This window comes from Rhododendron vialii, chromosome 5a, assembly GCF_030253575.1.
Source record: "Rhododendron vialii isolate Sample 1 chromosome 5a, ASM3025357v1".
Classification (NCBI taxonomy): Eukaryota; Viridiplantae; Streptophyta; class Magnoliopsida; order Ericales; family Ericaceae; genus Rhododendron; species Rhododendron vialii.
Window position 1 is genome coordinate 42,102,778 of NC_080561.1, and position 72,089 is coordinate 42,174,866.

At 37.7% G+C, this 72,089-nt stretch overlaps 5 protein-coding genes across 12 annotated transcripts in view; 1 reads left to right on the forward strand and 4 right to left on the reverse strand.

Annotated features, from left to right (window-relative positions):
* The window catches only part of LOC131326113 (solute carrier family 40 member 2-like), a 5,652-nt gene extending 1,814 nt beyond the window's left edge, over positions 1-3,838 (reverse strand). Inside the window, exons 1-4 of the mRNA XM_058358718.1 lie at positions 3,574-3,838; positions 1,903-2,053; positions 1,207-1,403; positions 100-582 (exon numbers count right to left, since the gene is read on the reverse strand). Coding sequence (XP_058214701.1) covers positions 100-582; positions 1,207-1,403; positions 1,903-2,053; positions 3,574-3,713 — 971 coding nt within the window. The 5' untranslated portion in view covers positions 3,714-3,838. The remainder of the gene's footprint in view (positions 1-99; positions 583-1,206; positions 1,404-1,902; positions 2,054-3,573) is intronic.
* A 1,437-nt stretch (positions 3,839-5,275) lies between these two features.
* LOC131326114 (uncharacterized) lies at positions 5,276-10,083 on the reverse strand. Of its 2 annotated transcripts, XM_058358719.1 has the most exons (5): positions 9,966-10,083; positions 9,492-9,747; positions 8,182-8,251; positions 7,430-7,518; positions 5,276-5,495 (listed from the first exon to the last, which is right to left on the reverse strand). In XM_058358719.1, the coding sequence occupies exons 2-4, from the start codon at positions 9,696-9,698 to the stop codon at positions 7,469-7,471; spliced, it is 327 nt and encodes a 108-aa protein (XP_058214702.1). In that variant the 5' UTR covers positions 9,699-9,747; positions 9,966-10,083; the 3' UTR covers positions 5,276-5,495; positions 7,430-7,468. The 2 variants fall into 2 exon arrangements, with proteins under 2 accessions (XP_058214702.1, XP_058214703.1); XM_058358720.1 differs by having other exon boundaries at positions 9,492-9,993.
* Positions 10,084-28,286: 18,203 nt separating this feature from the next.
* On the reverse strand, positions 28,287-36,901 carry LOC131326116 (protein SCAR2). Its single transcript, XM_058358721.1, has 9 exons — positions 36,444-36,901; positions 34,761-34,924; positions 34,344-34,467; positions 34,113-34,242; positions 33,102-33,163; positions 29,359-32,998; positions 29,184-29,270; positions 28,961-29,065; positions 28,287-28,852 (listed from the first exon to the last, which is right to left on the reverse strand). Exons 1-9 carry the CDS (start codon positions 36,596-36,598, stop codon positions 28,802-28,804), a joined length of 4,518 nt encoding a protein of 1,505 aa, XP_058214704.1. The 5' UTR covers positions 36,599-36,901; the 3' UTR covers positions 28,287-28,801.
* Positions 36,902-59,134: 22,233 nt separating this feature from the next.
* On the forward strand, positions 59,135-60,004 carry LOC131326117 (senescence associated gene 20). The gene has a single exon (XM_058358722.1). The coding sequence runs from the start codon at positions 59,254-59,256 to the stop codon at positions 59,698-59,700; it is 447 nt and encodes a 148-aa protein (XP_058214705.1). The 5' UTR covers positions 59,135-59,253; the 3' UTR covers positions 59,701-60,004.
* A 3,503-nt stretch (positions 60,005-63,507) lies between these two features.
* The window catches only part of LOC131326118 (uncharacterized), a 16,465-nt gene continuing 7,883 nt past the window's right edge, over positions 63,508-72,089 (reverse strand). For 3 of the 7 annotated variants that reach the window (XM_058358728.1, XM_058358727.1, XM_058358723.1), the window contains 10 exons: positions 70,490-70,734; positions 67,302-67,370; positions 67,158-67,222; positions 66,745-66,914; positions 66,549-66,627; positions 65,874-66,129; positions 65,590-65,635; positions 65,208-65,316; positions 64,223-64,285; positions 63,508-63,970 (listed from right to left, as the gene is read on the reverse strand). In XM_058358728.1, coding sequence (XP_058214711.1) covers positions 63,890-63,970; positions 64,223-64,285; positions 65,208-65,316; positions 65,590-65,635; positions 65,874-66,129; positions 66,549-66,627; positions 66,745-66,914; positions 67,158-67,222; positions 67,302-67,370; positions 70,490-70,734 — 1,183 coding nt within the window. In that variant the 3' untranslated portion in view covers positions 63,508-63,889. Of the gene's footprint in view, positions 63,971-64,222; positions 64,286-64,831; positions 65,317-65,589; positions 65,636-65,873; positions 66,130-66,548; positions 66,666-66,744; positions 66,915-67,157; positions 67,223-67,301; positions 67,371-70,489; positions 70,735-72,089 lie in introns of those variants that run through there. The other 4 variants (XM_058358725.1, XM_058358726.1, XR_009199916.1 and 1 more) reach the window with 4 other exon arrangements.

Below are 72,089 nucleotides of genomic sequence, written 5' to 3' on the forward strand. Positions count from 1 at the left end.
AAATCTGGAAGTCTCTCCATCTTTAAGTTGTTTCCAAATCCAATATTGTACACAATATGTGCAACTATTTCCAAAGAATCAATGCCATAAGAGGTTAACCTGAGTACAGTAAAATACAGCAAAGCAAGAGCTACTCCCGGGAGTACCACATCTTGCTGTAAATAAACTCTCCATGCAACAATATAAGGACTCTTGGAAAAACGCTCAATTATTTTCCTTGTCCAGCTGCTATTGGATGACTCCGAATGATTTGCATCAAGAGGAAGCAAGCTCGTTTGCTCCTGAGATGTGGATGGACTCTCTTCTGGCACTGGTGCAAGTCTTAAGGCAGCCCTCTTTTGATTCCTTTCGCCCAACGATGGTATTCCGTTGTAAACAGACATTAAAAGCCAATATTGCAAGAAAACAGAGAGAATATTCCAGAGTGACAAAGTCAATGCGGATGCTTTTAGCGATATGAAGCTAATGATGAAGCCAGTCACCACAGGTGCACCCAGCTTGCAAGTCAAGTCAATCCGTCTGATGACTGAATTCAACTGCGTTAGAACTTCTGGAGGTTGCCCCTCTGATATTACCACTGCCCTGTAATTTGAACATGACTTCACATTAGGAATGTAATAGCATGTAAGTAAAAATATTGCTCCATTTTTTTCCTCAGAAAAAAGGCTGATTGACCTCAGAATGTTGCACAATTTTAAAAGGATGTTGTAAAATGCAAAATACTGGATAACGAGAGATACTATATCGAGATCCAACACGTGTTCCATGTAAAGGAAAAAAATCAAATGAGTTGTAGGAAAAGTTGGACACAGCAAGAGGTGAAAACCAAAATATTTATTCGATAGCATGGAAAAGAATATATCGCATTTTTTGTGGCTTAGAAGACAACAGATAGGAAAAGAAACCTCAGAATGGTGCAACAATCTGTGGGAAAAATGGATGTCGTAAATTTGAAGCTACTGGTTAAAGAGAGATGCTATAACAATATCCAGCACGAATTCCATATAAAGGAAAATCAGACGAGTTACCACAAGAAAACGAAAATGAAGGAAAATTTGGTCACAGTAGGAGGTAAAATACAAATATTATTATTGATTCGTGATGGCAAATCACCATGATACTATGTCAAGAGTGACCCATACATGTTCACTTAATTTAAGGAACGTTTTTCACTGTTGTAACTTGTAAGACAACGAATGCAGTTACCATTCTCTTTCGATCAAGATGGTTCCAGCAAGGGTGGAAAGCACGCCAAGAGCTCCAGAAATATTGGTTACTATGACAAGTGATATGAACGCCAGATAATTTGTAGACTTCAAGTCTGGGTAGACAAGGAGTGCAACCACTGTGCCTCCGGCAACCATAAAAGACAGATTCTGTGTTAACAACCATAATTGGAGAATCTGCAAAGGTAAAAACCATGTACCATCAAACCATCAGAGTAGGCTACACGATAAAACATCATAGCACAACTCTCTGTGTTGAAATTTTAAAGAAACCTTTTTCAAAAGTTTGCGAACCTTATTTGACCAAACATGAATATTTTCTTCCAATTGTCTACTTAATGGCAACTATTGGTAGAAGATCTAATAAACTAACAGGTAGAAGATCTAATATACTAACAGGAAAGCCATCTCTGCTCACGAAGAGCTTCTAAACATAGAAACTATGTGGATTTAAGCAAAAGGGAACGGAAAAACGTCTGGATTTTGATGGAGTTCTAAAGATTGTGCTCTCATTAAATCACCAATCATTTAAATATTACTCATCAGCTTACGATATTCTTTTACCTCAAAATAGAACCCTGGCTCCCGAAATCAGCGTGGGAAAAACCTGATTTACTTTGTGTGACGTTAACTGCAGTTAAAAGAAAATGGACAAGAAAAGATAGTCAGAGTAAACCTTCAAATATGTCAAGCGATCAATGAGATGTCCAACAAGGGGGCCAAACACTACAGTAGAGCCAGATTCCACCACACCATAAACAGCAGCTAGAAGTAATGAGTTTGGCCAAATATCAATCATGTATAGACCAACAGAGAATTCCCACATCCTGCATTTAGAGAAAGATCCCAAATGATTCACTGCCGAGCGATAAAAGAAAGTGGAGGGCAAAAAAAAGGAAAAATACCATTCTTTTATGTTACACCAAGAAAACATAAACGTCATGCCTTTCAGCATCTCGATGAAGGTGGTACTACATATAGACATAACTTTTGACATTATTTTCTCAAAGCAGCGGTCCCCAGACTACTCAAACATTTTCATACTTGGAGCTAACATTTTATGATTTCGTTAAGTATTGACTTCTTACAACTGAAATAGAATGAGTACCAGACGAAATCTTCCAAAGTGAACTATCTCAAAGGATTCACTGTCGAGCCATAAAAGAAAGTGGAGGGCAAAAAAAAAAAGAAAGTAAAAATACCATTCTTTTATGTTACACCAAGAAAACATAAACCCCATGCCTTTCAGCATCTCGATGAAGGTGGTACTACGTATAGGCGTAACTTTTGACATTATTTTCTTAAAGCAGCGGTCCCCAGGCTACTCATCATTTTCATACTTGGAGCTAACATTTTATGATTGCGTTTGTATCGACTTCTTACAACTGAAATAGAATGAGTACCAGGCGAAATCTTCCAAATTGAACTATCTCAAGTCCCAACCATCCAATGTACTCAATTCAGATTTTCCAACCTGTAACATAATTGATCTATAAAGTTCCATGCCCCGATCATAAGAACAAAGGAATGCTATTGATTTCTCGAGAACTCCTCTTACCTAAGCCACTGATGAAAAAAAAGGGTTTTCTTTGACAACCATAAGGTGCATACCAGTTCTCGTGATTTACTTTTTGTGAGTAATCTGTGTGATGAGTTTGGAAACGATTGACTGCGTTTGCACTAGTTGGGATTAGCGAAGTGTGACATAACAAGGGAACAAAATGCAAGTTCAGAGCTCAAGGGATTTTGATGAGAAGCGTTCTGAATTTTGAAGGGAAGCAAAGAGTGAAACCACAGTCTTAGAAGGACATATAAAATCTACTGCAACTGAAAAAATCAATCAGAAATACATAAAACCATCATATTGCAAGGTAATATTGCTAAAAACGAAACAATTATCGAAAACTTGTTTGCAAGTGCTAGCAAATGTCCGTACCTAAACGCAATTCACAAAACTAACTGTGAAAATACACAAGGCATGCCAAAAAAGAAGGCCAACTAAAGGTCAAATGTTGTAATACAGCACACAAGCCATGAATGCATCAACATTAACAACAATCCTAAACAATGGCTGAGCAAAGAAAAAACAACATTCGTAAACAACACACAGTACTGGGGCTTTAAATCGCGATATCAGGATACGTAACGTATTGGTGAAGATAAAAGAATGGTATTGTTCCTTTCGGGTGATAGTGGACAGTATCAGCCGATACATTGTTGAATAAGTCTAAAATCCGTTATGCAGCGGACGATATGAACCCTGAAACACACACACAGACAAAACACTAACGAGAACAATTCTAAAGACGCATGAGAGAGAGAGAGAGAGAGAGAGAGAGAGAGAGACCTGGCACCCCATCGGGCCAAGAAGTGGCCAACGTAGAGATAGATAAGAAGAGAAGAAGGAAAAGGCGGTTGCGGATGCTGGGGGAGCAGCAGTGGCTCTGTAGTTGACATTAGAATTGTGTTCTCTTCGTATTCCATCATCTCACAGACTCACACCCTCTCTCCCTCTCTCTCTCTCTCTCTCTCTCTCTCTCTCACACACACACACACACACATCCAGTTGCACTCTGCAGTGGTAGTGTGGTACTCCTAATCTTTTAACCAGCAACAAATCAAGCAGCATGAACATTACCATTCATCTTTGTTGAGACTTGGGAGGTAACTAGTAGTGACCAATGATGTGTGGTGGCGATCTTTTATTTGCGAAAAGTACTACATTGCATTTGTAGCCACGTACTCTAATCCTCTTATCCCCACACCAATTTAATGCCAGATTAGAGCCATGTGGGTGCTTAGTTGACCATAGAAAATAAACTATTTGCTTTATATGAGAGTCGGATTTATTTTCGTTGTCAACGGAAACAGATTCTGACATTCCCAAACAATTGAAAATTACACTTGTATATAGAGGTTCTTTCGGGGTAAATCAGGCAAATACGATTTAGAAATTTTCTTTTTAATTGATTGATAGTACTTTGGACTGCAAACAAATTGTGCCCTTTGCAAACACGGTTAGCTTGAGCCAGAATTTCAAGCCCGTTTACCAGTTTGATTGTGCTGAAGCTTGGCGCGGCTCGATGAGAACTCGATAAAACAATCCATAAAGGATCAACTTGATACTCGATAAGAATTTGACAAGGGCTTGATGGATCGAGTAATTAGAATTAAGATTTTGATGCACAATTCACTAAAAATTAAGCTTAGCTCGACTCTTTTATAGTCCTATAGTATTTGATTAGGGGTAAAAATCACTTGGCTCTTTTGCAGTCCTATAGCACTTGATTAGGGGTAAAAATCACACACAGAGAGGACATATGAAACTTCTCTTTAAATTGATTTTTTTTTAAATCTTTGAATTTATGCTTAATTTTGGCCTATATGAAACTCGTTTTGCGGTATAGATTCTTCCTTATAAGCTGAAATAGACGAACAACTCAGAAGACATTCCAATTTAAGAGAGAAATATTTATAATAAATTCTGTATTGTAAATGCTGATAGGCTTAAGTCAATACAACTTCTCATTGTTGTCAAAAGAAAAAAAGAGAGTTTATGAGAAGATAACATCCAAAAGTAATTGAATAAACAAACGGAATATGCTCAGAGTGTTAAAAAAAGGATCATTGTCAACTTTCACAAGAATTATTTTATAGGCTTAGGTCATGGAGGAAAAGTCCAGGTTTGAAACACATTAATAAATAATAAAAAATATTCTATGGGATTTGGCTCCATTGCAATCATGATTTGAATCCAGACTGCAAAGAGCAGTCTGTACACTCTCGGCCATCCAAAAGGACTTTTACTAGTTCAAAGTAATTATCAGAGTTCGACCGGCAAGAGTTTATCCTTCCATTAGAGTTTTAACAAATCTGAACCACTACTTTGATGCCTATAGATAGACAGCCGAGATGCGATCGCCTCCTGCAAACCAGAGTAGAGTACCCCTTTTCTTTGGTAAGTAATGCTTCATACCAACTTTATTTGCTCTAGCAATTCTAGACTTTGTTATCATCTGGGTTATACAGAAGAATGACATTCCCAGGTATAGGTAATGAAATACCACCAAAATTCTTGCCCACAAAAAACAATTGTAAAATTTGATCCATGGCCAAACAGTTGTACAATTATAGCTGGGAACATAATTTCAATGGGGATGATATCTGTGAACATCAATAGATGAACAAAAGAAAGCACTTCAATAGGAAAGGTATCAATATTTTCACAGGTTCAATCACGGCAGCGAACGGGTAGAAAGCCAAAGGACCCTGCAAAGGCAAATCACGAGATTATAGTATATGAGAAAGATTCTTCCTTCACAAATCACAAGTCGTAACTCACAGTCAAGGATACAAAATGCCAAGATCAAGTATATACAACAACTCATTATAGATCGTACTCCTATATTTTAGGAGGCTTTGGCCATTTGAGTCATGCTTCCTGTAAAGAGAGCTCCAAGTTTAAACACCGAAACAAAGTTTTATAAGTTAGAAACATGGTTGATTTTATGAACTTCATATAGACTCCATGGGCAAGAATTGACAACGAGAACATGAAATAAAGTAATATACATGACAAGTAAAAAATCCTTGATCAACTCCGGTCCAGTTCCGAGAACATGAAATAAAGTAATATACATGACAAGTAAAAAATCCTTGATCAACTCCGGTCCAGTTCCATCTTCAGTCTAAACTCAACAACTTGATTCATGAACAGGCAACCTCATCGAAGTGACTTAATTAAATAGAAGAACCCAGAACGTATCTATATTCCTCTTTACAAATATTTTCAACACCACTCCTGAAAATTCCTGTATCTTTGATAGTATTTCAAAGCTAGGTGCTACTGTATTTGATCAAAGCTAAACACCATGAAGTAAAGGATATTATTGCTGAATCATTCGTGTCACAAACTTTAAGCAACCGCATTCATATACAGAAAAGCACTCAAAAATTTCTCAGCTAACATTAAAATTAACCTCCTAGGACTAGCCCCTATTACGGGTGAGCTAGATGACAAATTTGGTAGGGCATGTTGAGGGCTTTCTGCTGCCAATGAACCAAATGCATTGATGTTTCAATCTCCCAGGCATAGTTACGAATCAGGGACATTGACCATGCGAAGCGAGAGAGGTGCCAAAAAATTTCAAGTCTAGCAAATATAAGGGATTTCAAGTTTTCAACCACATGAAAATATTCAACCAGTAAAATCAGGCTTTCAAATTTTTTCTCCTCACTATGGCAAAAACTATTCAACCAATGAGGGGATTACAAAGGGCTTTGAAGTTAAAACATAAGCTGCATCAAGTTATCTACTCGTCACCAATAACCAGAAGTTATCTACTGAACCTTGGACGCCCACGCCCAAAAGCCAACACATAATTTAGTACGATAGACAAGCGAGGTAAAATCTGAAGTGAGAGTTTTGGTACAAGCCATACGCATTAGTTATTCATGCTCGTAATTGAAGTACTGTGCATACTTTTCGCTTAACTTCAGCTTCGAAGTACTTTGGATTTGCTTGTTGCAGGCTTTAATTCATAACTAAATCACAGTGAACTTGCCAATGCTATTGCTAATGGTGATGTGGAGGAAGGTGAAGATGCCTAAAACAAAGCGAAATTAAATCTTAGGATACTGGGATATGTTTCCCCAAATTGGGTATCACTACGGGGACATGTCATGAACACTTGTTTGTAGTATAAATTGCATATTTTTTTTTAGATTATGTACGGTAAATTATATTTAGAAATGTATTTGAACAATAAGGGGTGAAGAAAAATATGTTTTTGCTATTTCTTGTCTGTGTGAAATACTCGAAATATCTCTTTTCTAGCTAATTTGATATTCCTTTTCTATAAATATCATAACAATTAAAGGATCATAGTGTCCAAAATAGATACAGGTGTCGGACACATCAACACGGGCACTTGAGCCAAAATGAAGGATCCATGGAACATACGCGAAATCTAGTCTCGCTCCGCACTCACACACACACACACAAAAAGAGAGTCTCCGTTGCCGTAGCAAGATATAAGACTTATACGAGGCGCCATGTCCTCATACTCTTTCACCACACATAACAAGAAACACAAAGTCATAAGCTGAGACTCACGAAACACTTACATCAGTACTTGCCGTGCAAGAACAATAAATTGGAAAAGTGTATGTAGTAGTAAAATACTCCCAGAGATCTAACTCACTTTCAAATGGTATTGGATAGAAATGCCAAGTTGGTCTAATCAAGAGTCACCCTTAGAATCATCTGAGTCTGAATCACTTGCATTGTAACCTACAAAGCCCAAAAAATCAATAAATGAAGCCAGTGGCAGAGCCAAGATTTTAGATTGAGGGGGGCCGACTTAAGAAAGTATTTTCATTCAGAAATTTGCTCAGCATATTGTGTAGATGTTGTACTACAATACTATATTGTATATGACACTGTCACATTGTTTTGTTTTTCGGTCAACAATTGCAACACTCATGTGTGATTATTTTCATCTATTAAAAAAAGTGAGAAAATTTTACATGACAATGTAGAATAAATATAATTTTTGATAAGATGACATCAAAATTATTTAAATTTTCAGAGATTTGTATACTAATTATATTATATATAACGATATTAACAAAATTATGAAATTGGGGGTGGCCAGGGCCCGAGACACCTCCGCCACTGAATGAAGCACAACTAATACATAACACTATAAATATTGATGCAGGTACAAGAGGGAACACATCCGCTCAATGCGCATGCACCACGAGAGAGAGAGAGAGAGAGAGAGAGAGAGAGAGAGAGAGAGAGAGAGAGAGAGAGAGAGAGAGAGAGATCCATTGCTAGCTTACAAATCGACACAAGAATGGAGCACAATTATACAACAATCTACCCAATAGCTGTGCGCGCGGCTGTAAGGATGCTATCGTGCACACAAAGAGAAAGAGAGTGAGAGATCACCTGGGCGTTTGTTACTAACTTTCCAAACTGAAGATCTAACTCTTGAAGCCCTTGTCATCCAAACTCTTCCCTACACACCCAAAATATAGTATATCTTCAAGTAATCATCCTAACCAATCTAGCAATAAGAATCCAACAAGAAGGGTAGTACTAAGTAATGGTGCCAAAATATGGATGGTGGATTCAAGCTCGGTTGGGATGGGCAACCGCTCCACGTTCTCCTCCATGACCTGCAAAACAAGTCCTCTGACCGGGAGGTAGGCTTCTGGCCAAGAACTCTCTGATGGACTTGTTTTGCAGGTCATAGAGGAGAGCAAGGAGCGGTTGCCCATCCCAGTCGAGCTCGAATAGCTGTCCAGATTTTGGCATCCTCAAGTACCAATAACCTAATCCTCATTCCGCTAAAGCATGTATTAATCCCAAAAAACTTGGGTTGAAGAATATCGACATGGACCTATTTCAGGTTTTAAGAACACCCGATTTGACAAAACATTACCCGAAGAAAGAAAGCATGAAAATCGAAGGGAAATCACTCCTTCTGGTTTCTGAAAAAAAAAAGCCCCCTTTTGTTTTCTTAACCTTATTTTCAGCAACTAGAGGGTACCCCAGGCTTTACAATTACCCTCAAAGATACAATCCTTTCATTGAAAAGTACTTCAAAAATCCCACATTAGGCACACACACACACACACAAAAAAAAGAAGAAGAAACAATTAAAGGTACCAAACCTCGGAATACCAGAAAATTGCACGAAATCATCCAATACACAAGTATAGATACACAAACATACAGCTAATAAACGAACCAAGCCATTCAAGTTCAAGCTCTTATTCGATCCTTAAAAGCTCATTCGAGGGCAATTTGCTAGTTTGCTGCATAAACATATCATCTTTTTAAAGCTAGTTAAGAACCAAGCCCGACAAACTACCGCTTGGCTTGTTCGCTTTGTGATGTTTAAAAAAGTCAAGCCACTAAGATATCGGTTTGTAATCAGCTTGAGATCAGTTGTCTCATAAACAGCAATGATCGAAAAGTCGCTAGGTGCTAGTGGGGTGGAAAAGGACTGCCTCATCGGCGGACTAAGTGCCCAGGCGGGGACTAGGCGCCAATTAGTCAGCTGTCTAATCTAGGCGTTGGACCAAGTCGGCAAACTTTTAGACCACTGAACAAGACAAGGTCGAATTTTTTTTCAAATCTTGTTAAGTTTTCATATCAAGCCAAACTTGTCCGATTCGTTTATCAGCCCTACACAAACATCCGCATATAGTTATGGGTTGAAGTAAAACAGAGCAAAAGAAAGGGTCTTTGACCTTGTGGGCATCTTGAGGAACCCCATAGCCGTTGAAATACATCTGACCCACAAGCACTTGCATCGACAAATCTCCGGCTTTGGCCTCTTTCAAGGTCTCCTGAAACCACCGCCTCACGCAATCGGAAACCACCCTCGACAGCGGCGTCCGCTGCTTATCACCGCCGCCGACACTGCTGCTGCAACTGCCGCTGCTGTTGTTCTCCATCTTCCTCTTCAAGAAACGCGGATTTTTGCAGTTGTAGCTTAGCTGTTAGCTGAATTGAGTAAGTGGGTTTCTCAATAAACTGAAGAAAGATTGAGTATTTGTTTGCATAGATGTGTTGACAGAGAGTTGGGGGTTTTTTTTTTTTTTTTCTGGTGTGTTTGAGAAGATAATTGATGAGAAAATATGAACCCAAATTTGGTAGATAGCAAAAAGTTCAGAGCCGATTTAGTAAAAAGCATAAAAAAGAAAGGCAGATAGAGTTCTCACTTTCTCAAATTCTGAATTTCCAGGATTTCACGTCACGAATAGAGACTACATTGGAGAAGGAGTCGCCATCGTATCGTACAACTATGAGACTCACGGACCATGTCAACGTTGGGCCTCCAACTTGGTGGGCTTTTATGGACCATTCCAAAGCATTTGTCAAACTGGCCCATAATAGACCCATACAAATAGCCTATTAGCCTATGTAAATGATGAAGAAAAACTTCACTTCTAATCGCAAACACGCAACTTGTAGCTCAATGGTATTTTTTTTGATCATTCCCTTATGGAGCTAAGGGTTCGAGCCTCGTCTAGGGCATTTAGTGGCGGCTCTACAGTCAACCCATCATGGTCACATGACCACCCAAAAAAAAGAAATTTGTTAGAATACATGAAGAAATTTTAGGGTAACCCTTTTTTGAACACTCAACTCAAATGTCAATGAACACCTAATTTTAGTATTCTTGAACACCTAACTCAAAAACGAATTGTACACCAGATCCAAAACTAATTGAATACTCAATTATAGCTCATCAATCTAGGTAATTCATATTGAACACCTACCATATTACCTAAAATAAAGCTCACAAACATAATGAAAAAGTAAGAGAAAAACAAGAATATATTAGTGTTTTGGTTGCCTCCTTACTTTCCTTTGAGTTTGGTTCTCGGGTGGCATTCGCGGGTATGACCTTGATCAGTTAAATCTTTATACTCTTTTTCAAAGATTCATAAAGAATTTTTTGTTGATAAAAGAAATGTATTAGTGTAAGTATTATACTCTGTGTTCTCTCTCCATCTTTATTGTCGATGGTCTAAATGTGCTGATTTTGCATTCATGGCGATAACTACTTTTTTTTGTCTAGTTAACTTATAGAATTACAAACAAAGTTAAAAAAAAAAAAATCAACTACATTGCAAAACCCCGTTAATTTGAATAATACTCTTTCGAATTTAAGATTAGGATAGAAAATCTCATTATATCATCCTAAAGAAGAACATATTTTTAAGAAGGCGTCCCCAACATATTCGCTACAATTTCTTTCAAAATGGTTTTAGTAGATTAATATGTCGGTTAAACGTTGGCACAAAATATGAGAACTCGTCAAGGGCAACGGTAAAATTTTACTCCCTCCATTCTCGAAATATTGTCTACTACGCAATACAAAAAATTTAAAAAAAAACTGTTAAAAAATATAGTATGGATTTTTAAGTTCTCATTTTGCATTGTAGTTAATTTTTTCAAAATATAGGTTATGTTTTTTGACCGCGCTATTTATATTAATATTTTATATTTTTATATGTATTATCGGTTAATAGATTAGCTAGTATAGGTAAGGTAATTTCTGAACACCCTACTATAAATTCCTGGAGCCGTCACTGAGGGCCTTTTTTATTTAAGGTTATAGACAGCCTTTGAACCCCCACTAACTTACTAACTACCTCCTAACCCCAGTTGATGTATACCGCTTGGGGAAAAAAGAAGTCCAACACAATTTCGGATCACAAAAAATAAAACGTGAACAGAGAGGTCTATTCAAAATCGTGGGAGTTAATTTTGGCACTTGTATTTATCAACCGGCACTTTATTTTTTCTTTAATAATATCCCATAAAATATATATATATATATATATATATATATATATATATATATATATATATATATATAATAACTAAAAGAAGAGGTCCAAAATTACATTCGTTTCCGGAAAAAAATTGCTCTTGATTCCGGCTAAATTTCTAGTAGCCAATTAGGTGTTGTTCTTAGTTCTTACATGGTATATAAACTGCTCACATGGGTTGGGGTCATGAAGCAAAACACCACTTCTAATTGGCCAACATGCTGTACAATTTGTAGCCTAATGGTATTTTATGGTCCTTCCCTTGTAGGAGGTCAGGGTTCGAGCTCCGTTTAGGACGTTTGTTATAGTACTGGTAAAGCTTAAATAAATATAAGAAACATATCTTCCCTTGACATTGATAGCAACGGGTATAACACTGTATGAAGAAAAAATCTACTAGCACCGTGCACACACAGTAATTAGTCGTATGGGATCAGAGATGATTATCGCGTGAATTGCTTTAAATGGTCTTTCCATTCCAGATCACAAAAAAAAAAAACCGTAAACAGAGGTTGATTCAACGTGAGAGTTAGACGGTTAATTTTGGCACTTTATATTTATCTACCGGCACTTTATTTGTTTCTTTAATATCCCATAAAAATTTTTTTTTAAAATGGTCCATAACTAAAAGGAGAGGTCCGGAATTATATTCCTTTTCGGAATTTTTTTTCTCTTGATTCCGGCTGAACTTCTAGGAGCCAATTACAATACAAAAATGCTAGAGGTACAAATGAAATGTACATATTATGTACATATCAGTTTTGTGGGGCCCACCTCGGTCCCACAAAGATGATTCAAATTGCCCATTATTTTTCAAACATTTTTTTATGGAGCCCTGTAAAAAATCAGCACAACCCGATATCGGTAAGGATTTTTTCTTAATTTGTGGAGGCGAAACTACTTAACTGCTTAGTTTCGCCTCTACAAATTCAGAAAAAATCCTTACCGATATCGGGTTAAGTTGATTTTTTACAGGGCTCCATAAAAAGATGTTTTAAAAATAATGAGCGGTTCGGATCATTTTTGTGGGACCCGAATTGGGCCCCACTAAATCTATATGTACATTGTATGTACATATTATATGTACCAATAGCAGCACTCTTACATTACAATAGATGTTGTTATCCTTGTATTTTTTTTGGAGTTTTTTGAGTTTTTTCTTTGTTTAGATTTTTTTTGCATTTATTAGTCTTGTATCAAACTTTTGTAGATTATTAGTTCATCTCGTTGACACGAATAAAAAAAGTAAAAAATTATGATCTTTATCTAAATATTTTTTTTAATATCTAAGATAAAGCCCCCAAAGCTCAAAAAATAAAGTTTTGGTCAATAATTTTGTAGTGGTTAGAGAAATTAATTAGGAGTTGGCAGGTTGGATCCTAATTTCTGAACCTTTAATTTTTTATATGGATCTTTTAGTATTTCTCTCACCTTGCCCTGGGTGTGGTATACAGCCATCAATCATTTTATCTTGTGGTCACACACGGTATATAAACTGCGGACTTCAAGTCGGTGTTGTGTAGTAAGGTGCACAGTACCGTCTTTAGCACCTTTGAACCGTCGGATCATGCATCCGACGGTTCGGACTCATCTCGACAACCAACAATGAGAGCCGTTTATTGCCGAGAAGGGATTCGAGTTGTCAGTTGCATATATGAGCCAACGCTTTGTTCTTCGTACACCACTGCACAACACCACCCTCAATTCATAAAGTGCTAACATGGGTTGGGGTCATGGGAAATACCTTTCTGTTTTGGGAAATGAATTCACGTCCAAAAATACCAATGGAACACATAAACACATAAGTGGCATAGCCAGAAATCTACTCCTATATAAATTTCATAATAAGCAAACCTTAGAATAAGAAAAAAAAACGTTCGTGCTAAGAATAAAGAACCTAAACGTATTTACTAAGGCCATCCACAGTGGCATAATTAAAAGCAAATTATTTTCAAAGTTAACAATATTAGGATAAAAGATTGCTCACAAGGGTATAATCATACTTAACAACATTCTTAGAAATAATCAAATTTTGGACTTTGGATAACCAAAACTAGCAACCTTTTTTTATAATCAAAATTTGTGGATCTCACACCACATAAGTTAACTGGTTCTAAAATTTATGTACACGCGTGTTTCAAATGGTATTTTCTTCTTATTTTCTTCGCCTGCTCTATATCTCATTTTCTTCAGCCATAAACTCTTTATTTTTCTTTCCCTCCAAAAGTGAAACTCATATCTTTCAATCATTTAGAATTCAACTCATTGTTACCGGATTAAGGTATTTCACTTTTTTTTCCGTTTTTATTTTATTCTTTTCCGTTCCTCTCCTTGTGGTTGAGTACATGAAGAACCTTGCATTCTTTTACAAATTCAAGAACACATCTGTTTTTTTTTTTAGTACATGATTTTTTTTCCAAATTCATAATATGAGGGAAGGAAGTCACCAATTTTTTCTCCAAAATTAAGAGAGAAGATCGATATATTTTTGCCAAAAAAAAACCGTAATAGAGGGAAGTGATCAATAGTGGAAAACATTTGTCGCTGCATTAAGATATTTCACTTTTTTTTTCCGTTTTTATTTTATTCTTTTTTCGTTCCTCTCCCTGTGGTTGAGTACATAAACAACCTTACATTTTTTTACAAATTCAAGACCACATCTGTTTTTTTTTTTTTGAGTACATGATTTTTTTTCCAAATTCATAATATTAGGGAAGGAAGTCACCAATTTTTTTTCCAAAATTAAAGAAGAAAATCGATATATTTTTGCCAAAAAAAAAGTGTAATGGAGGGAAGTGATCAATGGTGGAAAACACAAGGGGAGAGAGAGTGTAATTGTAGTGTATCCCTTATTTTAGTTATGGACTAGAAGTGACCATTATGGACCTCAACATTGTTAAGCTTAGCAACCTCTTAAATGGATAATCAAAAGCTGATGTGTCAACTTTTGATTATCCATTTTTAATTATGCCATTGTGGATGGCCTAACAAAGTAACTTTTATAGAATATAAAAAACAAACGAATTGCTTGAATTGTCTCAATGGGTCAAGTCTGAGAGCATTTCACTAAACAATATTTAGCAATTTTACTCCCATTGTTATATAATAACTGCTAAAGCACAGAACGCATAGCCCATGATTTAGACAATTTTGAGTTTTGAATATTATGTATTAGAGAGTTTTAAATAATAAGTGGCGGCTATTTTTTGCATTAGATAGGTTATTTCACCAGTGTAATGACATTGTTCTAATATGTGAAATAAAAAGTGGATAATGAAATGATATTTGGAATGTCTTAGAGTGATGAAAATTAAATTTATGAAATACAATTAATAAGACAAAATACAAAAGATACATATCAAAATATAAACTAAAAAAAAATTCAGTCGGGGCCCCTACTCTCCCTCTACCACTGAAACACACTACCCATATCACTCATATTTACCATGAGACACCCACTTGAAACTCAAAATCCCACTTTTAACATTTTAATACTTATTCAATGTATCTTTGATGTTTGAAAGTTTGGTTTATTTCATAACAAAATCCCACTTTTAATTTAACATTTTATTTTTTTTGGAGAAATTAAATTACATAAATAATTACAACTATTTAAGCATGTAATTTTATTTTAGCTCTAACAACTAATTTGGCGGAGTGGTACAATATTTAAAGTAGAGACAATAGATTAAAAAAACTCAGTTGAACATCCATTGTGTGGACCAAATGATTTAATTTTGTTATCTGTGTGTAAGTGTGTGCACTAAGATGTGTGTATAGATTGATTACATGCCAATGAGCTCTTAGCTCAGTTGGCATCACCCGCCCGCCTTTCTCAGTAGAGGCCTAGGTTTGAGCCCCATGAGGAGCGGTTGAAGTCAAGTTATAGACAATTTCTGGATCCATTGAGGACTAACTTGCTAACTCTCCATAACCCTGTTCATCGATGCACTAAGAGCTGTAGGGCAATGACAGATCTATGTGTGGTCATAGGGGTCCTTTCGGGTGAGTTTTTTTTTAATTTTAATATTAATATTAGCATTTTTTTTGTTAATAACACCTAAATATTGTATTTTGTATTAAGTGCCATTTAGACATTTAAATTCTTTAAAAATGTGTTTGTTTTGGATCCAAAACCCAATTTTTCTTTCTGCACCACGGTCTCTCGTAAGTTTTTCCTTCAATTATTTATCTCATTCCTCTTTCTATCCCTCTCTACATACTACTCAAAAAACCTCCTTCAAAATCTAAACCAAACAAACTATTAGATTTCCGAACCTTGAAATTTCAAAATCTTGTCCATAGTTCGGTCCCCGCGTTTACAAAATCCTGGTTCCGTCCTTGCTGTAGGGTACAATATTGTATGCATCTATAATTATATATTTTAGTAGGGTTTTTTTTTTTGTAATATGTACCTCTTGTTGAGAGTCAACATATGACTTTCCATAGATCTAAAATATCATAATGGACTATAGAATCCTATAGAAGTTTTGAAGGTGTAAGAATGTTATATGGTATTCTAAACAATGGTGAACTCTCTGGAAGAATGGAGAATATCTAAACCATTCTATAATGTTATACAATGTTGAGAATGTTCTATATATTTCTGAAGTTTATAAAAGAAAGTACCTAAAGTGTTTTGAAAAAATTCAAGAGGATTCTGAAATGTTTAAGATTGTAGAAAACTCTAATAATCTAGGGCATTCATACTTGACAACGGACGCTCAAATTGCAACAGCAAGGGGCAACCGAAATCTATTTGGACGAGATGCAATCTAAGCTGTCCCTTGTCGAGCACGGACGACTCAGATCAAGACAACACGTATGCACCCCGGATTCACATGCTAGACTTGTATAGAGAATTCTAGAATATTGTGAAGATGTGAAAAATGAATGCTATTTATTAGGAGGATTCTAAAAGGAGAGGGTGAGCCGTTGTAAATAATCATAGTCATTCATTGACGGGTGGATGGCTATAAAAAAGAAAAGAATATGCTTCTTGTCAGTAGTTTCAATCTACTACGCGCCTTAACTGAATGATGGAGTGACAAGAGAATGAGGGAGGTAGAGATAAAGCATGAGGGAGAGAGATGGAACCTAGTCAGCTTCACCCAGGGTGGTGCACCTTAGTATGCGACCATCGTCACTTGTTCTCCCTGTATTTTTCAAAGAAATAAATTTTATTCAAGAATTGAATTTTTTTAAAACCCACCATGATGTTGCAGAACCTTTTTTTGGCCTTGGCAACCTTGCAGGCCAAACAAACAAGACACAAAACAGGGTAAAGTTTTCCGTACACACTTGTCCTTGTTTCTTGAATCAAATTTTCTCTTTGCAAGGCCCACAAGTCGCATCGCTCCCCCTTTCCCTCTCTCATGCATCCATTCTCTCTGTCTTTTCCTTCCACACATTCACCCAATTTCTCTTGAAAATTATTCACACATTTGTGTCATTTTCTGTGCCTTTGTGTATGGCAAGGTGGTTTAAAGGGGGTTGCACATTCATGAAAGGATGCACCACCCTTGCCAAAGGGGATGAGGTTCCATCTCTCTCACTCATTCTTTCTTGCTCCCTCATTCTCGAGGACGTGTTTTACATAACTGGGTTTCCAATAGATGGGAAGCCTGTGACCTGAAGTGATGCAGTTTGTAAAAAAATTCTTGGGACGGATTGCGTTGATTTTGACCGCCCATCAGCTGTAAAGTGGGAAATGCTGAAAGACTTATTCACTGTAGTTCCTGAACAAGCTATTGACGACGGGATTGATTATCATACCCATGCCTATGTGCTCTAAAAGATGAACAGGGGCGCGCCTGACGCGCCTGAATACATTAGGAAGGCCGCTGCCCATGTATGTTATGATTTTTTTACTTTTCCTGCTATTTTTTTCTTACTTTTTTCTGATTTATTTTTTGACTTATTACTCTTTTAGGCTTTTTTCTGATTTATTTTTTGACTTATTACTCTTTTAGGAGTGGCAGAAGATGAAGAGGGCAAGAACTACGACCCATTCGCCCTCTTTTTCATCCTCATCTTCTTGAAAAGGTATGATCTTTCCAAGGTATCTAGGTAGTTGGACATGCCTTGGTTGCTTGATTTTCTTGGACATAACTTCTTGGCTCGTTCGCTTTTGTGATGCTTAAAAAAGTCAAGCCACTTAGATATCGGTTTGTAATCAGCTTGAGATCAGTTGTCAACTGATCTCATAAACAGCAATGATCGAAAAGTCGCTAGGTGCTAGTGGGTGGAAAAGGACGGCCTCATCGGCGGCCTAAGTGCCCAGGCGGGGACTAGGCGCCAATTAGTCAGCTGCCCAATTTAGGCGTTGGACCACAGCCTAGTGCCTAGGCCAGGAGTAGTCGGCAAACTTTTAGACCACTTAACAAGCCAAGGTCGAATTTTTTTTCAAATCTTGTTAAGTTTTCATATCAAGCCAAACTTGTCCGATTCGTTTATCAACCCTACACAAACATCCACATATAGTTATGGGTTGAAGTAAAACAGAACAAAAGAAAGGGTCTTTGACCTTGTGGGCATCTTGAGGAACCTCATAGCCATTGAAATACATCTGACCCACAAGCACTTGCATCAACAAGTCCCCCGGCATTGGCCTCTTTCAAGGTCTCCTGAAACCACCGCCTCATGCAATCGGAAACTACCCTCGACAGCAGTGTCCTTTGCTTATCACCGCCGCTGCCGCTGCCGCTGCAACTGCCACTGCCGTTGTTCTCCATCTTCCTCTTCAAGAAACGTGGGTTTTTGCAGTTGTAGCTTAGCTGTTAGCTGAATTGAGCAAGTGGGTTTCTCAATAATGAAGAAAGATTGAGTATTTGTTTGCATAGATATGTTGACAGAGAGTTGGGTTTTTTTATTTTTTCTGGGTGTGTTTGAGAAGATAATTGATGAGGAAAATATGAACCCAAATCCGGAAACTTCAATAGGGTTTAGCAGTGGCGGAGCCACTTGAGGACAAGCGGGGGCACGCGCCCCCACTGGATACTTTTTTTTTTTTTTTTTTCAGATTTTGTATTTTTTTTCCTGTAATTGGCTTCTTAAATTGTTCTTTGTTTAATCACTTTAATATATTTTGTATATATTTCATTCTAAACTTTTTGTTTCCAATATTACAACAATTCCACTACACTTGCGAAGTGAGATTTTTAATGAATAAAAAGAGAGTCATCACTCATCATTTGAAACTCCTCAATACATAATGTCTAAATTTGTAAGTGGTTAAACCATGGGTTATATGCATTTATACTTCATTAATTATTCACAATTTTAAAAGTAATATTGTCATTGTCGATAGAACTCACAACGCGTGACGAAATAGAGGTTTAAGCATAAAATTTGAAAAGAAAAGCAAATTTTTCTGATTGGATCAAGATTGCTGAATATTAACATTTTAATTATTGTGTATCTAACTGTTATTAGACTTGGTCCATAGAGACAATTCAGACAATTAATTTGTTTTGATAGTTTATGAAATTATTACCTTCCTTGGTAAATGTGTTAGCTTTTTTTTTAAATTATTTTTATCATAAGCATTCTTTTATTATTTTGGTGTTGCTAATTATGATTTTTTTTTGTTGAAGTGTTTTTAAAAAGTGCCCCCTATCGTTAATTCTTGGCTACGCCACTGGGGTTTAGATAGCAAAAAGTTCAGAGCCGATTTAGGAAAAAACATCAAAAAGAAAGGCAGATAGAGTTCTCACTATCTCGAATTCTGAATTTCCAGGATTTCACGTCACGAATGGAGACTAGATTGGAGAAGGAGTCGCCATCGTATCGTACAACTATGAGACTCACGGACCATGTCAACGTTGGACCTCCAACTTGGTGGGCTTTTATGGACCATTCAAAAAGCATTTGTCAAACTGGCCCATAATAGACCCATACAAATAGCCTATTAGCCTATGTAAATGATGAAGAAAAACATCACTTCTAATCGCCCAACACACAACTTGTAGCTCAATGGTACTTATTGATCCTTTCCTTGTGAGAGCTAAGGGTTCGAGCCTTGTCTAGGGCATTTGTGATTTAAGATTATAGGCAGCCTTTGAACCCCCACTAACTTACTAACTACCTCCTAACCCCGGTTGATGTATACCACTTGGGGAAAAAAGAAGAAGTCCAACACAGTTCCGGATCACAAAAAATAAAATGTGAACAGAGAGGTCTATTCAAAATCGTGGGAGTTAATTTAGGCACTTGTATTTATCTACCGGCACTTTATTTTTTCTTTAATAATATCCCATAAAATATTTTTACATATATAATAACTAAAAGAAGAGGTCCGAAATTATATTCGTTTCCGGAAAAAAATTGCTCTTGATTCCGGCTAAACTTCTAATAGCCAATTAGGTGTTGTTCTTAGTTCTTACATGGTATATAAACTGCTCGCATGGGTTGGGGTCATGAAGCAAAACATTACTTCTAATTGGCCAACACGCCGTACGACTTGTAGCCTAATGGTATTTTATGGTCCTTCTCTTGTAGGAGGTCAGGATTCGAGCTCCGTTTAGGACATTTGTGATAGTAGTGGTAAAGCTTAAATAAATATAAGAAACATATCTTCCCTCGACATTGATAGCGACGAGTATAACAATGTATGAAGAAAAAATCTACGAGCACCGTGCACGCACAGTAATTATACAGTCGTCCGGGATCATGGATGATTATCACGTGAATTGCTTTAAATGGTCGTTTCCATTCTAGATCACACACAAAAACGTAAACAGAGGTCGATTCAACGTGGGAGTTAGACAGTTAATTTTGGCACTTTACCAAACCAAACCAAATTGAGCCTTACGTCCCAATCACTTGGGATCGGCTACATGAATCCATTTCCTCTATTGAGCTCTGTCAATGGCTACTTGTTCACACAGACCCATTATACTCATATCTTTGCGCATTACAGCATCTAATTTTGGCACTTTAAATTGGAAAATTCTAAAATCATAATTGGTGTGTGAATGTGTATTATATGGTGTAAAAATTACAGAGAAATATGTGTTTTCTTTGTCTTCTAGTGTGCTTATACAATAGCTAGACCGCTTTATATTTATCTACCGGCATTTTATTTGTTTCTTTAATATCCCATAAATTTTTTTTTTTTAAATGGTCGATAACTAAAAGGAGAGGTCCGGAATTATATTCCTTTTCGGAAATTTTTTTCTCTTGATTCCGGCTGAACTTCTAGGAGCCAATTACAATAGACGTTCTCCTTATATTTTTTTGGGAGTGTTTTGAGCTTTTTCTTTGTTCAGATTTTTTTCGCATTTATTAATTTTGTATTAAACTTTTATAGATTATTAATTCATCTCGTCAACACGAATAAAAAAAGTAAAAAATTATGATCTTTATCCAAATATTTTTTTAAATATCTAAGATAAAGCCCCCAAAGCTCAAAAAATCAAGTTTTGGTCAATAATTTTGTAGTAGTTAGAGAAATTAATTAGGAGTTGGTAGGTTGGATCTTAATTTCTGAACCTTTTATGAAGACTTAGTATTGAGAGTTGCTATATGTACCGACCAAGGAGGAGAGAAATCATACCGACGGCCGCCGGCGGGCAGTCTCCGGCCACCGGACAGCCGATCCAAGCCGTCCAAAAATTCTAAAAAAAAAAACCGATGGGGCTCTCGCGGGAATCAATGGCATCTGAGGAGTGTAGGATGCTTGATCCGAGCTCCCCTTTTTCGTGTATATACACGTATATACATATATACACGAAAAAAGGGTGCTTAGATCAAGCACCCTTCACACCTCGGATGCCATTGATTCTCGCGTGGGCCCCATCGGTTTTTTTTTTAGAATTTTTGGACGGCTCGGATCGGCCGTCTGGTGGCCGGAGACGGCCCGCCGGCGGCCGTCGGTACGATTTCCCTCCCCCATGGTCGGTACTCATAGCTTTTCTGCTTAGTATTTCTCTCACCTTGCCCTGGTTGTGGTATACAGCCATCAATCATTTTATCTTGTGGTCACACATGGTAGGTAAGGTGCACAGCACCGTGCTGCGTACCTTCGAGCTGTCGGATCGTGCATCCGATGGCTCGGACTCATCTCGGCAACCAACAATGAGAGCTGTTCATTGCTAAGATGAGATCCAAGTTTTCGGATGCACGAGCCAACAGCTCGGAGGTGCGCAACACGGTGCTGCGCACACCACTGCACAACATCACCCCAATTCATAAAGTGCTAACATGGGTACCTTTCTGTTTTGGGAAATGAATTCATGTCCAAAAATACCAATGAAACACAGAAACACATCAGTGGCGTAGCCAGAAATCTACTCCAATATAAATTTCATAATAAGCTACCTTAGAATAAGAAAAAAAATGTTCGTGCTAAGAATAAAGAAACACAAACGTATTTACTAAGAAAGTAACTTTTATAGAATATAAAAAACAAACGAATTGCTTGAATTGTCTTGGCGGGTCAAGTCCAAGAGCATTTCACTAAACAAAAGTATTTAGCAATCTTACTCCCATTGTTTTATAATAATTGCTAAAGCACAGAACGCATGGCCCATGATTTAGGCACTTTTGAGTTTTGGACATTATGTGTTAGAGAGTTTTAAATAATAGGTGGCGGCTATTTTTTGCATTAAATATCTTATTTCGCTAGTGTAATGAGTCTAATGACATTGTTCTAATATGTGAAATAAAAAGTGGATAATGAAATGATATTCAGAATATCTTAGAGTGATTAAAATTAAATTTATGAAATACAATTAATAAGACAAAATACAAAAGATACATATCAAAATATAAACTAAAAAAAAATTCAGTCGGGCCCCTAAACTCCCTCTGCCACTGAAACACACTACCCATCTCGCTCATATTTACCATGAGACACCCACTTGCACACGCATATACATTATACAGTGAGAATTAAAAAACATAAAGTCATAAATATGAGGTATGTAATGAATTATAGTGCCCTAATATTTTAATTACTTATTCAATTTTTTTTTTTTATAAACGCAAGGAGCATCTCCAATGGGAGATGTCAATTCCTACGTGAACATTTAACGGTAAAAATTGACACCAAAATTCAATTCAATCTAACAGCCTTCTTTGATGCCAAATACACGTGGATTTGAAGGCAAATCTTCTCATGTCAACTTTGACAGCTACCCTCCTCCATGCCAAATTTCAAAAAATGACCATTTGTATTTTGACATAAGGGTTGGAGAGGAATAATTTAATGTCAAATAAATAGAATTTGACATAAGGGTTGGAGAGTAGGTTTTGATATCAAATCAGAGATGCCAAAATGCTACATCAGCCTTAAAAAAAAATTGGCATCCCCAATTTGAAGTCAAGGGTTGGAGATGCTCTTAGTAAGCTCAAACAACAAGAACCAAAAGTCTAGGGATATAGTCCCTTACAAACAACCAACAGAAAACAACTCAAAATCCCACTTTTAACATTTTAATATTTATTCAATTTATCTTTGATGTTTGAAAGTTTGGTTTATTTCATAACAAAATCCCACTTTTTAACATTTTATTTTTGTTTGGAGAAATAAATTACATAAATAATTACAACTATTGAAGCATGTAATTTTATTTTAGCTCTAACAACTAATTTGGCGGAATGGTAAAATATTTAAAGTAGAGACAATAGATTAAAAAAACTCAGTTGAATATCCTTTGTGTGGACCAAATGATTTAATTTTGTTATCTGTGTGTAAGTGCGTGCACTAAGATGTGTGTATAGATTGATTACGTGCCAATGAGCTCCTAGCTCAGTTGGCATCACTCGGCCTTTCTCAGCGGAGGCCTGGGTTCGAGCCCTATGAGGAGCGGTTGGGGTTCAGGTTGTAGACAATTTTTGGATCCATTGAGGACTAATTTGCTAACTCCCCATAACCCTGTTCATCGGTGCACTAAGAGCTGTAGGGTACAATATTGTATGCATTTATAATTATATATTTTAGTAGGGTTTTTTTTTGTAATATGTACCTCTTGTTGAGAGTCAACATATGACTTTCCATAGATCTAAAATATCATAATGGACTACAGAGTCCTAGAGAATTTCTGAAGGTTTAAGAATGTTATATGGTATTCTAAACAATGGAGAATAATCTAAATCATTCTATAATGTTATACAATGTTCTATATATTTCTGAAGTTTATAGAAGAAAGTACATAGAGTGTTTCAAAAAAATTCAAGAGGATTCTGAAATGTTCAAGATTGTAAAAAACTCTAATAACCCATGTGCATGCTGTCCCTTAGAGACAGGATGTGTGTTGGGCCAATCTAGGGTGTTCGTGCTTGACAACGGACGCTCAGATTGCAACATCAATGGGCAACCGAGATCTATTTGGACGAGATGCAATCTAGGTCGTCTGTTGCCGAGCACGGACGACTCAGATCAAGACAACACGCATGCACCCCGGATTCACATGCTAGACTTGTATAGAGAATTCCGAAATATTGTGAAGATGTGAAAAATGAATGCTATTTATTAGGAGGATTCTAAAAGGAGAGGGTGAGCCATTGGAAATAATCATAGTCATTCATTGACGGGTGGATGGCTATAACTGAATGATGGAGTGACAAGAGAATGAGGGAGGTAAAGAGAAAGCACAAGGGAGAGAGATGGAATGAGATGGAACCTTGTCAGCTTCACCCAGGGTGGTGCACCTCAGTATGCGACCATCGTCACTGGTTTTCCCTGTATTTTTCAAAGAAAGAAATTTTATTCAAGAATTGAATTTTTTTAAAACCCGCCGTGATGTTGCAGAACCTTTTTTGTGCCTTGGCAACCTTGCAAGCCAAACAAACAAGACACAGAACAGGGTAAAGTTTTCTGTACGCATTTGTCCTTGTTTCTTGAATCCAATTTTCTCTTTGCGACGCCCACAAGTCGCATCGCACCTCTCTCTCTCTCTCTCTCTCTCTCTCTCTCTCTCTCTTGCATCCATTCTCTCTGTCTTTTCCTCCCACGCATTCACTCCATTTCTCTTGAAAAATATTCACACATTTGTGTCCTTTGCCTTTGTGTATGGCAACCTTGCAGGGGTGGTTTAAAGGGGGTTGCACATTCATGAAAGGCTGCACCACCCTTGCTAAAGCGGATGAGGTTCCATCTCTCTCCCTCATTCTTTCTCGCTCCCCTCATTCTCGAGGACGTGTTTTACATAACTGGGTTTCCCATAGATGGGAAGCCCGTGACTTGAAGTGATGCAGTTTGTAAAATATTTCTTGGGATGGATTGCGTTGATCCTGACCGCCCATCAACTGTAAAGTTGGAAATGCTGAAAGACTTGTTCACGGTAATTTCCTGAACAAGCTATTGAAGACGAGATTGATTATCATACCCATGCCTATGTGCTCTATGTGATTGGGCGCATGATTGAGCCTGCCTCATACGGGGCTAATGTCACTCTCATGTACCTTGGGGGGACACGTATGTCGTGTTAAGGACTACGCATGGGGAGTTGCACTGTTGGCTCAGGAGGGTGAAAGAGAACAAAACAACAATACTGATGCACCAAGCTTCTTATTCTCTCTCCCTCATTTAGTTAATTCAGTTAAAGGTTGTTCCCAAGATTCAGAGTGCTGACAGTGACAAGAAGTCGACTATATTTGATGGAATCAAGATAAAGAAGATGGGGATGTTTTTGCCTTTTTAATTTATTAACTGCTTTTGTTTGTATCAGGCACGTTGAGTCTAAGTCCAAGGCGAATACTTGGAAGAGGAACAATTGATTGCGCCCATTCGATAATCGTTGAAGTTTACCAAACGGTCGTCAAATTCAATTATTTATTAACCAGACTACAACTAAAGATTTGCATAGTATAGTGAGGAAGTTCGAGTCGATCCACAGAGAGTTCGAATATAGCTTGTTTGGATTAGACATAAGGGTTTCCGGCGTTTAGACGGCCAACTTTTGGTTTTCCTTTGAAAGGTGGAGTAAGACTAGAAATGAGTTTTAACTAAGAATTAAAAACGGCAAGGCAATGGAGTTACTAACGCCCGTAACTTAAGCCATCTAACAATTCTCAACGAAAACACGGTTAAATCGCACGGCATAGGCTATCAACCGGAAGATTTCGCTATGAAAATGGTTAGACTTGATATAGAGTTTGAACAACAAGCTTAACACAAGGCGTGACATAGCTCCCGAAACCATGTGAGCGAGCACATGATCACCGAAGATTAACAACGCCAAGACTTGCATTCAAACTAAATATCAAGGTCAAGAACTAGAAGCAAGGTTTGGAAAGCGAGCAAGTTCTTTGGTTCTTCTGGCAAACACGAGTCAAGACATAGCTCACGGAACCATATGAGCGAGCATATGATCACCGGAGGTTAACATCGACAAGTTTTGTTACATAAAAGGCGAACCACACACATTTACAAACCAAACCTCAAGTCTTAAGTTGAGAAAGGCAAGATTAACCAAAGTCACAAGGAGTTATTCACCCATGGCCAAGCCTTATCGACTACTCACACATAAGGAAAAGACTAGAAGCATGCTAGAATTGGAAAACATGTTTAACCGATAGAACCGAAAATAAACTTAATTTAAAGAAGAATCTAGTCCGTAGCTACAACATTAATACATGACAAATTAAACGAAACCAAATACTTACTTGAGTTTTAAGGAAAATAATCTTGAAAACTTGAGCAACAACAATGGAAAAAGACTACCCTAAGCTAACTACTCTTTTCTAGGAGAGAGGAGAGGGATATTTATACAAAAACCAACTTCCTCTCTCAAAATATCTTAAAAGGTTACCACAAGTAGCAAGTTTCCAAATATGGAAGGTTGAAAAACTGTGAAAATCTGTCAGTAAGCAATCTATATCCATACAACCAAAACGGTTGTATGGATACCAAGATGTTAAGCCTGTGTTGGGAATTCTCCGTAGAAGAGCTGTATGGATACAACCAAAATGGTGTATGGATACGCTGGAAGCTGTCCAAAATATAAGGCCACCGTATGGATACAACCAAAGCGGTTGTATGGATACAGCCTTGTTAACTCCAGAAATGGCCTCTAGCTTCAAAACTTGGCACCCGATGCTTCCGAACTTCACCCGATGCTTCGTATCTTGCTCATTAGAGAACGGTGGCACTTCGCCACTTGGTCTTGGAAGCTCGGACTCCCTCGAGGCATGTCCATGGTGTTCAAACGCGCCTTATTTATACGAATTACCTGAAATACACAAAAACCTACCTTACGTGCAGCATCAAATAAAAACTAGATAAATGCAAGTTAAAACAACATAAAATGGGACTAGTCACACCAAATATCTACAATATTGGGTACCCATCAACAATGCAGCCATTGATGAACTTCACGATCAGAAGAATAAGCGGGCAAGAATTTCCATCTATTCGTCCTCTTCTTCAGCTTCATCCACTTGAGGACTGAGGAAACATAGACAATTTTGTTAGTGATTAATCCCCTTCAATCTGATCCAAGAAAAATCTCACTGCGTAGTGTATAGTTCTCCCACATTAGGCAAGAACTGTAGTGTTACTTTTCGTTACTATTGAAAAGTGATGTAATACAATTTTTATGATTCCATTAGTTAATTATTTTTTTAATGTTTGGTGTACGTGATGAATTATTTTGACCGGATACTAGAATATTAATGAAAGTTGAGGGTTTTTCCTTCTATAATGCTTTGAGCTAGCTAAAATACATATGATAGTAGGCTCCAAGGAGAAAGCCCATGCATATGCATGTAGCTTGGTTCGTTTATAAGTTCCTCCAATTTTTCAGTTGTGTCGTATCTTGAAAGTAGGAAAGTTCAGACTTTGTTTTTGTTGGAATCTCCTCTGTTACTATGAAAACAATAGATTAATCTCCCAATCATTTCAATTGAGTGTAGGTCCAAATGGTTTTATACTATGAAAACAATAGATGTGTTACTTTTACATTCAAAATAAGCTAAATCTAGTGGCCTCATTGAATTCACTTCGAGGACTCTTTATTAGTGAACCATATATGCATGATTTTTAGATGGTTGAGTGTATGGATCGACCTGTCCATGCCTCGATATACGAACTATGTGGGACACACGGCCCTCTGTTTTCATTTGATAGAAAGAAGAGATATCAAATGAAATGAAGGTGATTAAAAAAAAAAAAATGAAATGAAGGAACCAAAGTGCGATACACGACACTCCTTTTTCATTTGATAAAAAGAAAAGAAAGGACCCAGTAGCACCGTCCACACACAATGTACCGCGCATGGCTTCTAGTCTTGTACCTCGTGGTACAACATCCCTCCATTGCTTGGACCTTCCATTTCCCTTTTCTCTTCATAACTACTCCAACAAACAAAGAGAAGCGAAATAACATTGCTCGTCTTTGGAACATTTGAAAAGTCATGAAATGCAGTCAATTAATCACTTGGCCTACGATATCACCTAAATTCCAGCCATTTTATGTACATGATCTGGTAGACCTTTCTCAACGAAAAAGAAAAGGATGGTTGCTGAAACATATAAACCACATTTTGTGAACTTGTGATAGCGCTGCCCCTGCATCAAGAGCCAATCATCAGGATTCTAATTTTCTCTTTCCAAAAATGCACCAAGCAGCAAGATCACACTTCTTTTCGAACCACCTAACTGCTACTTTTGGAGAGCAGCAAACCTTTCATTTCTTTGTAGTCTTTCAGCTTGAATACAGGAACCCACAATGACACAATGATCAAAAGACTCATAAACTAATACAAGTACCACCTGCAGCCTTGACAAGCTCTATAAATGAATACAAGTACTGACAACATTTGTCTACTATAGGTAAAGAAGCTCACACACGATATATTACAGTTACATTTGTGCCACCTCAATGCAATATACACCCGCCAAAATCTAAAAAGGGATTGAATGGTAATGTGCTGCTGCGGCCTTCTTTTTTTAACATCAATGATAAGGCGCTGGCATGCTGTACCTTGTATATGATGAAAGTAAACAGGATTTATGGGGACACTTCTTATACACCTAGTAAAATAACTACATCAGAGAGAGAGAGAGAGAGAGAGAGAGAGAGAGAGATTACGTGGAGCTACAGTAGTGTAGGAAAAGAATACTGCAAATTGCAGGAACTATTCACAAGAAGTAAATAGATACTCCCCATCTACCTAAATGGCAATAACCAGAGAGCCGAAACCCTAAGAAGCTTCAAGAATCACAATATTCGAACACTTGATCTCAATGCAATGGCAGTCCTAGAAAGTATATTACGAATCACTCCAGCTGTCGGCATCATCATCATCACTTCCAGCAAATGCCTATTTCAAAAAGCGCACGGAATTTCCAATGTTAAATGCATCCTATTACAACCGATGCAAAGAATTATGTACGCGATTAAACTGTAATAGAGATGGAGGGAGAGAGACCTGGCGAATGGCATTAGCTTTCTCCAAAATGGCAGCAACTTTTAGATTGGTTTTAGGACCCTGAATGCTAGGTCTCGTCAAGGCCGCAGGTTTCAAATTGAAAGACTGATGAAACCAACACCGAATTCCATCATCAGCACAAACATATTTATGTCATACAACAACTGCAACATACTCTAAATGCAATATGTGTTTGTGTGTGCATGGGGGCTGTTAATTTTACCTTGGTTCGTATTTGTTTCAGTAATGAATCTCTTTCTTCGATCTGCTCTCCAACATGAGACTGAACTTGTTCCGTTACCTTCCTCAACTGCACAACTCACCGTTAAAGCACGCCCCACTCTTGATATTGTGCGCATTAACAAAACAGGCAAAAATAAGAAAACCAAAACCATTACCTTGCTTTTGTCATGGGCCACGACAGCATCGATGAGAGGATTTCGAGGTCGTGGAAGTTTCGTCGGCCGATTACCATTTGGATTTCCATCTTCAGAAGGCGGAAGTGGAGTGAACATACTCAATGACCAAGTAGTTTGTTCCTCTGAATGCAATAAAACATTATGCGGCCGATGAACCTGCATCATTGGTGGTGAAAATGTAGTTTCTAGAGGATTTATCGCTTTCCCCTCCGAAACTACAGATGTACCCTGAAGTTTATCATCCTTCAAACTTCTTTCTGGCGCTAATTCATGCGAAGGATGGTCCAGTTCCTCTGGTATAAACTTCAGAGGATTTGCCGGAACTGCATCTTGAATATTGGTTGCTGGTGATAGTGAATTTGTACTAGGTTGTGCTGTTTCTCCCTCAGAAGCACCGAAACCATGTTCTGACCTCACCCCACATACGGTTAGCGGTACCAAGAATGGATTCGTGGATTGGGGTCTACCTGAAGTTGGGATATCAAGCTCACCGTTTGTACCTTGCAATGATAATGGATTGGAATGCATCATATCGCCCGCTAAGTTCTCATAACTATGTTGAGAATTCTCACCTTTGGAAGCTGAGAGTTGCAAAAATGGAATTGAAGGTTGGGCAATCTCATCCACTGCAGCTAGATGGCCCAGTTGAGTGTTGTCATCAGCTGTAGACATCAATAATGGCGGAAACGAACCACAATTAAGTTCTCCCAAATCTCTTTTCGAAGTTAGGGAAGCATGTTGGACCTTCCCTATTCTCCACTGCATTGGAGGAAGAGGTGGTAATGGGGGCATCTCATCCAAATTGATTTGAGATACCTCAGGAAGCTGGCCAAAAGAAGGTGGAGCTGAAAATGATAGCTCCTTTGCTTTATTAGAGACATCAACTTGCGGTAAAAACTCTAACACTGAAGGTTCGCTCGGAGGATGTGCTACACAAAATCCGAATGAAGCATCATCTTGGTTTGGAGATTGCATCAACTCCATCACTGGATCAGACGTTGCTTTGTCTGGATTGAGAGATTCCACATCCAATCGATCATCTTGTTCAACCTTTTGCTCCACAGGAGCTTTTAGCTCCACAATATGATGGCTACGTGAAGATGCAGCATCTTCTGCATTCTGAACAACAATAATCTCATGGGAAGATTTTGATTCTGAATCTTGGCCGCAGCGGTATGCCACATCATATTGATCTTTTTGCAAATCAGACTTTTGTTCCAAAGGAGGTCTGAGCTCTGCAATAGGAGAGTCATATGAAGATACATCATCTTCTGCATCCTCAACAATATTAATCTGCTTAGCATATTTCGATTCTGATAGTTGGTCATGTTGATCGTAAGACAGTGGGACGGTGGAAGCATAAACAGTCTGTAAACTGTTTCTCGGTAGCTCATTAACAGTTGGCACATCATCTTGGTCACAGCAGGATGCCACATCAAATTGATCATCTTGTAACTCAACCTTTTGATCATCTTCTGCATCCTCAAGTAAATTACTGAGCTGAGCAGATTTCAATTCCGATTGTTGGTCATGAAGATCCGAAGACAAGGAGACAGTAGCAGCATCAACAATCTGCAAGCTTCTGGATGGTGCAGCCATAGCCGGGTCAGGAACATTACTGAGAACTTCCGAATTGGACTCATCACAAGAGACCGTACTTAACATAACAGAGTCCAAAAATGATAAAGCGACCCCTTGTTGATCCACCTCTTTTTCTGAGCCAGATTCTTGAAAATGCTCTTGAGAATAAAGCTCGTTGATTTCCATACCATTTGCATGTAAATCCTGAACAATAGGATTAGATTCTTCCTGCAATTTTGTGGGACTTCCGGATAAAGCTTTTCCTTCACCCCCATTACAATCAATATAAGCGCTGGCAACAGCTTCATCAGCCAACCCCTCTGAAAGAACAGATTCAATTGTGGCGTCATCTAGACACACAGCAGGAACAGGTGGAGGATCTGGAGAGTTTTGTAGATCTGACGGCAATTCAAGGTCAGCAGCATCCTCCCCAAATATATGTGTATAACGGAGAGATTCACCAATTTCTTCATCATCTGCTGCATTGGTAGCCTTATCAAGATTTTCCTCCTCATAATTATGAAAACCCACATCCGCTGAATCAAGTTCAAGAGTGGGATCAGTTTCTGATATTCCTGGAAACTGTTGCTTTGTTATATCAGTAGCCTGTGGACTATATACTTCAGGGATTGAGCTAGTTTCTCTCTCTCCAGACAATGGAGGAACATCATCTGCTTCAGAAACTATGCCATCAGGCTTAATGTATGGATGCCAAGTTTCCAGTTCTGAAGCAACTGAACGCGATGGATTGTCAATGAAAATTTCCGGACATTCATCTTCTCCATATTCTGCTTGAACCACATTATCCAACAAATTTTCACTGATTTGCTTTCCAGAAGAATGAGATAAAACATGTGAATTCTCGTTATCTAACTTGCACACAAAATGGTTTTCAGAGGACAGTTCAGGGAGAAAATCATATCTTGTTTGGGATGGACCATCAGAGCAACTAGAAGCGCAGGGTTCATTATCACCCAGACATGCTGTATTTTCATCTCGACCAAGATATCCAGTGTTAAGTTCGTTGTGTGTAGAATATATTTCATCTGATTCTAGTCCCACTGATTCACCTTCCATTGAAATTTTTCCTGAATTTACAGGTAAATTAGTTGAATCAGAAAGACAGAAACTAGATACCCCGGTACAAACACCATTGGAGACCATGCGCTCTGCAGCTTGGTCAGATGAAACACTCTCAGCTTCACGAGATCCAGTAGATGGAAGAATATTAGCTGAAACATCACCATCAGATGGTGCATTCTCGGCTGAGTTGCTCAGAGAATCAGAACATGAGAAACTAGATAATCCTTTTCTGGATGAGCTGTTCTCGTCATCTGTGGCAGTAGAGTTTTCTATTGATTGGGAATCTGAAAAATGAGCTTGAAGATACTGTAGTTCCACATTTGCATCAGAATTCATCACCACATTCTCTGTATTCAAGCTATGCAGACCGTTCTTGGCTCTACACTCGGTATCTGTTTCCATCTCTGAATCCATGTTTGTAAGGGCATCCATGTAATTCTCTACTTCACTTGCAATATCATCAGATTGGTAACCATCCACACTGCTTTCTATTTTCCTTTCCCTGTCAGCTACAATTCCCTTCTCATATTCATCTTCATGAACAGTATCTGTTTCAGAAATATGGGTTGGGTTTGGCACTTCTAAAATTCCGTAATCGCCCTCCTCATTTAACTCATCGATGGAATAGTTTCGTCTAGTCTTCTCTGCATCAGGAGACGACCGTGGGCTTCTCTTTCTCCATGGTAATTCTTTCCCAGGATTCACTGTACTGATTTCAAGTATTTGAATCCCTGATTCCTCATTACTATTGGATGGCAATCTTAACGGAGATGAGTGGACAGAGATATCGCGAACATTATGATCTGGTGTAGAAGTCTTCAAGAATTTCTCCATGTAACTTTTCCCAGTCTTTGAGTCAAATGGAAATCCATTCAGCCTTCGCTTCAATTTCACACGGCGTGAAGGGTCACTAATATAATCCTCAACGCTCTCCTCCATAAATAATTGATGCAGCCTGCATTAGCAATGAATCTGTAATTGATATTTTACAGATAAACATGGTGCATTGAAACAATCGAAACGAAACTCATGCACCAATACAGATTTACTGGTCTCACTTGGCATGTGATACTGGTAGAACCTCCGGGGTTTCTCCATTCCTCCAGCGTGATCCTTTCTTCTGCCAAAGGTAAAGAAGAAGTTCAAGTCTTAAACCTATATTCACAAGCTTTTAGCAGAAGACGACTGAGCTGATTCAAAGCCACAAACAGAAGTGACAGTTCTAGATTGATGGTACAAATAAGATGCAGAATTGAGGCATATAACCATTACATGGAGATTAGATAGCATCAACGTACAAGGTATAAAACTCAAATTTGTTAAAAGATCAGAAGATACATTCCAGACTATCAATAACAAAACAAGAAATGAGTTTATAACTTTATCCTAACCAAGTTCGTAATCTTTATTGGTTTTACTAAACAAATGATACCATTATGTTGCAGATGGCGATTGATGGTAAGTCTCGAGTTATGAGTCATATGTCTAGAGAGACCAGACCAGACCAGGCCGGCAGGCTTAACCTTAAGTAATGCCTCAATATAGCTACCACAAGTCTACCATACAAGGAGAGCCTCAACATTCAACACAATATGTAGGATGCCTTGAAGGACTGAAGGACCAAACAGTTCTTGAAAGATGGCTCGACCAGGTGTCATAAGCCTGCATTACTTCTTTAACATTTTATCTACCCACCGTGTAGGGACCATCAATCATGCCCTCAAGAAAGGTAGATATGAGTTTCATTAGCACCCCAATGTTACAAAAGTGATTTATATCAGTATATGCCGCTAAATGCCCAAGGGGTGCAAATGTCTACATAACCATCAATCAGTTTCAGTGGTGATCTTTAGTTTACCACCTCTCCAGTGAGAGGAAACCAAGTCTTCACTCCAATTATAAGTAACTGCATAGATGTAACATATCAAATCCTTCGGATGTGGAAGCCTTTTCCCCGACTGGTTCGGAATTAAAGTTAAAACTCAAAAACTAGAATGGACACTATTAATGATAACTACATAACAAAAAATTGTACAACCTCTGCAGTCCCCAGAGAGAGAGAGAGAGACCTTAGCTTTGCGGATTTTCTTTTCCCTATGAACTTCTGCTTTTGTCATTCCAGAGGATAATGACTCTACTTTAAAGAATGATGGATCAGTGTAGCGCTTCAAACAGGCTCCAGCACCCGCAACATCAAACCTGTCAAAACAATGTAAATCAAGATAGATTTCATTCAATAAGAGGGATATGCATTTCTCAATCTGACACAGCCCCAGTACGCCTGTTTCAAAAAGTCATACTTGTCTAGAAGGAATAACCGAGGTGGACCCCGACATTCTTCATAGGAGTCCATAACAAATCGAGGTAGATCTCCCCGCGTGATCAGATTTTGATCCATACGTAAATTAGGATGCCATTCAACACCTGCAATAACAAAATATCCACATCACCATTACCATTACCTCTGACATGTCATATAAGCCCTTCCTTAGTTGATGTCCAGACAAGAGAAGTGGTAATTAGTAGACTAAATGACAGTACTTCAAGGATTAATATAAGCATAATCAATCTTGGGAAGTTCAGCTGACAAAAATAGAAATCAAAAAATTGGTGGACTGGATACTGGACAAAATTACCATGAGTAAGTATTCAATTGATGGTTTCCACCAAGGATGCAATATTTTAAATGAGCACTTGTGCTAGGAAAGAATTCTAACCAGGATCATAAAAGAACAAAGATGGACTGGTTTGGGAGAGGAATGCCTTCTCAATTGAAGGAAAATCTGTCTCAAGCTGTTGAACACGAACCATTAGACCATGGCCTCTTGCAGCAGTAGCCATCACTTCTTCATGCAAATCATGAAATATTTCCGCAGCAAACCTTCAGAGCTCAAGAAACCAATATATGAGATTCAACAGATTAGAACTCTACATATTAAGTAGAACAGGCATGAATTGAGTGGGTTGTGACCACAAAATTAGGCTCACGGATCAGATTGAAAGACGAGACATAGCCTTAGTGTGCATGAATTTAACAAAATTTGAATGGGAACCACAAGTGATGATCAGTTAAGAAGGACCAAGCGACAGTTGCTATTATCTTGACCATAGTGAGATTCTTGGTGCAAAGAGTTGAGACATCATAGATCACATGCTTGTTTCCAGGTGCATTATGCATCACAGTTACAATGGAGCATGCAAATATTCAACATATCACGAGAAAAGTAAATTCCATACTAATGGAACATAGAAGCATATCTCATGTTGCATGCTCATCAAATATTGTACGATAAATCCACATCTGTGACATCATGTCACAAAATCATGATTCTCATATGAGTTCAAATACATAGAAATTATCAGGTTATGCCAGAAAAGGGGCTCATAAAAGCTCAGTTTTGTACAAGTGAAGAAGCCAAACTCTAGCCAACTTGGCCACTTAAGGTACCAGAAGATGGCAGCCTAGGGCTGCTTCAGCAAACCCATCTCTTAGCAGCTCAGTTAGTTCAAATTCCAAACATCAATAAACAAGGGAGCTGAACTAGTAGACAATTGACCGCCAGCATACTATGCTCATTGTATAAAAAAGCAATGTAAACAGCAGCACAAAGATTCATTATAAAAACATATACGCATACTCCAGAGAATTTGACCCTGACAGTGAAATCTATCCGGGTGAAACAGACTCCGAGGCCAGTATCAACCCTAACAGAAGCATCCCAACAAACTCATACGAAAGAAAATCCCGCAAAATTTTCAACTCATTAACTTCTGTCAGAAGAATTAAAATACACAACAATCAAATGCAAAAATGCGGTTTACCAAAAACATAACTTTGATTTCCCCGCATTAATTTCAACACATGTCATGCCAAACCTTCCCATGGCATCCACAAAAACCGTCTATTTCTTTGTTTTCTCAGTTTCATTTCGTTATTCTTTACTGCCCCTTCTTTCCAAATTCAGGAATGCAGGCCTCTCGGAGAACCAAACTCCCAATCCAAATTTCGTGGATAGTTTTGCATCCTAGTTGTACTAATTAACAAGCTCAAGTCTTCTCATGCAGTCATCCTAAAATAAAATTCCCGAAAATAGAAATGAAATTATCCCTAAATCTACTAATTCGGTACTGATTCCTACAAAACAACCAGAATCAAACTTCCATTAAATGTCAAGTCCTACCAAACCCTAAACCTTCCACTTCCAACAGATCTCATACTTATTCCCAAGCAAAATTCACCTCGATTGTCCGATTACCACTAGACAAGTCTAATTCAGTCCTAATTACATAGCATTCACTCAAATTCAAAGCTTAATAGTAGTACCAATTCAAAACAGACAATTCAACCAAGTAGAAGAAGAAACCAAGAGAGAGAGAGAGAGAGAGAGAGAGGGACTAACTCGGCGAGGTCGCCGAGCTGGCGCAGGACGCCGACGAGGCCGGCCATGGCGACGCCTTCGAGGAGGGCCTCGGGATCATCCTTGTCGGCTTCCCTGTACAGCTCCGGATCAGCCAAGCTGTACTCGTTCCGTATCTGGTACCGCGTCAATGGCATTTCTCTTTAAGTTTTGCAATAAACCCTAGCTCTCTTCAGCTTCTCTATCCTAACTTCAACTCGTACATTACATTTCCCACCATGAATCACCTGCTGAATGTATACGTATAACGTAATTTTGTATGTATATGTCGATCGAGAGAGAGAGGATAGATTTTTATGCTATAATTGGGCTTGGGGAGCGGTGGCAATGAATATGCAGGGACAGACAGGATGAGAGAGAGAGAGAGAGAGAGAGAGAGAGACTCTGGTGTTTACTGTGGGAGTGAAAAACGAAATTAAGCTCTGGAATTAGTTTAGTGGGGAATGAAAGAAGCCTAAAATACGCCTGGAATGTATAGAGCGGGCATCGTGCCGGGTTACGTGGCCCCTCGTTGTATGGAATCATGTAGGAGCATCTCAAAGTGTATGCTTTCAACAAAAATACATAGTGACGTAGTATTCCCTCCGTTTCAATTCGTTTGCTCATTGTAATATTTCGTTCCAATTCGTTTGCTTATTGTAGTATTCCGTCCGTCTCAATTTGTTCGTGCATTACGAATTTTTTTTTATTTTATTAGCTCAAAATCTTTGGATTGATAAGTGTTTAGATATCAAGAAATACCCCCTTTGATTTGTGTCAAACTTAGTATTTATTTCCACTCAAAACTAAAAGGGTAAAATTTGAAACTTTGGCAATTAGGTGGTTGCTAATTTTGAAAAATTGTAAACAATTTAGAACAGCTTAAAAGAAAATGTGAGCAAATAAAATGGGACAGATGAAGTAAATTTTTTTGTAGTGTGATTAGAGCTGCAAACCAACTTTACTCATTAAGACGAATAATTGAGCGAGTTGCTCAAGTTTTGAGCCCGCGTAGTACACAAGTCAAGCTTAACTCTCCAAAGATCAACTTGACTTATGTGTATAGGTTCTTTCAGTAAATGAATCGGACTTGGATCTTACAAATGAGCCGAGTTCAAACTAAAGTTTATGCTCGAGCTCGAACATTACAAAATTTGCTTTGCTTGCATGGTTTGTTTGCACCGCTAAGGGCGACCATAGGAAGTTAGGAACTCTTAACTCGTCCCGGATTCTATCAGGGACGGACATAGAAAAGATTAGTGGAGTCGAAATCTTATCTAAAATCATGCATGGAAATATTTTATAATAATAATAAGGAAATTCAGTACTTAATTGTTACAAATCCATAATCGATGAGTTCTCGCATTAAAGTCACACATGTAAGAGTTATTATCGATGTCTTTTTCATTGCGTACGACAACGATTTATTCATTGATCCCCATCAACCGGGCTATAGATTCTTCACAAAATATATAGTGGAAGAGAAATGCTATGGTGGTCACCAACATTTTGTGGGGACTTTAGGAATTATGTCTTTGTAAGGCCTTGGTTATACATATCATTGGTCTTGATTATGCTTGTAATGATCGATTATGTAAAAAATTACGGTGTTTTCAAAATAACCGGAAACACCATAGCATCATCCTATTTGGTGAAACGCTTGGAGCAATTTTATGACTTATTTAGCGTGTATAATATTGCTAGTTTAGTCGAGTCAAACTTGCAAATTAAGTTTCAAATATAGTGCAATAATACAAAATCTTAAATTGAGTGGGCCTCTCCCCCTCTGTGTTTTCTAGGTTTGTGAGATGTCAATTACACATAAGTTTCTATCAACGTCCCGCCGATCGAGAACTAGTAGTCATTGCATTGCTTGATGGTAAATATTTTCTCTTTTAGAAAACAAATGGAGAATTCGACCAACTTATACGCATCTCACTTATTTTGGTATGTGAAATTTTTAACGAGAAAAAGAAACTTTACAAGTTATCTTATCGATAATGAGACTCGAACCTGTGAACTTTGAAAAAACAAGCCATTTACTTATTGTCATGTTCTCACTTGACGCACGTATTGCTTGTTAGTACCTCTTAATAGCTACTCTAATTGCCTCTCATCAATATTTTTTTTTTGCTTTTTGTTTTTTTAAATTGTGAGCTAAAAGAGTGTGTTGTCAAATCAAATGTAAATGTGGACACCATAAGAAGGAAGTAATCAACGGAAGAGATCATTTCGATGGTATTGACAGAATGACAGTTGACTTATACTGTATATTGTAGTGATAGGCCCACGTCGTGAATAGGTGACCAAGCGTGATTGTGTGGTTTCATGAATTCATGGCTTTCCATATTAAAGTCCATGTTCACAATTTTCTATTACACGAGTAGTAGTTGTCTAAATACAATTTAATACTACAGTAGTTATTACCAGAAAAAAGCATGAATTATATATATAGTTATATGATTAGGGTTTAAGCTAAAGCTTCCACATGGACCCCACTTGTGGAAGTATCTCTGTGTCTCACACATCAGCAAAGTTGTTTTATCAGGTATTAGGTTTCTACCCACTTTTTTCTAACGGTCAGGGTGTCTAGGTCAATTTATAGGTATTTTAATTCATGTTCACTGGTTTGATCAAAAGCTGATTATCCACGCTGTGATTAAAAAAATTGCATTAAATTATTTTTTTGCAGTCTGTTCTAAAAAATCGAACCCAGGTCAACTTGTGTAGTGAGCAAATCCACCAACCAACCAGACTAACTTTTAGAACTTACTTTTTCCTTTTATAATAAAATAAAAGAGTGGACAAACAAATTTATGAGTATTTTAAGCTTTTTCCCAAAAGGCCAAAATGGGATGGTGTCTCATTGCTTAAAAATCACTCCAAGAGATTTTGAAGATTTTGAAATGCACTAAGAATCACTATTTCTAAATATGCAAATAGGTCACTTCACATATTCGCCAGGGAGTATTACACTCACCACCACATAGGCATCTATAGAGAATCATACTGTACCTACGTCGAGGCTACAGCTACTATTCCACCATATTCCACTAGTGCTAAACGGTATATATGCTCGAACGCAAACTCGATCAATGAGCAATGAACCCCAAATACTTATCTAGGTACTCATTGATCCATTCGGTGATAAGGATCACTATTGCTGAGGTAACATATGACTAATTTATGGAGCAAAATAAAGTAATTGATTTTTACTCTCTCCGTTTTTATAACCATACTTTTTTTTATGTCATTTCGTTATGCGAATCTGCAAAATCACCTTTTTCACATGTGATTCCCAATGTCTGTGGAGGTACGTACGTACCCTATCGTTAAAGAAGCAAGAGGACACTGAGCTAGGAAACTATCATCGTGCACCTTTTGTCTGGTGAGGATTCTTCCGAATTTCTGAATGGTTGAATTCTTTTCCAAGAGTAGATGAATTGGTTGGCCTGTCAAAAGTTTCACTGGATGCTTTCAGTTTTTTCCTTTCCAATCAACTGTCCTTCCTGGCTTCTTCCTTTCAACACAGCCTTTTTGTTTTTCTTCATTTGAGAGTGGTTAGTTTCGTTTTTCTTTGTCGACAAACGACTACCACATAACTAGCTAGCAAGTCTGTAAATATGTTAGTAACAGAATCTTCTTCTGAAAGTCGGTCTTAGTCATCCGACGGTGCCGAGTAGCCTAGCCTAGCCAGAGGGGCAGTGAGCCAAATATTTGGACTTTTGTCAATCTAAAGACATAAACAACCCGTTAAGAATCAAACAAACGGGGAGGAGGGGCATGAACAAAAAATCGTTCATGCTCTCTCTCTATATATAATGTAACGGTCCTAATGGATATGGCCCTTGCATATGAGCTCTTGTCTAAACTTTAGAGCTCGAAAACATGATTTGAATTGTTCGCTTTGTAGAGGTCGCGGCGCGTAAATTAACTTTTAAAAAATCAACCAACTTCATCAGACAACAACATTAGCTTAACGAAGAAACCAAATTATATATCCTGCTGCGTATTTTTGAAATTCTACTTACGTTAATTTACAGTGAAAAAAAAAAGTGATTCTCTCGTTAGGTTAACGACGTCCGATTGACTTAAATTTTTGCAAGATAATTGTAGGCAAGATATGCAAAAGCGAATTATTCGGATTATATTTTTAAGCTCGATCAGAACGAGGCCCATATAGATGACACAACAGTCTGTTATGCCTTCGGGCACAGAAGGATCTCGTCTCCAAATACGATCTAATTAATGTACGTTTCTTGGAATGTGTAACATAATACTATAAAAATGAGAGCAAAACATTACCGTACAATACAATGATGTTACCACGACTTTTTAATGAATAGATATGTAGACATAATCATAAAATCTTACTTAGCTTATAAGCCTCGATTTCATTTGTGGGTTGGCTTTCACCCTTGTGAACGAAGCAGCCATCAAATTGAAACGGTCTCCATTGGCCGACGATGTAATATCTTAAATTGATGGAACCTGGATTCGCTGAATTTAAGGTTTCATGTTTTGATGATGTTGGACATATAATAAATTATCTAATTAAATTTGGAGATATAATAAATTAACTAATTAAATTTAGGGATAAGGAAAAAGTCATTCAATTTGTAATAATGACGAAAAACAAAAGGGGGAAAGGAGGGGTAGTTATGGCATGTTTTAGTGAAGAGCAATTAAATGGGATACAGGTTTTAAAAAAAAAATTAGAGGGTGTTCCATTAACCCTTCTTTTTATAAAAGTTCTTTTTCTTCAATTTTCAAACTCAAATATAATCAAAATGAAAAATAATTTTTTAATTTTTTTTTGCACCGTATAAAAGATCTCAATGAAATCTATCTAAAAAGATCCATATTGGTAGAAAAATTATTTATGTAAACTAAAAAGATCCATATTGGTAGAAAAATTATTTATGTAAACACATAATTTTTGGACTTAAAATTTACCATCCTTTTTAAAAATTCACTTTTTGAAAAAGTGGAACACTCTCTTACTCTAATAATAATAGGATACAAATCCTCTTATGGGAAACACGTACTTAAAAAATAGGAATATTAGCGGAACAGTTCATGTTTTAGAACTCATTGAAATCAATGGTAACACCGAAAATCATATTAATCGGATATTGTTTAACATGAGGGTAAAATTAAAAATCAAATATCGTCTGACGTTCTCGACGGATTTCAAGTAATGAAAGATATCGATCATGAAATGGTCCCGTGAGCCGTGAGCCGTGAGCCCTTCATACAGATTACTCCCATTATTGTACCAAATATCCAATACTGCCCAAATGGGTGGTCCTAATACAACTGTTTCTTGCTGTTCGGGTTTCACTCGTAGAGGAGTCTGATTTTCCTTTTCTATTTTTTGATCATCGTAAAGGAGTCTGATCCTTCCACCACCATATTAAGAAGACATATTTGCAAATTTCTCATGGCTTCATTAATCCAGTTACACAGCTCCGTTTCCTCAATTGTGTCCCCACCTTAAGTCACATAATCCATTCAAATGTCTCGCAATCGTGTTCTCAATATATCCTTGCTCTCTAGATTTTTATTAGTTTAGGATATGCTTCAAAAACTTTTTCGTGCTCTCACTCGCGCTTTCGAAAGCATAGACAAATTATGTGACCTAACTGCGTCCCACCATCAATCACGTGAAAACAATACTTCTACAAGCTGCAAAGGGCAATATGTAGGGTAGGGCTATAACAGAAGGTTGGTTATTGTGGCCAACTCATCTCTCTTTGTCCCCTACACAGAGAATTTTACGCTACAAGGAATAGTACGTTTGTTGGCGCTTGAATAACACCGTTAGTTAAAAACTTGTTAAACGCCGCCAAATGTTCAGAGGCATTTTATACCAAGCATCGGGGACGCAGCCATCGTCGTATATTTCCGGAGCTTAAAAAACGCCGGGGTAAAAGTTTTGCTGGCGTTTTTAAAAACGCCGTTTAAAAGGTTCAGCCGTGTTCCAAACGCCATTTAATTCAGTTTTTCTTGCAGTGTAAGTACAACCTTGAAGAGTAAAGAGATGAACTGAAGGGTGAGACTCCAAAATAGGGAAATGGAAAGTTGGGTGATTTGGCCTAGCTTTGTTACTGAATGATTTTTTTTAGTAATTTTTTGAACTTTTATTAATGAGTTAGAAAAAGAAAAAAACATTAAGCTAACAGGAATTTTTTATAAAAGCGAAAAATAAATCGAAAAAACCTTTTGCTCTTAATGGACTTTTAAAAGTTTTTTTGTCACAAACTTTTATTTCTTGGATTTCTTTTGTCCAGACATACTAATAATATATAACAAACCAAACAAAAGTCTAGAAAAAAAAATATTCTCGATATGGATCATGAACAGAAGAGGCTAGCTAGATGATCCCAAGATTGGTGAGGAAGAGCTTAGGCCCTCCTTCGAGGGAGCCAATCTTGGGGGCTAATTGGGACACAACAAGTTGAGATATAGAAATCATTTGATATGATATCAGGATTTGATAAAAATAAAAATCCCGCACCATCTCATGTTCTCTCAACGAGTTTTAAAAAATTGATTAATCTGAGTTTGAAGATGCACTAATTAAAAAGTACCCCTACGATCATCGTTGGTACCACGAGCCCTCCATACAGATTGGTCCTATTCGAGAGTTGTGGGTGCAGTATCAATAATGCTATTGATTAAATAAGGGGTAATTTAAATGTTAGTCCTTTTTTCGGACGCTGTTTTTGGAACTATATATTACGCTTAAATAAATGGAAACTATAAAATGAAAAACCTAAATGACCAGTTACTCATTTTTATGATAAATGTAAAGGCAGCTAGGATTTCACTAAATCTGCCCTCAATTTTTGAATTCAGATTACACAAAATTCACGAGGCACTGATGTGGTAAAGGGTGTTTTCAACATCACAGTTTCTTTTCTACTGATCGGTAGGAAAGTATGTACATATTTCTAAAGAATAACAACTACGTACATCATGACATCTTAATTATTGATATACTTTGGTGATCATCTTAATAAATGGAAAATATGAGATGTGTAGCTAATATATTGATAGAATGTGTCCTATTTGTCATGTAATGAAATGCATTCTACCACTACAATAGTTATGGTGGTAAACTAGATTAGCCTAAATTGGTTTGGTTTGGACTCCTTCGTTTAATTTCGAACCTTCAAAAAACTCTGGCTGGTACAAGCGTTTATCAAATCTACACCAATAATTGTTAGGATGGATGATTGAAGTACGATTGCTTCTTACGATCCGGGTTTGGACCACAGGGAAGCCGAATCCTTTCACCATCTTAATAGTCTACAACTATATGTTTTAACTTTTTATGGCTTCAGTACTAATATTGCTGTTAATTAATACAGCTTCATTTCCATTTGTCCCACCACCAATCATTTCTCACACATGAAGACAATATATAGTAGTAGTTGTCCTAGCTAGCTGCAAAGGGCAATGTAGCGTTATACTAGGTTGGTTGTGGGCCTGAGGCCGACCCAAGTACCCAACTCTATTGTCCCTGTCAATTGGAATTCTAACTACAAACTCCAGGTGTTATTGATGGCAAATTTCGTTTTGTTTCCATTTTGGCTCTAAAGAGATTATTATTTTTAATTAATCTATAGAGATTAAGGGTGGGACTCCAAACATATGGGCTAGATGAGCCCAATGCTGTGAAGAGATCAGGCCCTCATTCGAACAAGCCAACCTTGGGCTAATTGTGGCCCAACATGTAAAGGGGGTTGTTCCGCTTTGGCCCCTTAAAAAATAAGTACATATTTGTAATTTTCAATCTTAAAAATAATAGATTTAACGAAATAAAAAAAAATGCAATATGGATCTTATTTGATAGATCGAAATCTATCAAACCTATAAAAAAAAATTAAAAATTGTTTTTAAGCTTGAAAATAGATCTTTATTTTTTAAGTACTTATTTTAGAAAGTGAAACGGGGAATGACTTAGAGATATGGCTTTAGAATGGGCCATGTTCTAGAGAATCTAGACAGATCTCTCGGCCTCAAAATATTGCACCTCTAAATGTTCCGAACTTTCTCGTAACAGAAATTAAAAATAGAAGAAAGGGAGAGAAGAGTCCCACTTCGAGAGGGGAAAACCTCCGATTGGCTCTCATAGAGGAGAACCGGATCTCTGTACTTCACAATAGAAGATTTTAATTAATATTCAACTTCCTTTCATTGATACATAGATATTATATTTTTATCCAACCAATGATAACATCCACTAACTCTAAACAAGCCAAAATTTTGAGCTGACAAGTCGAGCCCTTAATGTAACGACCCTAAAATTTTTGCCCTAATTTTTTTTGAATAAAAATTTGTATTTTTGAATTTTATTAAATAATTAAACTGACTAGTATATGTCAATATTTTTTTTTTACCCATATGTTATAATGATCCAAAAATTTTAGTAAGTTAAATTAAAATTTAATACAAAAATTATTTCTTTATAAAGTTAGTTAATTAATTATAAATTATACTCTACGTTAGCTTAAATCTAATACCTTGGTGTTCCACATGCATCTTAACATTTTTCACCACCTCCAACCAAATCTCTCATCTCTCTCTCTCTCTCCACACCAAGCCAAACATCCCCCTATTCCTATTTTTAGGCTAACCTTTTTATCTTTTCCAACCGTTAAATACAACCTTATCCCCTTCCTCCTTGCATCCCACTCCACCCCATCTCTATATATACCTCCCTCCCTCCGGAAATAACAACACAAAAAACCATCGCCACTGAAAAAAAAATAGTGGGAGTTCGAGCTCCGCCTATGAAGGTCGAGAAAAAAAAAAGTGAGATGGATTTTCAGTTCGCATTTACCGAAACCGTTTGCCGTATTTTTTTCCCGATTGAATTCGAGATATTATAATCCCTCTCCTACCTCTCCCTAAATTTATAAATGTCCTAATTGTTAATTGTAACGAAACCGGCAGCCAACGAACCGAAAACAAGTTTCTTGTTTTGTTTTCGTTTGCCACTGTTCTTGGGCGTGTGTTTAGGAAAAATTTACATAGAAATTACAGTTAACCCCCTGGAGATATTTAATGTAATGTTTCAGCCCAAATCATTTTATGCTGGTTATCTTATTGCAGTTACACCCCTGAGATTGTTTAATATCGAAATTTGGCCCAAATGAGTTATTGACTTAAAACGATTAGGCCCTTAGGTTACTTAAGTGTACGGTTTCGACTCCATTATTATATTATCACTTATATGTTAATCTAATTTCATAAAATACAAGCCTAGACTTACTAGTAATTGAATAGATTAATTTTTTTTATCAATAAAGATTTTCGTTAATAATATTTAACTTTTTGGCCATACAAGATTAAGAGCAACGACACACTCTTAAAATGTTACGTGGATTTTGTTTGATATTATCTTGTTATTGTTGTTCCAATAAAATCTTACCTTATTTATCTTGTTTCGAAATCATGATTATTGTGCTAGATTGGACCCTAGAGACATGGGGTGGTATGCAAATAGAATTCACCTAAATGATGTTAGGTAATGGATAAATTGGAAAGTTTTATTTTTTTGCCTGCAGGCGGGATTTTGAGATGTGATGAGTTGGATATAATGATTTGGAACTGGCAAAGTACGCCCAATGATAATTGAGGAATTGAAACTGGCGAGAGTCCAGTGATGAATTGATACTGGCGGGAGTCTAGTGATGATTGTAAAGTGGTGAATAAGATAGGCGAACCCTAGTTATGTAACGGCATGATAAGCTTACCCTTTGTTGTAGTTATTGGGATGCACACTCGGTACATAACTTAGATGTATCTGCGACAGCAAAAGGAATTGATCTCATGGGACGGGACATGGCTAGCGGTTGGGGAGGAAAGATCTCGCGGATGAGATCTTAGATCATACGATAGGATGATGGATAGTAATAAATCAATTTATGTGGAAAATCTTTGTTTTACTTCTTTGTACCATATTTATCCTATTGCTTGCTAGCTGTAAAGTAAGAGGGGTAGTTGGGTTGGATTATTCTACCGGGTGAATTATCACTCACGGATATGTCTGTATCTTGGCAAATTGGTTGCTTCGGCGATCAATTTGCCAGCGGATGCAGGATTCAATGGTGGAGCGGTATTGAGACAAGAGGAAAACCAGGAGCAAAGATCAAGTATGCTTGGAATCCGTATCAAGCCTAGAGTCGGCTCTGAAGTTAATGTATTTTGAGTCAGTAAATTTATCTTGAGATTGTAATAGCTAAACTGTATTTTGGAAAATTTTATTTATTTAGCAAAATTTTCTTAAGAAAGTATTTTATTTTGCTCCCGAAAAATCGGGGTGTTACACTTAACGAGTCGAGTTTAATCATTTACTACACGAGCTTCTTTAATCGAGCAGAGGCCTTTCTTAACGAGTTGAGCTAGCCGAGCTCCACTTGGCTCGTTTGCTAAACGAGTTGATAACTCGAGCTCGAACTTGACGCGTTTACTAAACGAGCCGAGCCGAGCCGAGCATTAACAAGTCGAGCTGAGCCGAGCTTGCGAGCTACTCGGTTTATTTACACCCCTACCACTAACCCACTACTTATAAAATAGGAAAACTAACCTATCTCACTACTCCTAGCACTACTTAATTGTTACGTAAAACAAACTAAATAGTAGTACAGAAATAAATTGGTAACAGAAATACTAGTAATTGGTAGTAACACTAAACTAATGAATTGAATCAAGCCTAACAAAGCACTGCAGGTGCGGTGGGGAGAAGACTCTAGCGGAGTGGAGGCCGTTCCTATCTCATGTTTCCAGATACACTCACCACGTGTCAACACACATGTTCCTCACCCGTTCAATTGGAAATGATTTATATGCCGAGAGCAATCTGTGTAATTTTATCCGTTCCAACTTTTTTAAGATGGTACGATTTTGTAAAGAGTCGATCTATTACCGATAAGGATTTTTATTAGAAAAAAACTGAGATGCAATACGATCCGGGTTTGAACTGCACCGTTACTTTTTAATTCTCCCTATTAACATACACCTCAGAAATAAAAATAAAAATAAAAAAACCCCTCCCCCCCTCCCCCCCTTCTCTATACTTGCGTTGCTATGAAAAATTTGGGTTGCAAGAAGAGGAACTCCTCTGGAAATCATATCATGAGAAGGAGATCTAAAAAGAGAGAAGCTGAATCAAACTCTTTTTTCAACGTGGCTGAGGCTCGGAGAGAAGGAAAGAACACTTCCAACTATGATGGTAATATTGGAGAGACCATTAGTACTATTGGTAGCTCTCAGTGTCATCAGTATTGCTATTCAGTTTTGGATTCATTGCCTCTTCCCCAACCAACTTGGTCTACTACTGCACCTTCAATAATTACTATTTCCACACGGCCACCACAACCATCGCCCGCGGCCCATGAATTTTCTTACTGTTGGTGGATGGGATTTTTGAATAGTAACTTGGAACAAGGAAATAACTTGATGGGGTACAACACTATGGGCTTTAGGGGAAGCCCATATCCGCCACCTTAATTGGGATGCAAATATGAACTGGCCGCTCCCTGTGTTCTGTCTTCTCTGTATAATAACGTACATTTACCTCCTCCTGTAATTAAACTTGATGTGCTACACGGCCTGTGTATCGAGCAACGTAAATCTCTTATGTCATTGTGTGAGTGTTTTTCTTGCTTTCCTTGCATTCATTCATCTTTATAGCTCGCCTCGTAAATCGAATGTGCTGGCTCGAATCGTTATGTTTCCGGCATATAGCTCAACATGCAGAGTCTGATTCCTCCACTGGTCAATTTATTTTCCTCTACCCACAGATTATTTCCTTTGTGAAAGCTGCTTCAAGCTTTGAACGGCTGAAGAGCTGATGCTGGATACTTCATTTGGGCCACTTTCTACCCTTCCCAGCGGCCCAGTAGTAAGTGGTAATCCAATAAGCAAACCTGTGGGCCATTTAATGGGCCTTGATTGCGTTTACACTTTCGAGCAATTCTGAGGCCCAAACCCTTTTAGCAGCGAACAGACCATCTTGTGCTTTTCCCAGCTTTGGATAGGGCTGTAAACAAGCCGAGCCGAGCTTTGTCAAGCTCGAGAACAGGTCGTGCTTAGTCATTTAATTATTAAATGAGCCTCTTTAATCGAGCTAAGCCTCCCTTAACGAGCCAAGTTTTTGTCGTAACGTGCTGAAAGCTCGAGCTCAAGCTCGACTTGTTTGCTAAATGAGCCGCTGAGCCGAGCGCTAACAAGCCGAGCCGAGTTCGCGAGTTGCTCGGTTCGTTTAGGTCAATGTTTCTCTTCCTTAGCAGTAATTCATTTTTACGCCGATTGAGCAAGATATGTACTCTCTCCCTTGTGGGCCTGGCTTATGTACTAATTGCTTCTTTAGATTGGTCAATGCATTTGAAGTTTTATTGGATTTAACTACGACAAGGGTACTGTATAAAAAAATAAACAGACGTCCCACCAGTAAATGAAAAACGATCACTCAATGGATAGAATTTCTTCAGCTGAGATGGAAATATTTTCTTTTCATTATTTTTTTTTTTCGAAAGTGTCGTAAACAATAGGAGGATGGTAGTAGTAACGGGGTTTTACTTGCCAAGCTCGAAGATAACTTTCACCGACGGTTAAAAAGAAAACAAAAAGAAGAACTCTCAATTGTTTCGCTGAATCTCACCCGAATATCCGATTATCAAAGCAAACGATGGACTACAGTACTTCCTGTTTCTCCTTTTTTACTACTTTGCAGACAAGAAGTTTCTTTCGTCTCATCAAAATCATGGTTATCAATCAACCTAGCTACGAGAGCCACAAGCTTGATCAGCATATCCGAATTATGAGGTGGGGTGTGCACGTGAGCTAGGGTTGCAAGTTGCAACCCATGCAATTAATTTGAGGCATCAATACTACAGGGTAATTGACATGGACACAAGGCCGATGGGTCAATTCAAATAGGCACCCATAACCTAACCTTGTACCATTTCGGACCCATTTGATGGACATATTCCGTAATTAGCAAATTATTCTACAATCACACGCAATTATGAAATACTTTTCTACACACATTAATTCGCATTCACGCGAAAACCCACAACCCATGTACACCATTAGGTCCTCACATGAATGTGCGTGTGCGTGTTCGTGCAAAGTGTGTGTATGTAACTGTGAGTGGTAATATATAAACTTTTTGTAACTAGTAAATTAGTAATTGGTGATAAGGGACACAGCGAAGTTCACCAGTATTTCCTTCTCAGGTTGTTTGGCGGCTATGGATTTGCATTTTGCATTATGCAGATTTGCATATTTTAGACGTTTGAGAGCGTGTAGTTTCTAGGATGGTTACTACGAGAATGCATTATGAAAATTGAACTGCAAAATGCAAAATTCAAAAATTACTCGGATGAGCTTTTTGGATTTTATCGAACATTACTTTCTACGAAATCTATTTTGCACACGTACATTATCCCCGCACTTTTACTTATTCTGATTATGATTTGAAAAGACAAATCCTGTTGATGATTTATTAAAGACGACAAATCTTCAATCGACAGCTTCTATCCTGAGAAATTTTGAGATGGCCTACCAAATCACTCGAGATGAGCTTTTTGGATTTTATAGAACATTACTTTCTACGAAATCTATTTCGCACACATTATCCCCTCACTTTTACTTATTCTGATTATAATGAAAAGACAAATCTTGTTGATGATTTATTAAAGAAATTTTGTTCAATTGACCGGTTCAATCCTGAGAAATTCTGAGAGGGCCTACCAAAACATTCCATGACTCATACTACTACTATTCAAGCTGTAGCCTACGAGCGAATGTTAGGTGCAACTCTTTTTTCTTGCCCAATGTAGACAGACAGTTAAAGGATGGAATTCATTCCATTAGGTCAAGTTTCTCAATCGCATAAAATGACAAGGCTGGATCAAATAAGTTTGCATTATGGAGGGAAAGAAAGAAATGTAACCGTGGGTCCGTAGGCCACTACTAGGCCCAATACCGTTTTACTGACCTTCTTAAAAAATAAGTACTTATTTTCAATTTTCAAGTTTAAAAAAATGTGCTTACAAAAATTATTTTTCAATTTTTTTTTGCATCATTTCAAACAATATTCATATTGTATATTTTTATATTTTAATTAGCCCATTATTTTTAAGCTTGAAAATTGCAAAAAAAGTGTTTTTTTGGCTTAGTGGAACGGAGAAGTGCATCCGCAATAGGGATGGGTCAAAATCAATTTTGATGTCATTGGCTTGGATCGTCATAACAGATGTGGGGGATGGTTATTCATGATTCTTTGGGCAGATTCAGAGCAGCTCGTTCGGTTCATATTCCACAATTGGTTGATCTTGGTGAAACTTTGGCTGCTCAGGAAAGTTGTAAATTTGCAGAGGAATTGGGTTTTGAGCACATCGTGTTAGGAGATTCCAAGCAGGACGTACAACTGATTTAGAGACAAATGGAGGAACACAACAGATTATCTGTGGTCTTGGAAGACATCGATCGCGTTCGGCCCGCTCTTACGGAGTCCTTGGTGCAGTTTATTCGACGTGGTGGCAATGAAGTTGCTCATTGCTTGGCACAAAATTTTGTGAGAGGGAGTTATTCTTATACTTGGAAATTTATCCCTCCATAGTGGCTTCTATCCTCCCTTAAAGAGGGACGGATGCCCTAGCCTATTTGATGTTTTTGACTTCGATTCTTCTGTAATTGAGATCCTATCATTTTGACAAATTAAAAAAAAAAATGCAATGATATACATTTTTCTAATTCTATCAGCAAAATAAAATGATTATACTTATTAGTTCTCCAATTTCCCAATTATTTTCTCGTGCTTGATAAATTTCTCCATAAACGCATGATTCGAACACTCCACTTTTTGGATGCACGTGTTATTAAGCCAAAACTAATACTAATATCGACAAAGGCCAGCCATATAGCATGACCTGTTGATCAAGAAAATTTTGAAAAAATTTATGCGTATCAGTTCGATTAGTATATGAAGTAATGGGATAAGTTTGCCCTGCTGCCTTCATTGGGCCTCCGCAAGTAGGCAATGGATCGAACTAATTCCCAAAATTAATCGAGCTATGCGTAAATTAGCCCAGACACCTGAGTTATCCGAAGAAAAAAGTTTGTCCTATCGCATGGCCTTCTCTCCCAATTGTACGTGAACTAATGACGATTTCGGATGCTTACAAAATAATACTACGACGGAAAGATGATCATGTGTTTACCTGGTATTAGTAGACGACAGCGCATGTAAAGAGAAGACATGTAGGTGGATGTTTTGTTTTACGTTGATTTCCTCCATGTATGTAGATGTAGTCTTTTGATCAATTGACCTTTAGTCACATAAAATTCTTCGAAATGGCCTACGCTCGCGCTGTTAATTATCGCTCTACGCTTGCGCTCTCAATTCTCCCACTCATGAATTTTAGTTGTTTTAGAGGTTTTCGAGAGATGCTTTCACGCTTGTACTCACGCGACGTCTATCATTGAGTAGTATCATTGTTCTAGGCCACGAATGCAATCCATATTAATTGCAAGGATCCATCGATCTAAAATTAGTGGAGGAGGGAGAATGGATGCAAAGTACGTAGAACAACATTCAAAGGTGATAAGAGTCAGTGTTGTGGAGAAATCGGCCAATCAAAAAATGTATGAAAAATTGGAAAAAAAAAAAAAAAAAGGAGAAAAAAAGAAGACAAGACACAAAGATTTAGATGGTTCTCTAAACGTGATATTGGGTATATGATCCATCTATGAATTACAACTATATGTTTCATTATGAACTGTATGAAAAGAGTACAATTAAAATCCCATAATAATATGTGAGGTGACAAATCAAATCGAATCAAGTTTCACAAGTCCAAGAACCGCCCTTATTTACTTTAGTCAAGATTGTTTGAGTCAAGCAATAACAAAGGAATCAAAAGATCCAACAAATGATGGGGGTAGAGTGTAAAGGCCATGCCTAGTTTCCTTCCAGCACCCCATCAACAAATGATGGGGTTTTTACTTAGTTCATTGTATGTACGTTACCCAATCCCAATAATTGTGTTCTCCTTAATTTCTTGTGGGATCGATCGGCCTTTGTTATTTATTTACTTTTGGTTTTCTTTGGAGTGTGTCCAAACATGCACCATGTACACGATCGAGCTGCAACTACTCCATGGAGTGTGTCCAACTGGTCTGCATGTTTAATGCATCAACTGCCTGCATTAACCTCTCTCTCTCTCTCTCTCTCTCTCTCTCTCTCTCTCTCTCTCTCTCATATCCACAGCTTGAAGCTGAAGTGCACAGCTGGGGTTTAGGGCTCCACACGCCTAGTTCCAATATTGAGCAACCATTGAACAAACCTACGTGCCAAACGATCTTTTGAACTTTAACACTCTCAACTTTCAGAATTTTTTTTTAAAAAAAAACCCCCATAAAACTCTTGTTAAAGGGACAATAATAATAGGATAAACTCTCGTGAAAACAAACACGTAAACACTCACAATGCGCACTCTGAGACAACGTGTGTTGTGTGTTTGTGAGAATGCGTTTGTGGTTCTAGCATGTGGGTGGGGACCATGTGTGTTGCGAGCGTTAGTTTGTGTGAATGAATTTGTGATTATAGCAAAATTACTCCCAAAAATTGGCGTATGATATATACGTTTGTAATTATTGGAGCACCGTCATGTAATACTCTAGTTTCCCATCACACATATCATGTAGAAGAGATTGGGTTGGAAACTGGGGCACCACGTGGCGGTTTACGCTTAATATTTTTTTCTTCAACCAGTGATGGCCGGGGATTCTCCTTCGATGTTTTTTTTGAAGTAGAGAGGGCAATATGGGAAACACGGTTGGGTGTTGCGGAGTTGCTATCAGAATAACAGACAGGAGGATACTAGTCAAACAGTCAACGATTCGCCAGCCTGGCATCACTTCAGCTGCCACTACCGAGGCGTGAGAAAATGACAAAGTTGTCCTTCATTCCCTTAGATCAATATTAGTATAATTTCTCTTTTTTTGACCAAAAAGTTACAAAAGAATTGTTACATTAACCAATAAAAACAAGACTGAGTTGGCCAAACTTTTTCTCTTTTCTTCATCTTATTAAAAAAAAAAAAGAGTACTATTTTTGTTTGTTTTTTTTAAACTTCTCTCATTTCGAATAACTTTTTTTTCCGATTTCGTCCCAATGAAATTCGAGATGCCAAATATTTTGATTATAAGGCAACTAAGATATAATGAAGAAAGTAAGTCAAATTCATTTCATAAAAAATTTTAATCAACAAAAATAAATCATATAGTTCATTAGAAACAAAAATAAGTCAGGATTAAAAGGTCAGCCCACACTATGTCCGATTGAATAGTGAAAATGTGAAGATTGAATCTGACTCTCTCGTAGCGGTGAACCTCACCATGGAAGGAAACCCAGGCAACCACCCCCAGAGTGTGCTGATCAATGAAATCCATGGCCTTCTGACTCAGACTAACACTACGATTGGGCATATCTATCGTTCGGCCAATCAATGCGCCGACCACCTTGCCAGGATGGGTGCGGAACGCACAGAAGAGATCGTGTTTGTTATGGACATGCCCATCGCGATAAGGGAATTTGTAATTAGAGATAGCCTGAATATCAGGCAAGTGCTTGACTAGGTTGCGAGTTCTTGTGCTCTAGTTTTTAAAACTCTGGTTGTACTCTTATGTGGTACTCTCTTTAAGTTTTATTGAATTTTCCGCTTGACCGAAAAAAAAGAATAGTGGAGTTGATGAATTTTTTTGGTGGGGTTTGATTAGAGAGAATTGGCGATGGTCATTGTCCATGATTCCAATCCTAGAGCTAAATAAAATGAATCCATAAAAACATGTCGGTATTGTTATATGTGTAAAGTCTGATTCAGTTTGGTTTGCATTTCACTAACCATTCGGCATTCGATGTCACATGGATTTAGAGGGAAGTGCTCCCAAAATTAGTGTGAGCCATGAATGTATTCATAGCACCAACAATATTTGAATAACTGAGAAGCTGTTCGGGCGGAAATTTCAATAATCTAAAAATTAGAAGGGATCTATATGGGTAATTTATCAAGGGGAAAAAACATTCCATTATTAACAAAGAGTAGTAGTACAGTACTAGACAAAGGGACCCTTTTTTTTTAATCAGTCAATTTCAATACGCATGAAGGTGAAGATTACATTGCTAATACAGGAGTGCACCAAACTACCTAATTCGGAACCGTAAGACACCCTTTTATTATTCGAGAAAAGCGAATGTCCCTTTCCTTAATTTGGAAGAATTTATGGTGGCGTCAGATACGATAAAAATGAAATGTCAGTGCTACATGCAGTATGTTTTCTTGGTGGGTCTGGAAATTCGTGGTGTCTTCAAATATTTTATCTCATTACTGTACAAGAGGCATGTTTCATTCGTTTTATTTATTCAAACAATAATAAGGAACTAAACAAGGTGTTTAATTTTATTTAGTGAAGGTGTTTGCCTATTCATCTTAGACAGAGAAGGAGGACAAGGTTCTATATATAGAAAAAAATAGTAAGGAATTGAAATTGATTTTGGCGCTCTACTTTTTGTACGTATGCGATCCACTTTGTATATGGAGTTACTAGTAATTTCACGTTAAAAGTAATGTTAAAGCATCCAACTGCAAACTAATTGGGAGAGAGTGGAGAGGCCGCCCAGGCTCATATACTAGTTTTGGACTAATTAATCGATGTGGGACAAACTCCAGCAAGTAAGGCGCTTGCATACAAAAGAGAAGCGCCAATTTTTTTTTTTGCTTGGCAAAAGAATTTTATTAATCTTTGAAAAAGAGATATTAAGATTAAACGGATCAAGGGCACAAAAACTAGCGCCACCCGAGACCCAAGAAACCAGGAAGGCAAGATGCCAACCAAAAGCAAAATCCTACAAAGAGCACCCAAGCCGAACCTCCTAAGACACGCACCTCGAAACCAAAGAAACTATGGAGCGCCAAAATTAATCAGCATCCTAATAGTAATCATGTTTCTTTTAAAAGGTACGAGAATCATTTCTGTATATATTAGTGGAACTAATCGCAAACGGGACATTACATCAATTATGTGATAGTTAAATAACTAAAAACCCATAAAACAATGCCGTTCAAAAAAAAAAAAAAACCCCCACAAAACAATAGCCCAAAAAAAGCTCCTTAATCGAGAACATTAAATAAATAACCAAAGAAGCCTCTCTGTGAAGATTGGAACACTAATCAATTTTGTCTTCTTCGGCAAGAATTATTCAAGATTAATTCTGCCCCATATATGAACTCTCTGTTGGAATATCCTATTACGTTTTCTTGAAGGTCTTGAAATTTGTGGCGTCTTGAATTTTTTTATCTCGTTAAGGTACAATATCTTTCCATTATTTATTCAAAGAATTAGGAACTAAACAAGGTGTTTAACTTGTATTTAGTGAAGGTGTTTACCCCGGGGGAGGGTTCTATATATAGTAATATATCTGGCTCTTCTTCTTCTTTTTTTTTCTGAAAATTATTACTCCAATATACATATATTTGCAGAATTTCAAGAACGAGCAATAATTCAAGGAGTAGTGCGATAAGAGAGACTCTCCAAATGAAGATTGAATAATAATCAATTTTACCTCTAGCAAGATTTGGCCTCCTAACCTCTCAGTTGGAGCGTCCCGTTAAGTGTTCTTGGAGGTCTTGAAATTTGTAGGAGTCTTGATTATTTTATCTAATAATAGTACAAGATCTTCAATTATTATTCAATTTAATTAAGAATAGGGAACTAATTAACAAGGTGTTCAACCTCTATTTAGTGAAGGTGTTTACTTAATGTTAGAGAGACGGGAGAGGGTAAATGATTCTATATAAAATAATCATGTAATAAAATGTTAGGGAGACGGGGAGAGGGTAAATGATTCTATATAAAATAATCATGTAATAAAATTATAAGAACAAGATATTAATTAGTCATGTAATAAAATTATAAGAACAGATATTAATTAGTCGTGAATAATCCACAATGACTAAAATAAATTCAGCAAGAAATAACCTTATAATAGGAAATAAATAAATAATTAAAGAAAGGCTCCTTATACGCTGATAAAACATTAATCTGATAGGCATAAACCAACCATTGACCAAGATTTTATTTGGCTTGGCTAATATCTGTTTGGATGACCAGTTTGCTAGGACTACGAGCACCCAAGTACACCGAATTACTGCAAATACCAGGATATACATCCCAAGCGGGTCCAACTACAAACAACCCAACTCCCACGGGATTCATAATCCTATGATCTAAAAATTAAGATAAGGCTGTTAGAGAAAAACGGTGTCATCCTTCTCATGATCCAAGAACCTAGTCCTACTAGGGTATATAATCATTCCCGTGCAACGGAAACGTGTACACGACTCTGACACCCTAATTTGCTTGAGCTCTATGTATACAATTTTCTCCATAAACACAACTAATCAGGCATTGGATCGAGGAGTGTCGATTGGCACCACACCAATGTCAAATTCTCTTTTGCAAATCATCGACATTAACCGCGCCGGAAACCGACTCATCATAATCAATTCTTTCTTTCGATTTAGATTCCACCTCCTGCCGTCAATTGAAAGAGTACTAGAGGGTGATCAGTAATAATAATCTTGTTTTGGTTCCTCGAGCAATAATTCACCCAGTCACCAATTGACCTTGTTGGGAAAAAATAATGCAAAAAAAGTGATGGTTGTGCAGTATTCAAGAGAATTCATGAACGGCCACCAAATGTTCGGTCCCATTTACAGCTACAAATCAAGTGGGCACGTAGTTTTCCGTCAATCCAATCCTATGATTTGTGGAAGTGTCACATTTATAGGTTCTTGTCTTTACATATCGATATCATCCAAAATGTTTAGGATTTGTGAGAGGGAAGGGATAGGATTAAAGCAAGATAGACCATTCGAATTGAGCCCAGTATTTGAGCTCGTTCGAGTAGTATTTAAGAACTCGAGCTCAATTTAAGTATCAAAGGAGCCTTTTTAAACGGGCCGATCGATAGAGCTCATGCATATGAGTCGAGCTAGAGAAGAGCGAAAAATTGTGTGAGCTTGGGTTATTTATTACTCCATATGGCCAAAAAATATATATATATTCGAGCTCGGCTCGTTTTCGAAATGAAATGAGCCAAAGAGGTCAGACTATTCAAGAAGTTCAAAAGTCTATATATCCCATATATCTACCTGATCAAATAGTACATCCCTATCTTAACTAATTGCTATATATTCTTTCCAGTCAGAAATATTCAAACATCCCACATGAGACCCTTCAATGAAATGAAGGAAATAAAGAGAATCCAACCATGCAATTTGGAAGTGACATTGATCTTAGATTTGTTAGCATTTAAGTGGAATGGACCGTGTTTACCAATTTTTGAACAGTTTTTTTTCCCTAAAACGATAACAGATGATATTATTAATCTCCATCAAAATACATCAAGTAGAAGACTCGTTCCTAGACAGGGAAACTAAGCAACCACGACGGTGGGGACTCAGCCCTTTGGCTATATCCCAAACCAGACAAACTTTTTTGAGCCAAAAACACACACTTCACCATAAGTTTCGATTGAAATCCAGTTGAAAAAGTAAAAAGAAAAAAAAAACCCATAAATTTTTAATGACTCATCTCTTATTGGTCCAATAACTTGTTTTGAGCCTTGAACAACTAACCTTTGATTTGAACAACTAATTAATTACAGTGTTAGGTGAGATCATGTTTTTACTAAATTTAGAACTTAGGTAAATGCAAACATTGGAAAGCCTAACCGTCGATGAAATGTTTTTAATATAATTTAACTGTTTGTGTCCCATAAAAAAGGAGAGTCTACTTCAAGCACGAGATAACAAAAAAAGATAAATTAATTAAGAAAGGAGAAGATTACAGAATGTATAAAACCAAGAATCATTTCTTTTGGCGCAAGAATCGATTAGTCCTAGGAAAACGTTGATACTATATCTAGGGGACTACATATTCGGTGTTATGTTAAATTTCTTTCGATGGGGATAGAACATGCATCGTATGTATAATTCAATCCAATGGGAGATACAGTATATAAAAAACGGGGGATGTGGTATTATTAATCACATCACTAATCGTTTGATTACAATGCAAGGAATCATGCTCATTACTCACTAGTTGTGTTTTTTCTTTTTCTTTTTTTCTGCCGAAATTATGGTTAAATTAAGCGGACGTGATTGACATTACAATATTTTGCAAGGGCAATATCGTCTTTACAAAAAAATTGTCCGGATTTGGTATGTATCTGGTTCCGGTAAAATCCACGATCCCATAGGTTGTCCCCAGACAAACCTTCCCTTCTATTATTCTTTTATCCAATTTATTTATTTATTTTCTCTCTTTATTTCAGTTTGGTCACTTTGGTGTGAAGTTCAATTAATTCTAATATTAATATTAATATTTTATAAAATCCCAATGAATGCATCTGCATCTGAGGAGCCAATCTTGGCCATTGGATCTCTCTCTCTCTCTCTCTCTCTCTCTCTCTCTCTCTCTCTCTCTCATCTGCATCTGAGGAGCCAATCTTGGCCATTGGATCTCTCTCTCTCTCTCTCTGTCTCTCTCTCTCTCTCTCTCTCTCTCTCTCTCTCTCTCTCTCATTTTTCCACTATATAAAGGTTCCTACCTAGACATATATACCCATCCAAAGATACCAATAGGCATATTCTCAAAAACACATTTCTTTGCACTCTCACTGTCTTCTAGTAAAGTTCACTTCATTTCCAGCTCCAAAACAATTAAAATGGCTGCTGAAAATGTAGAGCAACCGCCGGAAAACAAAAACAAGGCGGCGGTCGACGAGCTTTACAAGGCATTGGAGGGTGGTGATGTAGAGAAGGTGGCCGGACTTCTGGCGGCCGACTTAGAATGGTGGTTCCACGGCCCACAAAACTGCCAGCACATGATGAGAGTGCTCACTGGCGAGTCGGGACGAGCCGAGTTCAAGTTCCAGCCTCGGAGCGTCACGGCGATCGACGACCGGGTGATCGTGGAGGGATGGGAAGGATCCCAAGCCTATTGGGTCCATGTTTGGACCCTTAAAAATGGGCTCATAACCCAGTTCAGGGAATACTTCAACACGTGGCTCACCGTGACGGAATTGATCGGGCACCAAAGCCCGACGAGGTGGCAGAGCCAGCCTCGGGATCTCGCAAACCGATCATTACCGGGACTTGTTCTTGCAATCTGATCATACAACTCGATCTCGATCAAATGTCACATGATAAATCACAGTTGTTTTATACGTACGTTTCGGGTCCTAACTAAGTGTGTGGACTCCGACTAATATGAAAATGTTATGATTTATTATGTGACAGGAAAGTTGTGTCCCTACTAGATCTCAAGTGTTACTGTTTTTGTTTTTATTTTTATTGTCACTGGAAGCTTGGAATTAACCTGTCATGGGTCAAGTGTGATGTAATTGTAAAAATCTTTATTAAGAAAAGGGATGTAATGTCTGCGGGTGTGTTGGAAAGATGATGTATATTTTTGAACGCATGTGTTTTGGACGTGAAGTTTTACTATAGAGTATCTTGCACGTGACGTTGGGATTTTTTTTTTTTTTTTTGGAGGAATCATAAACCCATATATATTAAACAAAAACAAAATACATGAAAAGAAAGGTAGCAAAACACATATCCGGTGTGGAACCTACGTATTTGCTCGTCTAAGTGAGGGAAATAGTACTTAGTAATCAGCATCTAGCTGGAGCCCATCCCCGTCGTAGTCGCTGCCACAATGACAGATTCACTGTTGTTGTTGGAGAGCCCAAGAGTCCGTCCCAAGACAGATCGAATCTCCCAAGTCCAAAAATGATAAGGATGGTGGGAGATCGTTTTTCCTAAAGAGTCTCAACTATCTCACAACTATGGAGGTAGGAGAGGAGGCGGCGAGGAGAAAAAGGGGCGAGAAGAGAGGGTGGAGCCGCCGGGGAAGGGGAAGGAAATACGGGATTTTAGTTACTAATTTGTTTGAGAAAGGAAAAAAGAAACAGTTTTTTTTTTTTTGTGTGTGTGTGTGTGTGTGTTAGTTAGAAGGTTGAAGTCAAGAAAGAAGTGGAAGAGAAAGTGATGGGAATTAAAAGGACGCACATTTTGTTCAGTACGTGATGTAACAATCCACATTTGGAAGACTATGGTTCACTTTCCACCTTTGATTTAGGTCAAAAAGTGAGTCGAGTATTCCAAGCTTTTTAGTCCATGAAAAAGTCCCCTGGGAGATGGACTGAAAATGAAATAACTAGGTCACTTAATTTTCTTTTAATACTCAAGGTGTTTGGGATTTGGGATATTGAATTTAACGATTGGTCAAATCTCCAATAGTTTCAAAAAGAAATTGTGATGAAAGTCGAACCTACAAGCTTTGAGGAACAAGTCCTTTATTTGTTACGCTTCCACAAGACCAACCCTTTTCGGTTAATTAAATTACAGTTGTATGTCACCCCAATGTGATGGCCTGGTGATAAAGACCTGTCCATGTTGGACTTTGCTCCCGTTGGACTCTCTGCTGTTCTGCTAGTCAGCGCTGAGATTAGTTTTCAAGTATCAATTAAACCGCGCGTAAGCTACTTTGGACACCCTGAATTGTCAAAAAAAACGTGAAATTTGTGTGCAATTTATCTTTTAATAACTCAAGGTATCCGGACGAACTTACATTTGTGGTATTCCTGTCCTTGCTGTCTTTGATGATGATGTTTTTAGCTAGTTTAGTAACAAGCGTTGGAGGAAAGAAAAGGGAAACTGCGGGGATTTTCTTGGTTCCACTAATGTCAGTGGATAAGAGAGAGAACATATATGAGACAAAAAATAATTAACTATCATTATATTAAAATATTATTGCTCATTCCTCAAATAATTAACTCTTGTTTTGCCACTATAACGCTCGAGTTCGATCAATTTCGTTCCCCATATAAAAAATACTTAAACGTTACTCATCTTCTTATTGGTTGATATCAACTCATGGAGCCCACCTTGTTTTAACTATAGTTATGATCATAAAATAGAAATACAAATAAATCAAAGATGGTTTTGATTGGTTGGACAGCACAGCAGAGCGTCCAAATACCTACTTCAGTTGAGTCAGTTTTTAACATAATAGTGGGTGTCCTAGTCGGTAATTAATTTAATCATACAGTCCTGATCCAATCACATATATATACATACAAAGCCCCATTGGCTCTAGTCCAGTTGGCATCTCCTTGTCCTCTTCATGTGGGAGGCCAAGTTCGAGCTCCGTCGTGGGTGTTCGGGATTCAGGGTGATGGATAGCCTCTGAAATCCTCTGTGAACTAACATACTAACACGGTGGCACTCCGCTAACCCCCTCTTATATATACAATCTTGGCCTAAAAAAAAACATGTACATACATAGCCCCCCAAAAGTGCAAAACACTCTATTCTAGTAGTATTGTTTATTGTTGAAACCAGAAGGTTCGTATTAGGCTTTACATTAGACCAATTCCTGACAAAATAATTAGGTCTCACATTATTAATCTCCTAATTAAGGCCCTTCTCTTTTCAGCACCATATCCACCCGTATCCACGTCTTACACAGCTGCCCGATTCTCTTTCTTATCCAACCCCCCCTCCCCCCCCCCCCCCCCCGCAATATATGTATTTTTTGGTTCAGAGATTCATCCCGATTAATCAAGCAAAGAGAATGAGAAAGAAAACCCGACCTAAAAATTTAGGTTGTACAACAAGAATATTATTTGCGTCTATAAGACACAACAAATTGCATTATACCATGAGGGAAAAAAAAAAATTACTACGAGAGATACAATAACGGCTGCTACTCTGCTAGGGAAAGCCGCCAATGTATATTATTCACGATAAACTTCAATATAGTCACCGAAAAACCCGTAGTTGGATTGGCAAACACACGGATCTTAAATTCAGTACTAATTAGGTTTCACCAACCTAACAAAGTGTTTGCTGGCCCCACTATCATTGCAAAGAAAACGTGGGAGAATCAAGGACCAGAATTCCTTTCTGGCATATTTGCCAGCCTAGATATCACTCAATTTGTTAGGACAACTAGGTTCAATGCTTGAGTTATTAGCATCTCCCTCTTGGGAAAAAAGCCCAATATTTCCTTGGACGTTTTCGGTGGCTTGAGAGAAGCCAAAAGTGGTTGAGCTTGCAAAACGATTGCTCACAAACCCAGAGGACCCATGTCATGAGTGGTTGAGCCCCCACTTGTGGCCTGCACTAGTGGCTTTGTCACGTGTGTATCCACCCTAATATTCCGAGTGATACTGATGGAAGAAACCTAATACTACTATTACTGCTATTTCTGATTTTGGTGGACTCCTGTTGAGTGAGAAATTCTTACTGAGTAGGGGTATTTTGGTTACTTTTATATGTAGGGGTATTTTGTCATTCTATTGTGAGGAATGTTTTGATCATTTTCCATGCGTGGATATTTTGGTCTTTTTTTTTTCCCGTGTGGATATTTTGTTCATTCTATAGAGTAATTGGTAGCGGTGGTATTCGAGTGGTAGTGGTTGTGGTATTGTACTAATAATGCTTTGGAACTCATTTCTCGTCGGAATCAATTGGTTTTTCATTAACGAAACATCAGAAAATGTGTTTCACCCGAAACAAATGGTGCATGAGTACAATGCCCAAAGGTTTTTCTGTCATGTGAGTCGCATAAGTTTCTTCACCAATACTACTATCGTTTACTCCCTTATTTTCCAATATTGCATGCATGAATGAAAACGTGGGTGTACTTAGAAACAGAAGCATAAGTGAGCAGTTAAGATCTTGCAATGCAGCTCAAGTTGTGCAAAGGTAACAACCTAAGAGAAGTGTAATGCATATCAGGGTAAATTGGCTATTCTCAACCTGTGTTAGTTCGTTGTTTCGGAAAGCAGAGTCTGATGGATCGTATTGCCTCGTTCATTCACCCTCTGATCAAAAGGCATACCATTTTGTCATGTTTTTGATTTTCGACGATGAGGTCATTTCATCTGACAATCCGCATACAAGGATCATTGGAACAAAATCAAACCAGAAACCACTTTTCCTTGTCATATCATTATTCGTGATGAACACTTGAACAACTGAGGTACAACACTTTTGGGGAGATGAATTATACTCAAGAAAAGGTATACTGCCTTGCTAATTTACAGGTCTGAGTGAGTAAATTTTACAGCTTCCTTCAATTGTTCAAAGCACTCAACATATTCCTGGAAAAAGAGGAAGAAACCGAAGATTTTGACAGCATTATCCCCTTACTGAATCATGGCATGCAGCCAATATAATAGTCTAAAAGTAAATGGTTTTTCTTTTCATTCGTACAGAATCCAGATGATGAATCCAAGACAAAATGCGTTGAATGAAACAATTGAGATATTCTTACAACTTACAAGTAATTTACATAGATCTCTCCGATGCCAAATCAAGCAGCGTACGGAAGAACTGATGAGGGAACATGGGAGGTTGCTCAGCCAGTGCCTGAGAAGCAAGATACAAGAAATTAGATATATTCTTTTAGCATATAAACGATTTTTTCTATTTGTCAAAAGACTCGAAACTTGTTCAAGATAGAGGAGCACTAGGATTTTATGTACATAATCACGGTCCACATAGACTACTATATTCAAGGTTGATATCTGCATACCATGCTTCCAACAAAAGTTTCGACATTTCAAAGTCTAACTCGTTACTTGAACGTTGCATCATTCAAATCAGGGAACTCGTCATTACCTGATGAATCAAGACAGTCGAAGGTGTCATTCCAGGCACAGTGTTAACCTCTATGATCAGTACCTGCACATAAATTATGGGATTGTTAGGTTGAATATTTGAAAGGCCCATTAGCCAAAACCTGTCACTAATACCGGCTATGGAGTCAGACAGGTTCAGTGTTCAGACGAATCTTTAGCTGTATATGCACCAAGCGTCTACCCTTACATTCAAAGTAGCATTCTTACATTGGGAAGCCGACCGAGCGTTGGCCAAAAATGTTTGACTGATTGTATATGCACCAAGCGTCTACCCTTACATTCAAAGTAGCATTCTTACATTGGGACGCAGACCGAGCAAAGGCCAAAAACGTTTGACTGATTGAATCCATAGACAAATCTTTATATCATCTAGGCACTGTTTTACACAAGAGGTCTGCTATATAACATATTTTATCACCATTTTTATTTCGGAGCACTCAAGGCAAGATATGATTCAACTAGATCTTTTACTCGTGTGAATATTCTCAAACACAAAACCAATTCCAAATATCAAAGTAAGAGGTGACAGAAAATGGCTATAAAAGTCCGTTGATCTATGGCATTTCTCGATTAACAAAGTTTAGGATACCTTTTGGCAATTATTTCTGGTGTGATTATTAACCCCAATCAGAATAACTGGCTTCTGTCAACAATAAGTGAGCTACTGTGCATTCCATTGGTCCTAAAGTGTCCCAGGTGAATACCAGCAACAGCATGAAATGGGCTATTAACCATACAATGAGGGTCATAGAAATTGTTACACAGCCTAATTGGTCCATTTAAAACTGATAAAATGCTCAGTTCTACGCAGTGGCAAGTTGAGAACTACTTTCCTCAATTCTATGCGCTGATATCGGAAGACTTCCTTGTTTGTCTGTAACAAAACAACTAGTACTGCCAACATTTGTAATTTAGCCAAAGCAGAGATTGGGGTAGTTTGTCCAGTGACATCAAGAAATCAATACCTCACCGCTGTCGACATTAACAAAGGCATCGATACGCGAGAACCCTTCTAACTCCAGAGTGTTTGCTATGAGTTCAATGCGCTGTTTACATCTTGCCAAGGCCTCATTACTGGTCAAGGAAGGAAAGATAAAACATGAGAAACTTGGAAAAGTATAGACAAAAATCGTAAATAAGTCCGTGTAAAGATCTTGGTACTTAGACTCGTGAATGATGAGACAAAGTAATAACCATTATTCTTGTTTTCTCTCTCTCCTTCTCTCTCATGCCTTTGAATAGAAGGGAAAATTGTTTAAAGTAATCTCCCAGGATGCTATGATCTTCCCTACTAGAAATTGTTTGAAGTAAAAGGACCTCAGTTTGCAAAGAATATTGTCAACAGACCTTATTATTGACACCGGGGGTGGAGTCAGATTGACGCCAGTTCCACCTGTCAAAGAAATAAAACTAGATTAGACCACAATATTTTCCTGTGTTGACAGACACATTGAAAAACAACATAAACGGCGAAAAACTCCACTCAGAATCAGCATTCCTAAACTTTGAAGTGGTGCCATTCTTAGTAGGAGCACTAGCTGTGGATCTTTCGAAAGTAGAAATCACTTCTACAACAGGGTTGGAGATGGATGCCCCACCCTATCTGTACTAGAATGTGAATAAAGATGTACCTTGGAACTTTTCCTCAAGTGACAAAATATCTCCACTTTCTTTAACGGTAACACTTGGAGTCAATGAGTACATTGATCCACGTTTTCCAAGTACACCAACAGTGATTTCTACCCATCTACTCTGTCCTTTCCAGAAAATACCACGCGCATTATCATTTGTGAATTTGGATGAGAAAATCATCTCATCAGTCTCAATAAAAGGTTCAAAAATTAAGAGCTCTGGTGGAGGGCTCGGCATCTCGATCATTCCATGTGCCTGCATTTAAGTAGCTACTAAATGTTAATTGTCACATTTTACTGGAACAAGCTGGTGAACAACAATAACAGACAGCAGAACTATATAGAGGATGGAAATGGTAGAAGATAAAGAGAATGGAAGATTCAGTAGCAATGATCATGCTGACATGTACTATTGATCTTAATGCCTTCCATGGTTTAAGCTATGTTTGGCTACAAAACAGAATGTTGGTCAAAGGTAAAATGTAGAGTTGGAGTCGCCAAGAATGTCACAAAAAGAAAATCTTTTGAGATAAGAATATTTGTGAAAAGATATTTTCATGTGCATTTAAAATTTTATTTTTGACCCTTTTTTTTGACCCGACCCCATGTGAATAGCATAGGCACCTTGATATATTTACTCATGCATTTGACAAACATTATAAGTTCTGTTCATACCTTTGACAAACTATTTGGAGGAATCCTAAGAAGGCAACCATCCAATGCTTTTACATACACCGCAAGGTCCTCTGGACAGCTACATTGACAGAAAAGTTCGATGACAAAAGAAAAACACTATATCATCAGGAGCATAGCAACCACAATACTTACAGTTCTTGGCATAAATGTTTTGAAAGACATGGCATAAGCGTACCATAATCTTGCAACACCGGTAGAGCATCCATCTCTGGCTGGTTTAATACATAATGTTTCACATTGAAGCTTGGCAGTCAGCTCCTGCCAAGTATTAGTTATTGGCATTCTCAGTAGATCCTCCCTTCTCCACACATCCTTGCTTATAGTTAGAACTCCAAAGTCTGCAAGCTACATTCACCGATCTTTGATGCTCAGAATATGGATTGGCCAGATCAATGAAACATAATGGCACTAAAAAAAATAAAAGCCTACAGAAAACTGCTTCCGAACAATCTTGCGAGAGTATAGGAAAGCTATATTACAAAACATCGTAGTCATATACTAATTGAAGGGATATGTTCGGGCCTAACAGATAAAACAAGAAACAACCACTTGACTTCAAGGATGATACATAGTAATTGGTCAGCGTACATGGTCAAGGGCAACAGATGTTGCAACTTTATCCATACATGTCTTCGAAGCCATTATACCGGGTCCTTCAATTTAATAGAAAACAGGGGTTAAATATCATCCATGTGAACTATGAACTTATTAGCAAATTCATAAAAGAAATACCGGTATAAGGAACTCCTTCGGCCTCTAGCAAAGACTGGAGTGTACCATCTTCGCCAATGCCTCCATGCACTGTCAATAGGGTAAAAATAAATATCAAAGCTTAGAAAACTCAGTCGCAGAGTTGCAAACATACTGGTCATGTTCTTCTATTATAGTAACAGGTTCAGATTATTGTATCAATAGTTTTGGTTGGTCCTGTTCATAATTTTTGTGGTATACTTACCTCAGATTATTGCCAAAGGTTAGGTCCGTCTCCTATCCTCCCCTGCCCATACCCCTAATGATTGGGGACTACATGGGTTCTGTTGTTGTTTGTTTGTTTACTTACCATGATGTCAAAACATTTGAAGCTCAAAAGAAACAAGTCTGACAGAAGAATGAAGAATGAATTATAAATGACGAGGGATAAAGCACAGAGAAAAAATATACTTGTATAAGACACACCAATGCTAACCAGATTAAAGCTGTAAAACACCCTTCAAAACCATAAAAAGGAAAGCAAAACCATCACAACTCTGTGGTATTAATAATCAGCATGATATTGATGGATGGTAACTAAGGGGAATGAATCATTTCAAGGACTGTGATAAAGAGCAGTCAGTGAAAACGTTGGCTTGTCTATGTCAGAGTTGCAGGTAAGCTGCTGGCTAATTTTCTGTCCATGATTGGTGTTGCATTCATGATGTCTAGAGTGATGGTGGGAGTGTGCCAGTTGGGAAATGTCCGTTAGGAGTTGGCAAGAATTAAGAAACAAGAAGGCTTGGGATTGAGCCTTTGTTTCATCGATGTAGAATATATGGTGGGGAAGGACAAACAGCCTTCTGATGAAGATTTCTAATCAATTGCAAGCACTTTTCTTGGTTTGTCTACTTGGGTGCAGCCGCACACCTATTCATTGAATAGGTGATTGTGTAGGAAAATAGGAATCGGAAGATCAAAATGCAGGCATACATTTTCAATGATATAGCACTATGACGTCTCCTGCAAATGGTAGCGGATTTAGCCTTCCATCTTCTTTTTTTTAATTTTTTTTTGTACTTTACCAAGCTAAAACCTTTTGTCATTTTATTTAAACAAACCTTTGTCATTTTGACTTTAGTAACTTTTGTTCATGACTATGGTAATTATGTTAGCAGTTTTGAAGGAGAGGTTATGGGAAATGATTTTTGCACTTCACTTTTATAAATGTACTCTAGACTCGATAGTAAAGATGGATAAAAGATTATTTATAAACTTGCTAAGCTACGAAAAAGGAAAGTTAGAGACGTTTCTCAAGTCAAGTGTATAAAAGATATTGATTCGGTGGTGTTGGTGAAAGACGAGGCGATCAAGGATAGATGGAAGTCGTATTTCGATAAGTTGTTAAACGAGAAACATGAAGGAGGCTTTGGTGAGGAGGAAGTGTATGTACCTGACGAGAACATAGAATATGAGTTTTATCGAAGAATACAAAAGTTCGAAGTGGTTAAAGCTTTGAAAAGGATGAAACCGGGTAAGGCCCTAGGACCAGATGGTATCCCTATTGAAGTGTGGAAAAGTCTAGGTGACTTGGGGGTGACTTGGTTGACGAAGTTGTTCAACAAGATTATTATGACTAGGAAGATGCCCGACGAATGGAGAAGGAGCACTTTAGTACCTATCTATAAGAATAAAGGGGATATTCAAAGCTGTAACAACTATAGAGGTATTAAATTGATGAGTCATACAATGAAGTTGTGGGAAAGAGTTATTGAGCATCGCTTGAGGATGGTGACTACGATGTCAGAGAAACTGTTTGGGTTCATGCCAGAAGATCAACCATGGAAGCTATCTACCTATTAAGGAGATTGGTAGAAAAATACAGAGCAAAGAAGAAAGATCTCCATATGGTTTTCATAGACTTAGAAAAGGCTTATGATAGGGTGCCTAGGGACATCATATGATGGGTTTTGGAGAGAAAATGAGTGACCAAAGGGTATATCGAGGTGATTAGAGACATGTATGAAGGTGCCGTCACTACCATTAGATCACCAGTAGGGGAAACGAGTGAATTTCCTATCATCGTAGGATTGCATCAAGGGTCAACCCTGAGCCCATACCTCTTTGCCTTAGTTATGGATGAATTGACTAGATAATTTCAAGAGAATATTCCATGGTGTATGATGTTTGCAGATAACATTGTCCTCGTAGATGAAACCACTAGAGGTGTTAATACGAAACTAGAAATTTGGAGAGAAGCATTAGAGTCAAAGGGTTTTTGGATAGTAGAAGTAAAACTGAGTATATGGTGTGCAAGTTTAGTGGTACTAGTATTGCGCATGAAGAGAGAGTGATGATCCAAGACCAGGAGATACCAAAGAGCGATCATTTTAGGTATTTAGGCTCAATTATTAGATGAGATGGAGAGATTACTGATGATGTGACCCATAGGATCCAAGTGGGGTGGCTCAAGTGGAGAAGCGCTACTGGTGTACTATGTGACAAGAGGGTACCTACAAAATTGAAGGGAAAATTCTATGAAACTGCCATAAGATCAGCGATGCTTTATGAGACAGAATGTTGGCCTATTAAGAAACAACATGTGAGCAAAATGAGTGTAGTAGAAATGAGAATGTTGAGGTGGATGTGTGATAAGACTAGACGAGACAAGATTAGAAATGAAACAGTTCGTGAGATGGTAGGTGTAGCACCTATAAAGGAGAAGTTGAGGGAAAATAGGCTAAGGTGGTTTGGGCATATCTACCGTAGACCAGAAGATGCAGTAGTTAAGAGAGCGGATATGATAGCTCTAGGTAGCAATGTTACGGGGAGGGGTAAACCTAAATTGACATTAGATGCTGTAGTATGCAAAGATATGAGTATAATGGGTCTGTGTGAACAAGTGGCACTTGACAGAGTCCAATGGAAGAAACGGATTCATGTAGCCGACGCCAAGTGATTGGGACGTAAGGCTCGGTTTGGTTTACAAAAGAATGGAGGGCAAAAATAATTAACATTGGTTGACGAGTATGTTACTTTTTGCTAGTGTTTTCAAAAAAAAAAGTTCAAATTGTCGTATCATTCATTACAAAAAAATCCTTCTGAGTTTGTTTTTTCATTGTGCCCCAACTACTTGTTATACCTGGCTATGCCACTGCTTGCTAATCTTAGCAGCACTACATACGAATTCAAGTAGTCGGAGGCTAGCAAGTCATGGTACAAAAAAGAACCTGCAATGAAAACTGTGGCCTGAAGTTCCTTAGCTAGTTTAATCCACTGCTTGAGTGTCAACTTTACTGGCCGTTCATCAGATATATCAAACCCTGTAAACCAATTGTGCTGCTTAAAACCTTCCATGAGTTCATCCATCACTTGGTTCCGTAATTGAGATGTCAATGCTGCCCGAGTAGGTTCAGTAGCCTCTATGCATGCATCAAGAACTTCTTCTGTTGTATGTCTCAGCACAAGAGAGTATCTATCCAGAAAGGAATAGCATAAGCAACAAAAGAAAGGGTGCACCCATCTAAAGAATTGGTCTTAAACATTAGTTATTTAAAAAACCCATCATAATAGAGAATTATTTATATTAATCTATATCTAATCCGAAGCATTACCATATTTTACAGCGTATGATGTAGATCTACAACGACCATCATGAATTGAAAATCTTGAATTTCTACCGGGGGCCAAAAGAATAATCTATCTAACTGCATTTCTATGTCGGTCCTAATTTGAAAACTGAAGGAACCACAGGCAAGAGAGCATATACGAGTGTTAACTGTTGAGTAGGGGTGGCAAATTGAACCTAGACCTATTAACAAACCCAGACCCATCAACTAAAAAATAGACCCAACCCAACCCATTTATTAGTTGGGTAAGAATGGGTTCAAACCCAACTAACCCATTATTAGTTGGGTCATAATTGGGCATCAATTGGGTCAACTTAAATGACCCAATGGGCAATGAAAGTAACCCACCAAATTTTGTCTCTTTTGCAATTGGGTAGCCCAATAAATCACACTCGTCCAGGAGCCATGGCCCCCCCTCTCTCTCTCTCTCTCTCTCCTCTCTCCCGCCACCCCACCCCACCCCACCCAGCCCAGCCCAGGAGCATGGTCTTCTCTCTCTTTTTTATTCAATTATTTTGTGCTAAATCACACGCGTCCAAAAATATTTTGAATGGTCCGAATTAAAAATCAATTATAACCGGTAACAATTATTTTGACCAGTCAAAATTGAAAACACATCTCATCCATTAATTGCGCGAATGAACCTGTGAAATTGTGCTCCGCCGTGAATAAATTTCTCTCATGGTAGTCCCGCAAAGGATTTGGATTAAAAAATTGACTTATTTTTTTGTCCTTATTCAAATTTTTTTTGCATTTTTTTTGTTTTGTGTCAAACTTTTGTGACTTATTAATTTGTTTTGATGAGAGGAATCGGAAAAGTAAAAAAATTTGATCGAAACTTATAATTTTTTGAATAAATACAAAAAAAAATCAATAAAACAAAAAAAATTACTTATTCTCGTCTTTTTGAAAAAAATTATGAGTTTCGATCATAATTTTTTTTTACTTTTCTAATTTTTCGATCATAATTTTTAGTATATATGTAATTGGGTTAATGGGCGGGTCGGATTTGCTTTAAAATAAATGGGTCGGGTTGGGTATGGGTAATTAGACTCATAGTTAATGGATCTAAATGGGTCAATGACCCATTAAAGACCCAACCCACTAACAACTTATCCAATTTAACCCAAATCCGCCCGTTTGCCACCCCTGCTGTTGAGTAATCTCTTCAACATCACATGAAGCACTGAGATAAAGTGAA

Coding starts and splice junctions, on each gene's coding strand:
- LOC131326117 (XM_058358722.1), top strand. CDS start 59,254: ATGGCTGCTGAAAATGTAGAGCAACCGCCGGAAAACAAAAACAAGGCG.
- LOC131326114 (XM_058358719.1), bottom strand. CDS start 9,698: ATGGAGAACAACAGCAGCGGCAGTTGCAGCAGCAGTGTCGGCGGCGGT. Junction 8,252..9,491: donor TTCCTCAAGATGCCCACAAG/GTCAAAGACCCT, acceptor TTGGGTGTGTAG/GGAAGAGTTTGGATGACAAG. Junction 7,519..8,181: donor AGTTAGTAACAAACGCCCAG/GTGATCTCTCAC, acceptor TGGGCTTTGTAG/GTTACAATGCAAGTGATTCA.
- LOC131326116 (XM_058358721.1), bottom strand. CDS start 36,598: ATGCCATTGACGCGGTACCAGATACGGAACGAGTACAGCTTGGCTGAT. Junction 34,243..34,343: donor CGGTTATTCCTTCTAGACAA/GTATGACTTTTT, acceptor TTGTTTTGACAG/GTTTGATGTTGCGGGTGCTG. Junction 32,999..33,101: donor CTACCAGTATCACATGCCAA/GTGAGACCAGTA, acceptor TTGCTAATGCAG/GCTGCATCAATTATTTATGG.